Genomic DNA, 71,267 nt, shown 5'->3' with positions numbered 1-71,267 from the left:
GTAGCGGCCGGATCGGCTTGGCATAAACCGACGAGCCCGTGTGGTCTTTCCTTGCATTTATTCTGAAACAGAGGTTTGTGACCCTGAGCTAGTCGTCAGTTGACGTTTAGATTACGTAAGTGGTGTCAATAATAATAATATCTGGGGTTCAACGTCCCAAAACGACGATATGATTATGAGAGACGCCGTAATGGAGGTCTCCGGAAATTTCAACCGCCTGGGGTTCTTAAACGTGCACCTAAATCGAAGCACACGGGCCTCAAACATTTTCGCCTCCATCGAAAATGCAGCCGCCGCAGCCGGGATTCGATCCCGCGACCTTCGGGTCAGCAGTCGAGCGCCATAACGACTGGACCACCGTGACGGCAGTGGTGTAGTCAACGTAAGACAATGTAAAGGTAGTTGCCAAAGGCTGTATGGGCCGCTTCGCGTGAGAAGCATCGCGCTGATCGTATTTCGCTGCATTAGCAACGGGCATTTGCTAAACACATTCCGAGTGTGGTGCAGTTGAAGTTTTCCGAGCACTGAAAAACCGAGCAGTAAAGACGCACGGAAATGCAGGCCCATATTTTGTCGCTGTGTTGCGCGCTCGATTCTGTCATTCTTGTAATGCGCCCTTAGCGGTCAGCTGATCCCACCGATTACGCGCGCCTACGCACCGTCGCCCTGACCACCACCCAGGCGATACGCAACAAGGAGAAATATAGGAAATGGCAAGGCTGCTTTACATATTAGATTATCGTGACGGGCAGCCGAGAACGCCTGTGTAGTGGGTGGCGAAATGCCGATTTGTCTAGTTCGCTTTTGTGCAGCCGTCTCTGCTGCATCGGTTATCATGGGTAGCTAGCCAGTGACGGGCATGTGCTTTAAAGGATTGATTGATTGATGATGGAGTTTATTGGCGCAAGGGCCATGGTTGGCCAAAGAGCGCCATGACTATGAGTGTTAGGTAGCAGTGACAAACGGGATGCACATGATTAATGTAACGTGGCTGTAAAGTGGCCTAAAATAAGTCGCTGTGAATTGCGTAAAATATACGAAGGCTAAAACTATGGCAATGATGCAAGAGATCGACAATGCTAATGGACATCGTGTTCATCGGTCAGGTCATCATGCACTACTGCCTCACCCGTCTCCTTACACTCAAGGTCTGGGAGGCAAGTGCTTTGAGAGATTTCTGCCGCAGCAGCGGCCTCTCCCACGAGAGGCAGTGCTATGGCTGACCTGGGTATATGATAAGTAACTGGACATCCTTTAAAAACTGTAAAACTGATTGGTTGTTAAAAAGCGGCTCGTTACCAAGAAACATCGCAGGATGAAGTGGAATATGCTGTCGCGATGGCAAATGAAAATGCTTTTTCCGGTGGCCTTCTAGTTCACGACATTCAATCAGGACATGAAGCACTGTCAAAGGATCACCACACTTAACGCACGCTGGCGGGTCCCCGCCGGTTAACAGGTATGAGTGTGTGTTGTATGTGTGTCCTATGCGCAGGCGACAAAATATTACTTCGGTCTGACGAGACTTTCCTATGGGTGGCCAGTTTCCAAGCTGCGGTTTGATAGTGTGAAGTTTGTTGTGTGTTCTTGTGTCCCATAAGCGCTGCCAGTATGCTCTGAGGCTTCTTCTTAGGAGAGGCTTTAAGTCCATCACAGGAACAGCCATGGCTGCATCGGCTACGTTTGTATGGACACATGCAGCCAGTCTATCTGCCTGTACATTTCCTTCTATCTCGCGGTGCCCTGGCACCCAGCATACAACAACGTGCTGTTTTAATGCATAGATGGTACATAGGACTGTGTAGATCGACGCGATAACAGGATTTTTGTTCTTCTTCAAGTATTTAAGGGCTTTAACGACGCTTAAAGAATCTGTGTATATAACTGCGCGACAAATTTTCAATTTATTAATGTGGTTAACAGCCGCCAATACCGCATGAGCCTCTGCTGTGAAGATGCTTGTGTTAGGGTTCAGAACACCGGCATCCGAAAAGGATGGACCGATCGCTGCGTAGGACACACCAAACTGGGACTTTGAAGCATCTGTAAAGAATTCAGGATAACTGTATTTGTGCTGTAGCTCACGGAAATGCATGTGAATGTGTGCAGCAGGGGCACGTTTCGTGACTTCTACAAAGGACAAATCACAGTGTATAAGCTGCCACTGCCACGGCGGTAGCTGTGCAGCAGGAGCAGTCACGTGGTGTTCAAGAAGTGGAATATCCATGTCCTCAGCTAGGCCTCTCACACGAAGTGAGTAGGGCTGTCTCAGCGTAGGACGATTGTTAAAGAAGGCTGAACTGGATAGGTCATTGACAGTTGAGTATGAGGGGTGTTCATTGTTTGCGTTCACCTTTAAAATATGTGAAGGACATGTAGGATCTCTGCAGGTGGAGCGACCACTCGTTCGATTCAGCGTAGAGGCTTTCCACGGGGCTCGTGCGAAAAGCGCCCGTAGAAAGGCGAATGCCTAAATGGTGGACAGGGTCAAGCATCTTCAAGGCGCTTGGTGTCGCAGACTGATAGACAACGGCACCGTAATCTAGGCGTGTTCTAATGAGGCTTTTATACAGGTTCATCAGGCATTTCCTGTCACTGCCCCAGGAGGTACGTGACAGCAGTTTTAGGATATTCATAGTCTTCATGCACTTGTCTTTTGTATACTTAATGTGCGATATGAAGGTGAGTTTAGAGTCCATAATTACGCCTAGAAACTTATGCTCCACCTCTACTGGCAACCGCTGGCCATGCAGGTCAATTTCTGGATTTGGATGGATGCCTTTCTTTCTAGAGAAGAGAACACAGGTGCTCTTTTGTGGGTTTAACCTGAACCCGTTGTTGTCTGCCCACTGGGACACCTTGTTTAGTCCGAGCTGGACCTGCCGCTCACAGATTGCGAGATTGCACGATTTGAACGCTATTTGGATGTCATGAACATATGTGCAATAGAACATAGTTCGTGGGATGCAAAGATGCAGCGAGTTCATTTTTATAATGAAAAGCGTACAGCTGAGTACACCACCTTGTGGCACTCCGGTTTCCTGCACGAAGGATCGTGACAGAGCATTTCCAACCCGAACACGGAATGTGCGGTTTGTCAGATAACTTTCGATTATATTTAACATGCGGCCACGTATGCCTAAGTGCGACAGATCCCTAAGTATTCCAAATCGCCATGTGGTGTCATACGCCTTTTCCATATCTAGGAATACAGACAGGAGGAATTGTTTGTGGACAAAGGCTTCGCGAATTTGTGCCTCAAAACGTACAAGATGGTCAGTGGTGGATCGGCCTTCTCGAAAACCGCACTGATATGGGTCAAGAATTTTGTTTGATTCCAGGAAATGTAGTAAGCGGCAGTTTATCATTTTGTCAAATACTTTGCAAAGGCAACTTGTTAATGCTATAGGCCTGTAACTGGAAACGCTAGATGGATCCTTTCCCTGTTTGAGGATAGGGATTACAATGGCCTCTTTCCAGGCGGAGGGAATCTCGCCGGAAGTCCATACAGCGTTATACAGGCAGAGGAGGGTTCTCTGTGTTTCATAGGGTAGGTGCTTCAGCATTTGGTATATAACACGGTCAGAGCCTGGGGCAGCTTCGTTGCAGCAGTTAAGCGCTGCTTGCAGCTCAGCGGAGTTGAATGGTTCGTTGAATGCCTCGTTTTTCGCACATTTTCTTTCTAATTTTTGTCTTTCTATAGCTGTTTTGTGTCGTTTGAACGTGTCGGAGTAATGTGTAGAGCTGGATACACTTTCAAAATGTGCGCCCAAAAAGTTGGCCTGTTCTTCTAGGCTGTTGCCCTCTGTATTTACTAACGGAAGAGAATGTGTTTTTCGGCCTCTTATCCTATTTACTCTGCTCCAGGCCTTAGCCTCGTCTGTATAGGAATTAATACCTGATAAAAACTTGTGCCAGCTCTCTCTTCTTGCCTGTCGCCGTGTTCGCCGGCCTTGGGACTTGATCTGCTTAAAATTGATAAGGTTCTCGGTGGTGGGGGAGTCGCGCAGTAACCCCCACGCTTTATTTTGCCTTCTGCGAGCGTTCCGGCAGTCGTCGTTCCACCATGGGACACGACGTTTGGAGGCAATACCCCTTGATTGAGGAATAGATTTCGAGGCGGCGTCAATAATAACAGCGGTAAAAAACTGAACAGCAGCACCAATTTCTAAGGATGACATTTCAGCCCACGAGATATGGGTGAGGGTTCCAAACTTCTCCCAATCAGCTGCATCAGCCTTCCACTGGGGAGCCTGTGGCGGTGATTCGTTTTCTTCTGTCGTGCTTAACAGTATAGGAAAATGGTCGCTGCCGTAGGGGTTTTTAATGACGTCCCAGTTAAAACCAAGTAAAAGAGTGGGTGAAACAATGCTAAGATCTATAGATGAATAACTTTTGTTTGCAAGGCTAAAAAATGTTGGCTCCTTCTTATTCAGTAGACATGCACCAGCGGAAAACAAAAACTGCTCAATCAGACGGCCTCGCGCATCGTTGCGAGAGTCCCCCCACAGGCTGCTGTGTGCATTGAAATCGCCAAGGACAAGGTATGGTTCTGGCAATTCATCAATAAATGCCTGAAATTCATGTTTGTGTAACTGGTAGTGTGGGGGTATATAGATTGAGCAAATAGTTATGAGCTTGTTGAAAATAACAGCGCGAACGGCCACTGCTTCCAGGGGCGTTTGCAGCTGCAGAGCCTGACACGCTACGTTTCTATCTAATATTATAGCAACGCCGCCAGAGGATGCGAGAGCATCATGGCGATCTTTGCGGAAGATGTTGTACTGTCGGAGAAAGTTAGTATGTATTGGTTTTAAGTGTGTTTCCTGTACACACAGCACCTTTGGTGTGTGTTCGTGGAGAAGTTCCTGAACATCGTCGAGGTTCCTGAGAAGGCCCCTCACGTTCCATTGGATAATTTGCGTGTTCATAATGAAACTAAAAGTAGTGCTGTCCCAGGCAGCACACAACGTCGGGCCGATATTGGTTTTACGGCGGCTGTGCGCGGCCCCACCTCGGGCCAGCGTTGCCAGCCTGGCGCCGATATCGGCGGAGCCGTTGACTTTTGCCGGCAAAATAGGGCCGACTTTGCCGCCTTTCAGCCGATGTTGGTCTTTCACCGGCAACATTGGGCCGAGTTATCCGGCCTTCTGCCGTCTTCCCGCCGATATCGGCTTAGCCGACTTCTTTCATCGGCAACATTGGGCCGAGTTTGCCGGCGTTTTGCTGTTCTACCGCCGATATCGGCTTAGCCGATGGCCTTCACCGGCAACATTGGGCCGAGTTAGCCGGCATTTTGCCGTACTTTCGCCGACATCGGCCGAGCCGATGGTTTTCCCCGGCAACATTGGGCCGAGCATGCCGTCATTCTGCCGTGCTTCAGCTGACATCGGCGGAGCCAATGGCTTATCGATGATGTTGGAACTTTCTTGTCTCCCTTCAGACAGTTATACATGCCCTGTTGAGAACGTCCTCCTGCGTCGCGGCGCTCCAAAAGTCCTCGTCACCGACAGAAGTACGGCTTTTACGGCAGAGCTAACGCAAACCATCTTGCAATAGAGCCACACAAGTCACTGACGGACATCACCCGCAGCGAATGGCCTCACCGATAGGGTAGATGAAACCCTCGCCGACATGCTGGCAATGTACTGTACGTCGAACACATGACATGGGACGCCATAATATCTTCCGCACATAACCTGAAGTTAACGCGGCAGTGTAAGAAACGGCGCACATATGACGCCGTTCAAACTAGTTCACAGAAGCCCCTCAACGACGCTGGACGCCGTGCTGCCGGCCGTCAGTGACGAGAATAACCTGGACGTTCCGCTCTACCTTTAGCCCGCCGAAGAAGCCCGGCAGCTCGCCCGCCTAGCATACAATCGTAATTCAATAGAGCATTAGGCGCTTGAATATTTGTAGCTTAAGCTGTAGAATACCGCTGCATACATTGCTGTACTAGCACAAATAACAAAGTTCAAATATTGTACCGTGCTAATGCCGCACGTACGACTCGGGGCGCGAAGTATCGCCGACTGAATAGCTTGCATTCTCTTATTAGTTTCTGCTATGACAATGACTAACAACTATCACTAGCACAGTCACTTTTCTATCAAAAAAAGGTGGTCTTTAGAAGAATAACTGACTCAAATTAGATGGCCACTTCGTTGACCAGTTGTTCAACGCTATCAAAAATGTTGAAACGTTATAACACATACCATTAACTTCATGGGCCAAATTCGAAGTACTTCTGTTTCGTAAATGTTTTTGCCACTGGTCGGCCGACTTCGCTAATGTATCCAGCATCAAAATTCACCCAAACATTCCCGCACGAATGCTTTTAGCGGAAGAAGTTTTATGTGAATACTAATTCTGTGCATAAATCGAGCCTGTCATCATATTTATAGCGCTATATCCTTTCAGCCGCTGAATGTGTGGCGCGAGCGCTCATATACTACATGGACAGTTTCCGATCTCTGTGTTTACACATATTTACTCACGCGCGTGTTTGGGTCAAGCGTAACAAGCGCATTTGCTTCAGTGATGTCACATAATTTTACTTTATGAAAATAGTAAAAGCTCAGCAAGGCGTGTTGCTGAGCTAGTTGGTTCATTACTTGAGAAAAATAGGTATGGTGCAAAAAAGGCCGGGCGAAGTGAAGACGCGTTTTGTCGTTTGAATGTTTACAAATCAACTAGCCCGCTGACCATCTTTAACGAACTGACAAACACGTGTTTGCCACGTCGTTGTCAGTTCGCATTTGCACTTCGTTGCCGTCCATTTTGTGACATACATATCTTTTTCAAGTAAAAATCTCGCTCAACGATTGCTTCCCACGTGCTTTCAGAAACAGTCGCATAAAATTATTATTATGGCACGTGAAATACGATGAAAAATGCGGCTCCAACGTGGTGTACGCAAAGTTTTCATGCAGCGACATGTGGCAACAAGTGATGCATTGAAAATTCCACGAACGCCTTTCTCAAACGGCATGCCCATAGACATGCTGGGGGAATCGCACACCATTGTGGTAGGCTGAGCCATGCTTTCAAGAAGGGAGAATTCGCATTTTTTTTTCGTCTTCTTCAACCTCTAGCCCCCCCACCTCCCTTCCTTCCCCTCGTTCACCGTCATTGTCGCGAAACTCGCTTGACCAGGCAGGGTAGGGTAGCCGTCCAGACGGAGGGACAATCGTAGCTGCGGCAGCAGGTTTTTTTCACTCCGACCAGCAGAATTCTTCAAGAAGTGCGTAGTGTGGACATGTGTGGTGGAAAGTCAAAATCGTGCACGAGACGGATACGCGGCAGGATTCCGGCATTGTTTTCGGCAGAGATCACCGCAGCGAGAAACCAGTGGCCCCCTGCTTCCATTTTGAACTCGCTCACCTCATATAAGGCCGCGTGTTCACTGCTGTTACGTGTCATCAGATTTTTGTTCTCTTCTTATCGCGTATTCTCTATTGACCATCGTGTTTTGTGTATATGGTGCGCTTGCATTTTTTATTCGCTCGTGTTTTTAGCGATCCAACGGGCACACGTGAGTGGTTTTTATGCACGATTCCTTTCTGTTACAATCTTACCTTTAGATTAGGAATGCGTGCGTGTCTATCTTGTTTAGATGTAGAGTTCATGGGATCTTGTGGTACCGCTCGCAATGTTTCTCGCGTCGCGTGCAGCAGTTTATCCATCTTTTTGGCCCTTAAGATATCACTGAAAAAATTGCAATTCCCGCTTAAAGGATAACGCTAATTCAATTGCCAGTCATGTGTTGCGAATGCCTACCGTTCCTTGGTGAACTTAATAAACGTGGGGGGAGGGTGCTCCTCTGCTCGTAATTAGCTCACGCGTATACACAATCTTCTAGTCTAGTTGCCACTCTTAATCTCTCTTTTTCGGCAAGCCGCCTAACATTATCTTTCTTTTCTTTGGGTCCGTCTTTAATTCTACTTAAATGCTGCCTTCATTTACACCTCCAGAATTTTTTTCGTGATTCGGCACCGTCGTTACTGAAAAGCGCGATATCGTCCGCAAAACGCAAGTAGCTAAGATATTCTTCGTTAATCCTTATTCCTATTTTTGCCCGTTCTAGTTCTTTCAATATTTATAGTGAATGTGCCGCGCATAACGTTGAAGTGACTGTCGCATAGGCGTGCGCACAGTGGGGCAGGGGGGCGGCCGGCCCCCGTAGTCACTTAAGAAGAGGTGGGCGCAAGGTCTGCCAAACACATTGACTTAATAGGGAGTGAGGGGGGGGCGCCGCGATGAACCTTCGCCCCCGCCCCCCACCCCCTCTGAAGGGGATTCCTGCACACGCCTATGATTTTGCGCCTGATCCCATTCTCGATTAGGATTGTCCTGCTTTTTTTGAGGAATACGGTGGCTGTGGGGTTGTTTTAGATGTTGGCTACGGTATCTATAGATGTTTAGATATTCCTTTATGGCATAATTATTCCGGAACTGCTGGCGTGTGTTCATATCTGTGAATAAATTTGTGTTTATCACCTTGCAAATGTGTTGCTCCTTAATTTCTCAGACGCATGCGTAGTTGGTGCAGCAGGCCTTTCATCAATTTAGTTTTGTTTGAGACAATATTGACTTTCGTTCTCGGCCTTGCATGGTTCGACAGAATTGTGGGTCTTAATCGCACACTAAGACATCAGTGGAGCAGTCGTTCTAATTAGGAAGCATTTTTCGAATATGGCACCAATGGCAGTCGATGAATGTCGTTGGGCCGCGAATAGTCTATTTTAGCGCTGCTCACTTACAGTACAGTAACCGCAGTAATACCGAACTGCCGTGGTCGGCACGCAGCCATGTCACATTATAACACATGTATCAGCCTGCCTGATCAAGTTACTTTACGCATCGAGCAACTACCGCCGGTGTCTCCATATAACCTAGCTACGTGCCGACCACGACGGTACAGTACTACCATAGTACTACCGTACTTAACGCACGGTAAGCCACCACTGCTAAAACATAATAACGGGTGTAAACGGTCACGCCGGCGGCTACCCGACGTCGGCGGGGCCGACACCGCGCCAGCATCGGCTAGCATACATAGGCCCAATGACGGCTTGCCATCATCGGCTGAATAACGGCAGGCCCGTCTCGGACCGACGCTGGCTAGCCCACGTCGGCCCGAAGCCGGCAAGCCCGCATCGGCCCAAAGGCGGCTAGCCGACGTCGGGCCGATGCGGGTGAAAGTAGCGCGAGCGTGATTTGCCGACGTGGGGCCAATACTGCTGCCGTCATTTGCCGACGTTGGGCCGAGATCGGTCCAATGGCGGCGTGCTGCCTGGGGTGTGTACGAAAAAGGGGGTGGCTGTTGTTTAGGCGGAAAGTTGAAACTCAACCAGCAGGGCCGTCGTCGGGCCCCCTTATCGGCTTTTTAGTTTTCTTAGCGCGCTCCAGGGAGCTACGCCGATCTTTTGGCACCAGGGGTGCCAACGTCGTTTCCATTGCCTCGTGCGAGGCACTGGATGCCCGCACGCGCGGGCTGGCAGTTCGGGTTTCGGGCCTCGCCTGGTGAGACGAGGCCTTGAGACCCGACGACCCTGAAGTCGCCGGTCCCTGTTCGCGAGTTGGCGGCGTAGACTGAGCTACTGCCGCCAAGGGGGCAGGCGCCACAGCCGACGGCTCGCTCTGCGCAGGCCGAAGGAGTGGCGGGGGCCGGTGCGACGTTGCCCCCCGGCGCGCCGCATCAGCGTAGGGTGTAGTGTGAAAAGGTGTACATCTTTTACGGGCTTCTTTGAAGGAAATGTTTTCTTTCACTTTGAGGGTAATTATATCCTTTTCTTTTTTCCAGTAGGGGCAGGAACGCGAGTAGGCTGCGTGATCGCCGTCACAATTGGCGCAGTGAGGTGTGATTGTACAGTTATCAGAGGAGTGGCCTTGGCCTCCACATCTCGCACAAGTTTCTTGACCACGGCAGCTCTGCGACCCGTGGCCAAATCGCTGGCATTTGTAGCATCGCCTAGGATTGGGGATGTACGGACGGACAGCAAGTTTAATGTAGCCTGTTTCAATCGTTGCAGGCAGCACGCTAGATGCAAAAGTTAATATGAGGTGCTTGGTCGGCAATTCTTTGTTATCGCGTCTGATGATGATTCGTTTCACTTCTGTGACATTTTGCTCTTTCCATCCTTCTAGGAGTTCTCGTTCGGACAATTCAAGGAGGTCTGCCTCTGAGACGACTCCGCGTGTGGTATTCATTGATCGATGAGGTGTAACAGAAACTGGAACGTTGCCAAATGTTGCGAGACTGCCTAGTTTTTCGTAGTGGTGTTTTTCAGGTAGCCCAAGCAGAAGGTCACCGCTAGCCATCTTAGTTACCTTGTAGCCTGGCCCAAAGACTTCGGTCAGAGACTTTGCCACAACAAATGGGGAGATGGATCTTGCTTGTTTGTCTGGAGTTTCACTATGAATTACATGGAATTTCGGATAGGAAGGTCTCGGTTGGTTGAAGTGTGTTAGTTCTTCGGTGCGTACCCTCTTGTGAGGGAGACGATCAAGTAAGCGGGGAAATGAAGGTGTTCCCATGATAGTTTTGTTTATTTCGGCAGCAATGGCGGCCACCCACCATGGAGTCCAACTAGGGGACGCTGAAGCACTTAGACGTTTAAGGCTACAGACGCCAGTCGTACAGTGCCACTATAACCAAATATAACTACTCAAGGGGGAGTAACTACACAAGGTTAACCCTTGCCGCCAGGAAAAACGGAAGTAAATGGAAAAGAGGAGAGGACAGGAAAGAATAAAAGTGGGAGAGAAAGACGAAGATAAGGGAAGAGAGAGACAGGAAAAGGCGACTGCCGATTTCCCCTGGGTGGGTCAGCCCAGGGGTGCCGTCTACGTGAAGCTGGGGCCAAAGGGGTGTGTTGCGTCTGCCGGGGGGCCTTAAAGGTCCAATCACCCGGCGTCGGCTCAACCCCCAGGATCCCCTTTTCCCCGGACACGGCAAAGCCACGCACGGCTAGGCGTGGGAGGGGTCGAAACCCCCCGTTAGCTCGGGTCCGTGGTGTGCTTTAAAGGAGTACTGACATGAATCTTAAAATTTTTCGGGTTGTTGCTCTAAATGAAAGCACGGGTGTCGAGAACCCTAAAAAGAGTGTCGTGGTGCCTGGGGATGCATTGCATATATTTTTAATACCGCTTCTTTCAACCAGCAGTTTCGGTTTCGGTTTCGAGAGGGCGGCTTCATAGTGACGTGTCAAGTCGGCCCGTGACGTCACGGGCAGACTGCAACCCACGAAATATGCACCTGCTGTCCTTTGCTGTCAGTCGAACGTGTTTCATGATGAGTGAACTGTCGTCCAGTGCCTCCGACAGCGATTTCTGTGATTTAGGCTGCATGCAGAACCCAGATTTCGCAAACCAAGTGAGCTGACTTGAAACGTCATAGGGCTCTCCATGCGGTGAAGCTGCCTTGCAGATGCTGGGAGATGAAAACTTTAAAATCAAACTTAAATATTTATACGTGTTTCCCGGATGCGGTGTGGGGAGAGCGTTAACACTACATGCCAAGGAAACCAAAAACGTCCGTTTTGCTGCACTTCAAAATCATGTCAGTACTCCTTTAAGGGCTAAGAAAAATTTGTCATTCACGGAAAAGCGTGCTCGCCCAAGCACTTGAAATTTTATGGAACCGTGGTACGTGCCGTGTTCGTGCTGCATCATCATTCCTTTTGCATTGATGGTTATTGTGTATGGACAGTTTGTTGCTAGCACTTTCCAAAAGCAGCTGCGTTTTCAGTGGAGCTTTGTTTGTGGAAGACGACCAAGTTAGCACATTGAGCAGCATATGGTCAAGGCTGTGGGAGTTAGCTGCACGTGTGCTGGTCCTCATAGTGTGGTCATCTAAGAGTATGGTTGAATCATTAGGAATAATCACGCCATATAAACCTCTGGCTTATGAAATTTTATTATATGACAAGTTCATGAAAGTGTGTTAGCACTTGACAATGGTAGGTTGCAGCATGCTAAAGTTTGTTTTGTCGCAGGCCTGTATATCATGATCATGGCATGTAGACCTATAACCGACAACCAGGAAAAGTGGACGAGTCAGAAAAAGACACTGAACCCATTCTTTGGAAAAGAACATATCTATAGGTATGTACAACATTGTGTTAGAGTGGAACCAATTTATAAATAAGCCGAGACATGGGTTAAAGGTTTTTCAGTGCATCCCCTTGCCAGGACACATAATCACCCTAAGAAAGGTTACTTATATCACCACAAAATGTTTGTTGACAAATAACACCTATGAAATTTCTCCTTAGAGCACGTTGAGGAGCAAAATTATGACATGGCAATGAATGTAGAAATAATCTGAGCCTTTCAGAACAATAACAAAAATATGAAATAGTATGTGCCAACTTCTTGAATGCCACAGGGCTTAGACACACAGAATGCGCATAAAGGAACATCAACTTTCAGCTCTTGCGCACAGCAGCTTGACTTAAATGACATTGAATTTTCAGCAAGCACATCCACAGAGTGGTATAAACATCTGCATGCCACATATCATTAACTAATTATTTATTTGGACCTGCTGTGCTATCACAAGGACATTTTTTCAGGGAGGTTACAGAGTAACAAACATCTATATACAAAAAGTGCAGTGCAAGAATCTAATATTTTACTACAAAGATGAAAAAAAAGGGATGACGAATAGGAAGGATTTGAACACAAACAAAACTGGAAGCACAGAAAGAGAAAAAACAACCACATAATAAACCTACAAAAAGAAGCAGGTCATGAAAGCATCCGGCAAACAGTCAGTGTGTGCAACATAAAACTGCACCTACACACTGCAAAATAATAAGCTTGCTTAACGAGTGAGTGCTCCAAATCGGCTGGACATGCCACGTAATCTCCTGTCTTGTACCAGAATGTGTCGCAAACTCTGGGAGGCCTACTATCAGCAAACAGTGTCTGACACACGTGCATGATTCCACTTAATCCTTCAGCATTCCTCAAAAATGTGATCGAGCTCATAAAGGCTGCGTCAAATGCCGATGTTTTAGAGATTCCCAAGGATTGAGCTTTCACTCTGACAGAAATTGTTTGCCTTCTGTGTCCCCAGTTTGCTTTTAGTGTATTGTAGACATAAGTCAGCAAACTCACTCATGAGTCAGCTCACTCCAACTCACTCAGACTCAGATCGAGCCGTGAGTCTGAGTTTGAGTGAGTCAGTAAAATTTTCGTGTGTGAGTACAAGTGAGTCCGGTGGGAAAAAAAATTTCGTGAGTGTGAGTCCGAGTGAGTCCAGTTCAGGAAAAATTTTGGCAAGTCTCAGCCTGGGGGAGCCCTAAGCGGAAAATATAAATCGTGAGTGAGTCTGAGTCAGCTCCACTTTTTTGCCGACCTATGATTGCAGATATAGAAATGTGTTTGCAGTGTTGAGCTGTGGGCAGCTGCTTGTCCTTGGTCAGTAGCTTGTTATCGCTTATGCTTTACCAGCTGGATTGATTCATTAAATCAGTAGTTCATCACAGTACAGCTTGAGGGGTCATTTACCACAGAATTACAATCTTTCAGAACAGTTCCTGAACTCCAGATATAAGTTACAATTCTATAAAAAGGTATTATTCGTTTTATTTACCTTTCCAGGTGTACATCCGCACTCAATAAGTTGCACACTATATGCTGACAATATTCCATGCATGTACATAGAAAGCTAAGGTGCTCAAAAACATCGAGATGCTGGGATACGCCTCTTCCCATCAGAACATTTACAGAAGCTACAGTTTTTGGAAGGTAGTGGTGCAGAGACTGTTGTACGTGCAGAAGTGCTAGCTTCCATGACTACTAGGACCCTGTACAAGGCATCCATCAAGTTGTATAAACGTTACGATGAGGTAGTTTCGGCGGGCTGCACCTGCGTTGCAGGCAAAGGTGCACTGTGCAAGCACATCTGCTGTGTCTTGTATGCGTTAATGTACATTGCACAGCATGATTTAGCATCTGTGCCAGACTCTCTCGTGCACAGAGACGGAAAGACAGTGGTATCACTCCAGAGACCCCAGGAAGGTCACGGATGATTTTGAGAATGTAGTCTGTTCCAAGGACACCTGCGACAGGATCAGCTGTGCATCAGAACGACACCACAAGCAAATGCAGTATTCCTCTTTGAAAGCAGACAGAAGGGTGATGAACACACCCAGCCTGATAAACTTCCATGACAATCTTAAGAAATGCGGCCTCGAATTCTTTGCCGACATTCTCGAGGCAAACGACTTTTTGCCCGTGAGAATAGCAGAAACAGCAAATTGTGCTGAAGAAGACAAAGCAAGCATCATTACCAGAAAGGAATTATAACTGCATCATCAGCGCATAGAGTGTACATATGGGTGAATATTACATGCAAAAGAAAGATGGGGCCCCATGATGTGCGCTCTCTGCTAAGCACTATCATGGGTAAGAAAGTGCGTGCTACTTATGCCATGAAGCGGGGCCTGTTATGCGAAGGCAGAGCAAGGAAGGCCTTCCTTGAAAAAAATAAACAGCACGTGGACATCGACGTGGGGCAGCGTGGTCTTTTTTTATGCCGCAGCCATCCTTTCCTTGGGGCAAGCCCAGACGGAATCGCTACATGCAGTTGTTGTGCACCACGCCTATTGGAGATCAAAAGCCCCATGAGAATTGATGCATTTTGCAAGAACGAACTACACGGTGGACGCCTCCAAGCCAGCAGCAGGTATTTTACCCAGGTGCAGGCACAAATGGGGCTTACGGGTCTGAAGAGTTGTGTCCTCTTCGTGTACAGTGAAGAAAAGTGTGTGCAAGTTCCTGTACTTTTGATGAGGCATTCTACACTGAGCTGATGAAGTGGCTGCAAGTTTTTTTGCTGACCAGTACCTGGTGCCTTATTTCTCTGAAAATTGGCAGCTTTCTTAATCAGTGTAAATTTATTGTTCCTCTTTGTCATCCCTGTCTGCATGATTTATATTCTGCTGGTGTATGATGTACTATGCGTAATCTCGCTTTAATGACGTGTGCAGAAAATTATCCTCATTATCCCTGCATTAATAGACACCAAGAAGCAATAGTTAGCTATATTAATAAACTATACCTCCGCTGTAAAACAAATTGCTACTCCAACATATAAGAGGAGCCTTTGCAGGGCAAGCGAGAAATTATGAAATACCGATTGCGCTGCCGAACTCCCACGGCGTATTTTGCTGTGATATGTTTAGACCACCACTTCTCGAGTTGTAACAACCTGTCTGTAGAAGCGATAATTGCATTGTTAAGCAGCGAAAGAATTGATCAAGTCAGTTTCAAAAATGCCTCCTACATTATAACATGATAAATATGAGTGTCCCATAATCATATCATGGGGAGAGGAGTGACTTTAAAATGTATTTACAGGCTATTTACAGTGCGTTCGGAGTCACAGAAGATAGAGAACAATGCACATGAAATGCGCAAGCATTATACTGCACATTTGGCCTGTCTTCAGCAGTGTTTCGAAAGCGATATCTGGTGGCAAAGGCACTGTCCCAGTGCTTGCATAAAGTGAATGGTATTGCTTTGGGCACGCTATAGACCTCGAGAGCTGGTATGGCGGCGCTACTGCTCTCGCCCTCTGTCCGCCCTGCGGTGCACTGTTAGGATTGTCGCCTACGGGCCTGTCTGAATGTTTCAAGGCGGCGGCAAAGGTTGCGGCGGCCGCTCTTCTCCAAGAACGGCAACCGTAGTTCTTTTTTTTTGTCTGAGTGTATAGGTACGCTGTGCTAACTTATGTTTATTTATGTTTTTCTTCCTGTCTGGGAAACCTCTCAAACTACAGCCGTTTAAAGCTGCAGCGGAAAAACCAGCATGCAGCGACTTGTTAACGTAAGCATTCAACAAAACTTCGTCCCCTTTTTGCATCAAGCCATTCGAGAAAGACAGACCCCCCTCAGTCTTTTTTCGCTGAAAACCGAACTGCGAGCCCTACTAAAAAAAAAGAAAAAAGAACGGGAAAAAAGCAGAGAAAACACAGCTGCTTGCGCCAGAAACAAGTTCTGTTCCGTCCCTTGTATACCACGCGGGGAACAGTAGACTCCCCCCTTCCCACACACACAAACACGCTCACAACACTCACAATGCATACACACAAACACACACAGGCACGCGCACACACACTTTTACAGACTGCAAACGCCCATCAGTTCGTCACTGGTTGTCGTCTGCTAGGGAAGCGCATCGCCAGCCCACGCATGAACGTGAGGACAAGAAGCGACGATCGTGTGTTGTTCTGCAGTTGCCCTAGGATTGAAGTTGCAATAACATGTGTTTCAAAAGGAGTTGTTCGTCGCTTAGTACGAAGTGCACGCGAGTGGTCAGTGTGTGGTCTGAAAGAAGAATTGATGTGCGCGATGGAATCTTCCGACATTATTGGGAAATGCATAGTGCAATTGAAAACCGTCGATTATGACGTACGAGTGCAGGTGAGCTTTTGATTTTTCAGTGCTCTACGTGTGCTGAGCCATACTGAACTCTTTTCGTTCCCTACGAAGAGGACGCTGCGAATTCGTGGCCGTTGTCAGCCTGCTATCTTCCTATTTCTTTGTGACCTTGTAAGTTTGTGTATACAATTAAAATAAATAAAGGCAAAAACAAAGCGCGAGAGAGTGAGGACACTTACGGACGGAATTCGCGGCGTTGCTTACGCGCCGCACAGCTGCAGCAGAGTTGTCTTTCATTTTCGTCCGACTTCTGTGGTAACCGGCAAAATTTCAAAGCTAGTTGCTTCCGCACGGTGTTCCTACACCTGTTGTGCCAGTGATGCACGCAAAAGTACGAAAAAGTATCGGACTTCTGCGACGTTTTTACGTCCTTTCGGCGAGAAGCCATGCGTTTCTACCGTGACTGCGCGCCGGAGAGCAACGAACAATCCCAACTTTTCCGCCGCGGTCGTCTGGTGGTGCTGCCTGTTCGCTTCAAAGCTGCAACGCACTAGGCCTATATGGCTTCAATGGCGCAAGGTCAAGTCACGGTGGAATGGAGGATTCGGAGTGTGCAATAGTCGAGCAACGCCGTTTCTACTTGGAAAATTCCACTTCGCCCTCTCCTCCTGACAAGACGAGACGGCAGCAGGTCATGAAACACTAGCTGCCAGTAGGCAGTCACCACGCCCACGGAGTTTCAACGGAGTGTCCCATTGGCCTAGTTTTGGCGGGACTCGAGCCTATGCTACATGCACCCAACGCGTGCGCGAACAGAACGACGGCGCTTTGGAAGACAGGAGACGACGCCAGGACCTTGGAAAGTGAGTACGTGTTTTGACCTCTCCAGCCGGCGGCGATCTTTTGTTCGTCGGCGGCCTGCGGTTTCTTCGCGGCTCTCGGCCTCAGAAGGGCGCACGAACTTCTGTACAATCTCGGATGTTCTGAGGCAGTGCCTCACGATGGGGCCACATCTATTTTTTCCCCCTCTAAATGCTGTACTATTTCTCTCTGTGTTTGTTTTTTGTGCTCTAGGGGTGCACGATCACGGGAGCGCTAGCCGAAGGGCAAGTTAGCTGACTTGGTCCCTTGTATCTTTGTGTACGCCATTCGTAATAACTTCCATTAGTTTTTATACATTGCAATTATATTAGATACAAATGGATTGTATGTAAAACGATAGTTGCCTTCTAACACTGCTCCCACTAATAAACGATCGTTTGGAAAGTAAGTTCTCCTTAACTGCGCGCTCGCGCCCGCCTTCTCTAAACGGGGAGAAGCTACGAGCACTTGTGCGCAGCGGTGCAATCGGGCGCAAAACAGGCGAGGACGCCTCATTCTATGTGGAGCCGCGCATGGCTGGGAGAATCGAAGTTGTAGTTGTTGGCCATTGATTGATTGAGAGCCTCAGTTTTAGAACACTGCAAACAGCGAGGGGTGACTTCGTATCTGTCATCTTTCGTATTTCATAGGCGTGATGTCGTGTCCGATTGCACTGTTGGGTGCCCTAGCATATTGAAATATAGCTTAGACTAGGCTTGACTAAAATTTGTCATTCACATTCTTCAGTGATATCTGACCTGCTCCCGACTGAGCTAATAGTTTTGGCAGAGGACTTTTGAAGTTAGTGTTGCTTTTTTCTTTGTGTCCCCCTTTGCAACGTACGCTGCTGCATGGAAATCTGCTCGTATTTATTGTAGCACAGGCAGTTTGCTTATATCGGTACATATGGGACATTTTGATTGGCTTGAATCCTACAATGCTTATATTAGCACTTGACAAGCATGTCCACTTTTTATGTACGTCAGCATAATTAGGACAGGTTGCTCTAAGGGATGTGAGCCACACCTGCAGTGTATACAGGGACTAACTACAGGTTGCCTATTATTAGCGCACTTTGCCCAAGCTGCATCGTGATAGTATTATTTTGTTTACAAGATGCCGAAACGGTTTACCGTTGTAAAGTTTACTTTGGAGGACGACACCCTCGCCGTTGTGCCCCTCTCCTGGCTTACGGATGGCGAGACGCAGTGGTTCTAGCCTGAATCTATACGCAGTGCAGAAGTACTGCGTCTGGCGGAAAGTGAGCAGGCGCCGGATGCAACAGAAAGAACTTGGGCAACCTTCCCGGTAGTAGCGGTGGCAATTTCCCGCAAGTACGGCTTCAAATATGATGTGCAACATGTGCTGCCGTTTTGACAGCCCTCGCAAGCGTAGTCCCTACAGTTCCTGAAAAGTGCCTGTATTCTTTACTTTATCGTGCATTACATGCTTTTTGATGTGCTTGCATGGATAACAGTGGATGTTCATTAGTGTAGTGGCACAGTTAACCGCATGGAGGCTCTACCGTTGGTAGTGCACGTGGGCTAAATCCTTCCGAGTCCTGCTGATATTGTTCTCGTACAATCCACCTTTTCCATTTTACTGTGCTGCCCTCTGTCGTTTTGGTAGGGACCGGGACAACCGGTATCGCCAAAAGGGAAGGCTTCCAGATCAAAGGGCATTTTACGACTTTACCGCTACGAGAAAGGCGCATGCACCGTGACATAGTGAAAGAGGAGGATTGTAGTGAGGTCCCTGAAGTAAATAGCAGCCTAATTTCTTAGTGTGCTGTGATATCAGCCTCTAGCTAAATGTCGCAGAAGCTTTCTGGCTGTGGTGCGCATAAATGCGTGAATTAGAACACATCATATGTGACCCCTTCATAAGCATAAATGTCTCATCAGGGTTCGCACAGACCCTTGAAATCCTTGAATGTCCTTGAATTTGATAACATTAATTCAAGGGCCCTTGAAACTCCTTAGATATAAGTGAGCTCCTTGTAATCCTTGAAAATTTAGTGGAGTTTGCTTCAATATAGCAAATGAAGGACGTATTTCCGTAAGTCGCACTGATTTGAAAAACGTTTACTGAGGAATGCTCGCGAAAACATGTAGTCTTGACAGGAGAGCAATAGCAGCAAGTTTCGGTTTCAAAACCGGCAGCGCCTGCGTCGTCTGGCAACAATTGAGAGCCAGAAATCCAATCCAGTCCAACGCAAGTTATAGTAACGGTCGGTCGATACTCGGTATACTCGGTCCGTGCGTCGGCCTCGCGCGTCATTTCTCGGCGAAAGTTCGCGTTTGTGCTGTGTGCAATGCCTGCAACTTTACTTTGACAGGATGCCAGGCGGAAAGTGCAAGTTTCAGTCTGCGTGACTAGAGCACAGCGAATATCGTCACTGGGTGAGGCCGGAGACAAGCGACCCTTATCGAGCGAAGTGCGCAGTATGCCAGAAGTCGGTCGACATTGCAACAATGGGGGAGTCGGCGTTGAAGAGCCATCAGAAAAGTGCCAAGCACCGATCCAAAGTTGCGGCAGGCCGTCACGAGTTTTTTGCAAGCGGCAAACGTCACAGAAACAACTTCTCAGCGGGAAAACATGAAAACATCCTCTCGAGCTGCGACACTTAACGAAGACTGCAGAAGGCATGACTCCGTGATTGAAGCCGAAATTTTGTGGACGATGAAAGTTGTGTCTTCACACTACTCATACAGCTCCAGCGGATCAGTTTCCAAGTTGTTCCGAAAGTTGTTTCCGGATAGCGATATCGCGAGAAACTGCACTTGTTCGGAAAAAAAATGCGCGTACGTCGCGTGCCATGGTCTGCGCCCATTTTTCGCTTCTCAAGTCTTGGACATGATGGAGAAATCTGAACATTTTGTTGTCCTTTTTGATGAAATGTTAAACGAATACCTGCAAAAGAAACAGCTTGATGTTCACGTGAGACTGTGGAACAATTCTGAGGTGACAACAAGGTATGTGACATCGGCATTCATGGGCCACAGCACAGCGGACGACCTCATGAAGAATTTGACGGAAGCGCTGGCGTCCTTTCCAATGAGCAAAATTGTTCAGCTTTCCATGGATGGGCCCAATGTCAACTGGAGCCTTTTCCACAAGTTCCAGCAGCACATGAAAAATGACTTTCAAGTTCAGTGTTTGGATATTGGATCGTGTGGCCATCACAAAGTGCATAATGCCTACAAAGCTGGAATGCATGCAACGGGCTGGCCAGTTGACACAAATTTGTCCAGCTTAGTCTCACTCTTTCATGATGCACCGGCCAGGCGAGAAGATTTTATTCGAGAGACAGGGAGCAGTGTGTTTCCACTTCCTTTTGTATCTCACCGTTGGATCGAGAACGTGCCCGTACTGGAAAGAGCCCTGGCCACATGGGAGCACTTGAAGCAATACACTGAAGCAGTGAGTGGCCGCAGGCTGCCCGTGCCAAAATGCAGAGCACATGAAAACGGCAGTGCTTTTCTAAATGACCAGCTTGCACTTGCGAAACTGAACTTTTCCCTAAATGTTGCCATGGTTGTGCAGCCTTTCCTGACTGTTTCTCAGAGTGATTCTCCCAAGACGTTTTTGCTGGCAAAAGAACTTGAAAGGGTGCTTTCTGTCAAGGTTCGTAAACTGCTCTGTAATGACAGAAGCCACCAGCATCACGAAGCTGCTGCGAATTGATATTGAAGATGCTGCCGTTTACACAGAATTTGAAAAGGTGGATGTTGGACGTGCAGCTGAGAAGATTTTGAAATGCTGCAAAGCGAGCGCCAGGTGTATTCTAGAGTTTAGGTACGAGTGCCGGAAGTTTCTCGTGGACATGATCCTGAAAGTCATGGAGAGAAGTCCCCTGAGGTACCCTGTCGTTCGTGGGTTGTCATGTTTCGACCCCACAGAGATGTCCAAGACAGACACCTGCCTTGGGAAGCTAAAAATTGTGCTTAACTGCCTAATCGACTACAAGCTTCTCTCTGAGCACAAACGCAACATTGTGTGCACACTGTACATTGTTTTGTCTAGAAAAACGGCATGAACTACAAAACTATGAAAAAGATCACAAACGTCTTGACAGTTTTTTCGTGCGGCTGCTGAAGCACGATGCTTCATTCTCGCAGTTATGGGCTGTGGTGAAACTACTACTCCTCCTGAGCCATGGGCAGGCCTCAGTGGAAAGAGGCTTCAGCATCAACAAGCATGTTGCGGTCGAGAATTTGGCAGAGCTGTCGTATATTTCCCAACGAGTTATCTGCGAGACTGTGAAAAGCCATGGTGGCCTGCTGAACGTTCCGATTTCAAAAGAGTTGAAGGAGTCAGTGCGCCAAGCCCGGCATAGGTACGCTGCATACCTAGACGAACAAAAGAAACAAGCACTGTCACGGCAGGCAGTTTAAAAGAGAGAAGAGCTCGAGCAAGAGCTTGATAAGATGCACGGAAGGAATTCAAAGCTTCAAAAAACTCTCAAGTGCCTGCTGGAATCTGCGGACCGTTTTTCAGAAGAAGCTGAAGCGAAAAACGACCTTACCTACTTAGTCAAGGCAAACAGCTTTCGTCGAACTGCTAAAGAAATCCATGCAAAAACTGCGCTGCTTCCATAAGTCTTGTCAGCAAATAAACTTTTCCTAACACTCCTTGAATTTTGCGATTTTTCATTCAGTCAAATATTCTGTACGAACCCTGCTCACTATTACACTCAGTACCATTGCATATATGTTCATCCGACTTATTACGAAGGAGTACTTCCAGTAGAATTTTAAAAAGCATGTTAGATATATATATATATATAGCGGTGACGTAGTGTGAAACTGTTCTCCTGGGCTCAATCGCTAGGGCAAGCAGAGAAGAGAATAAAAAACAAGCTATTTCGCGGGGAGTGGGGTACATGCCGTGGATAAGGGCGAAAACAAAAGAAAGGAAAAAGAAACAGAATAAAAGGCGGTCGCGGCGGCGTGGCATTGCAGGTCGCGGGTGGGGAGGGACATTATTTGTTTGTTTGTGCGGCAGGCAATCACTTGCAGTGGAGGGTGCGTTCATATGTGAGCATACCCCTATCCGGCTCCTTCTGCGGTCACTTGCGACGGGAAAAAATACAGAAAAAGAACGCAGTTAGCAGAGGTTCGGTCCCTTTGTAGCTTTCCTGTTGCGTGTTGTCGGGGCGATACCGGAAGGGGGGGGAGGGGAGGGGGGCAGAAATTTGTGGATGTGCGCGAAGCCATTTGAGAAATGCTGTTTAACGTGCTCGGATTCGGGCCTGCGGACATATGTCACCATGACGACCGTGTGGGTGCAGAAATCCAGCCCTATTAGTGTCGCCCCATGATGCACCTGCGGTTCGAACAGGTTTGTTCTACGCCAAGCGCCTTAGCCATTTTGGAAACGATCTCAAATGGGTTCGAATGAAATCGTGCGGATTTATTGCATTGAAAACAGTGAATCGCTAGCATATTTCCAAGAGAAAAAATTTTTGGTGACATGGGAGCCTTCCAAATTTTGCGAAATATCGTCTGAATGTTGTTTTTCAGAAAATTTCTTCTGAGAGTATCGTTTGTTGATTGAATACTAAATTTGGTTTATATATTAAGCAAAAACGTTTTTGTAAGGTGTTCGAAGCTCAATGTTACTGCAATTTTTCTGCCTAGTACGCCTCCAGAAAATTTGTCGGAATGTTCCGTGGTTGCATTTTGGGGAACAACTATCCCCATTCGTTCATACGGCAGTTTCCTCATTGAAGTTCCCCATTGCCACCAATGGGGAACTTCAAAAATTATTTTCTTCCTCATAAGAGAAATTGTAATGATAAAACTTCCTATATAAGAACTATTTCCTTCCTTTTGATTGAGGTATAAAGCTGGTTTTTAACTGGAGCATCACGTGGTGTAAATTGCGTCTCAATGTACCGAAATAAAGATTTTCTCAAATTCGTGATTTTTTCTCGCAGGAGTTACAGGCTTCAGTGGCCCTAAAATACGTTTAACGCCCAGCAAATCTTCCGTAGAGTAGGTACTGATTACTCAGGTATTCATATATAACGCAGTAATAGAAGAGAGAAAAAATGCAGACATAGAACATTTTGACACATTTTTTGGAGGTGTATGTGACAGAAAAATTGCAGTAATAATATTAGCCTCGAACACCTTGCACAAACGCCCTTGCTTAATATGTAAACCAAATTTAGTGTTGAAACAAAAAACGATGCTCTCGGAACAAAATTTTTGATAAACCTTACTCATACGAGATTCCGTGAAATTCGGAAGGCTCCCACGTGAACAAAATTTTTTTTCTCTCCGAAATATTCTAGCAATTCATGGTTTTCAATGTAATATATCAGCACGATTTTTTTTTTCGAATACATTTTAGATGGTCGCCAAAATGGTTGGGACGTTTGGCGTGGAATGAATGAGCCAACAGCCAGTGGTGGCCAACCTCTCCAGCCTAAATAAAATAAATGAATAAAATGCTCTTTGAACAAATGCTCTCTAAAATAAGCCAATGGGTTCTTGAGAGTTGGCCACCACTAAGGTATATATGTCGAAGAAACTGTGATATCTTAATAGGCCTCCTCTTTTTTTCTTTTTTTTTTTGGAAGCTAGCCACTCCTATTGTAATGATACCTTTCATATTCAACTCTTGTACTGCACTGTGCTTATGCTTACAAAACTGCCGCAGCAGTATAACTTGTTAACACAGGACATGTGCAAGCTCAGGCTGATGTAAGCACGATCTGCACGTGTAATCGGCAAACATATTTTCCTCTTCTTCCGCAGTGCTTAATGTTTATTCATTCACAGTTTCCTCAAAGGGATACAAAAAAAAGTGAAAAACTTTTGTGTACTGCATCGCACATCTTCGCATACTGAAGGTGCAACACACGAGGCAATGGTGCGGACGTATCTCGTATTCGGACTGAAATATGTGTTGGCATGTAAAGTGCAACATACTTGCTTGGGGGCACTCGTTGCTGCTACCCGCCGTGGTGGTTGCGCTCCTGAGATCAAGGGTGTGGGTTTGATTCCCTGATGCGACGGCCCACTTCAATGGGGGCGAAATGCAAGCAAATACGTGTCCTTACATTTAGGTGCACGTTAAAGTACCCCCATGGGTGAAAATTATACCGGAGTCCCCCACTACAATGTGCCCCATAATCACATTATGCTTTTGGCGCTTAAAACCACAGATATATTATCATTGTATATTTCTTACTGTTATCGAATGATGTGTGCTCAAGTGTATATATGCAGGGTGTCTCACCTGACAGGAAAGTTTAGTCACGCTGCTTCCCTGAACGAAGTGAAATCAGGCGAATTCAACTGCACTGTCAAGTTGCAATCATAACCTGCCTAAAAAAACAATGCGTTCCTTTCAGCGGCCCTGCTGCAAGTGATTAAAATCCTCTTGGAGGTTAAACAACAGCAGCGTGTCCACCAGAGAAGGGTCATTAGGCTGCTGGAGCGCCAATCGGAGAGGTTGGAGCGCCTTGAGGCGCTGACTGGAGCAGCTTTCCCTCCTCCAGCTCCAAATCTGGTGGCGCCGTCGAAGCTGCCGGCGAAACCATTGAGGAGTTTGAAGCTGCCGAGGAAGCCCTCAAGGACGAGAGTGTGTCCACTGCCGTGGTAAAAACCTTACTCTTATTATGTAGTACAACAAATTTGGTAACATTATTCCTAGGTACAATTTTTTTTCTCAATGAGATTGGACGAGAATTTAGACGTTCAGTAGGCCTAAGCGAAAACACTGATCAGATGAAAACCTATAGGCGCTTGTCTTATGGCAACTCGCATTCCTTTTTTTTTTTTTTCGGCTCTGACATCATGTGTGCACACTACTATAGGCTCTCACAGTCCTTCCAATGAGCAATAAGTCTAAAGGCAAGCAGACTAAATTAAATTCCATTAGTAAACTTTGATGGTTTTATTTTCCTTGAGTATCATAAGAATGCAGCATGTGCTCAAACCGATAGGACGTAAAGGCAATCCAGCACACCTGAGGACCTGCGTGGTATATGGAAAAACTTCCCTCTGGCATTTTTTCATGTTTAAAACAGAATGTCCCTGCAGGGTGTAGTGCACAAAACGCTCAGTCACACTGAAGTATCGTACTGAGTAGCAACAACTGAACTTGTCCTTTAGTCTGAGTAGTGAAAATCGCTCGAAATACGCAAATATGTGCCCGTTTGACAATTCCCGTTTAAATTTTGGGGGGATTTTACATTCCAAAACCAATATGTCGTGATGTAAATCGCGTAGTGGCGCACTCTAGAATTATTCCGAGCACCATATATAGGTTACTTATTGCGCTCAGGAACCTAAACAGACGATGCAGCTGATTAAAATGTGCGTGCCATACCTGGCAATAGCAATTAATGCTAAGCACAAGCTCATAGCTCCAACTCAATAGCTGTTAAGCAATAACGGGGAGTTCTTGGTCATTCTTGGCGAATTTTTATATGACCCCAAGGAATCTCCCACATATAGAATGTACAGTCTCAAATTTTTTTATATTATTTCCCTGTGCAATGAACGTGCATCTGAACTATTTTTCTCTTCGTGACTGCACTCACGCCTGAGTGTTTGTGAAACTAGTGCCGGATGTTTGTACAACTGTCCTGACAATATTTGTGCTCAGCTATGAAGAAGTGTAGCCGTGAACATTATGAGATGGAACACTGAAATTGCCTCCTTAGAGGTCACAGTGGTTGAACGCAGTTTGCAAGCGCAATTGTGTCCATGACGCTAAATGCTAACGCGGCAAAGGTCTCTCTGGTAATTGAATACGTCACATTCATATCTGAACGTTAGAAATAATCGCTGAATGAATGTGAATTCGGTGTCCCGGATTATATTGCTCATGATCGTAAGCGTTTATGCACAGAATATTGACTGTCAATCCAGTATCTATGCTGAAAACGTGACCCTTAATTTCAGCATCGCCAGCTGGCCCGCTTGGGGGGTAGCAACTTCAGGGAGCTGGCAACGGGCGTCATGAAGGCCATCATGACACCTACCATGCAGCGCCTTTACAGCCTGCACGGGAAGAAAGGAAAGAAGGCCTTCTTGACGACGAGGCTGTGCAAGGTGGCCACAGGTGAATTTTATTTTGCCAATGTTCGATTTGCGTGCCTGCTGCTTGTTGGTGCTCTATGATAAAATTTCTTTTTTTTTGTGCTCTGCAGATGTCTGCGAGAAGCAGCAGGGGGTGGAGATCGCTGATGTCCACGCTTTCATGCGAAGGTGGCTGCCGGGGTCGTGTGACTGATGCGGCGGAATGAAAAGGCGATTTGAGAATGCCCTTCTGCTGCCTGGGCCACATGAACCCGTGCAGTCCACGTCCACCTCCGAACCAACAAGCCACCTGCCGGCTGCCGCTGCCACCCCTGCTCGGGCACTGCGACCCCCTGATCGAGCGCGGGCGCTGTGAAGCCCTCCTCGGGCACAAGCGCTGCGACCTCCTGATCGGGCCCAGGCGCTGCGACGCCTTCCTTGGACGCTGCAACACAGGGCGCTTGTGCGCTATAGTCACGAGAAAACTTTCGAGAAAAAATAATTTTTTTATTCACTTATCCTAACATTGTTTGTCTATCGTGGTTTTGGGACGTTAAACCCCAGATATTATTATTAACATTGTTTGTCTATTATAACTATTCTATACTTATTTTTCAGAAACAATGCACAGCCAATGCTAAGGGCTGACCAAACAGGATAGCACAACCAATGTTGAAAGAATGACAAAGTACGATGGTACAGCCAGCGTTAAAGGATGGAAAAATACGAGGGCACAGCCAACGTTCAAGGCAGGCAAAATACGATGGCGCCGCCAATGTTCAAGGCTGGAAAAATACAATGGCACAGCCAACGTCCAGGGCTGGCAAAATACGATGGCACAGCCTAAGTTCAGGGCTGGCAAAATACGATGGCACAGCCAACGTTCAGGGCTGGCAAAACACGATGGCACAGCCAACGTTCAAGGCTGGCAAAATACGATGGCACAGCCAACGTTAAAACAAGCTTGCCAATATTCGGGGTACATACGACGGACAATGTTGGCTGAGCCAACGTTGGGCTATGATAGGTTTCCAATATTGGACCAGTGTGATTTTAGGTGTAGCAAAACCCCAAAAGCCAACGTCGGTCCAATATTTCTGCCAATATTTGCCAACGTTGGTCCAAGATCGGCCCAATGCTGTTGTGCTGACTGGGATGCTTAAAGAACAGCGCTACATGCCGCAGGGGCTGGCTTCGGGGCGCGGCGTAAGAGGATGTCTACATAATATTTATTTGGACAACACATTCATTCTGCTTGTTGGGTACTTTACAGTGCCTTGATAGGTATGTATAGTTTCTTAAATTGTCAGTTTAACTTATCTTCAATAAGTTCCTGAATTTGTACTAGCATTTTGAGCTGTTTATTATGTTTGCAATTCTTTTGCTCAAAATTTCTTTTCTAGCACTGTGCCATAAATTAATCATAACATTGCATATAAGTTCTTTTTTTAGGGAAATATTTCATTTTCCAGTGGACTAGTTTTTTTTTGCTACGTGTGCTCAAATTTCAGAAACAGAAAGTTGAGCAGTGTTTCTTGCTCTGTGTATGGGGTACTTCGCGGCTACAGTATGTCATTAAGCAAGTACCAACTAGGCCAGCAAACAGCCTTGTTAAAACAGAAACTGAACTTGGCAAAACTACGTTTTGAACTATTCAAAATTATGTTTTTCCAGGGCAAAAAAAATATTTTTAACAAAAGTAACTTTAAAATAATTGTTCCTGGTTGAAAACCTGCACCTTAAGTAAGTTTCATGCAAATCCAGTAAAGTGACCAAAGCCAACTGTGCATTCTTATGTTGATTGGGCCATGTGTACACTGTTATTTGCAGCAAAAGCACTACGACATCTGTATAGAGCATAAGATGGAAAGCCGGGCTAGTTGGTATGCATTCATGGTAATTTAACAGCGCGAAAAAACTAGAGACAAAAGAAAAGGGCTGTGCAAAAGAAAGGGGGTGAAGCGCTTGTCCTGTGCAGTACACCCCTTTCTTTTCTCTCGTTTTTTGTGCAGGTAAATTACCATGAGCATAGAGCATGTCAAATTTAAGTTGTAGATCTGATAACCTAAAGCTTGTCACTGCACGAATTATGAGAATGACATTATTTACAGTGCCATCGCTTATTTACAGTGCCACCGCCTGGATCATCTGCTCCCTCTGCACTAGCAGGTGATGGTGAAAGCATTGGTAAGCAAGCATCTGTCTTGTCAATAACATTTTTTTCGGCATTTGTTCAGCAAATGTGGCTATAAGTTTTAATGTTTTTTGGACAGGTGGTGTTTCATTCTGCAGTGCTATTGAGATCCCATAAATTCTGTTCTGTTTAGGCGACCTGGACCTTGGCAGCAACCAAGTCGAGCATGGCGACAGCGAAGTCGAGCATGGCGACAGCGAAGTCGAGCTCTGCAACAGCCAGGGCGAGCTGGTGACCCCAACAATGGACTTGACGGCAGCCAGTGGGACCAATACCGTTTTGTAGATCAAACCGTCATTGGTTCAAGCAGAGATGATGGCAAGGTACAGTGGAACCCTGATTAGTATTGGTTGCCTGTCTTGCGCAGCCCGCTTTCTGTGACAAATTGGTTTAGGCTTTTATGAATCATATTTTATCATCACAAATTACAGATACAATATATTGGTAGAACAGCTTATTTTGACCTCTGTTTAATTGAGGAACACAGTAGAGGGAACTTGCTGAAAAGCTGAGCTGCAGTGCTTAAAATGTTCTTTTCCTGAAACACTCCTACAAGAAAAGAGAGAGAGAGACAGAGAAAAGAAAACGCCAGGGATACCAAGAAAAAGAGACGTTCGCGGCACATAAAGCCCTTCGCACATTTCTTATGGAGGCTCTAAGAGTGCCTCCATAATCTCAGGCGTGACGTCAAAAATTTGTTGCTGTGCCCTGAGCGTGCTCCTTCTACTCGATAGGCTATATGTTCTTTCTTAGCGAAGTGCCATACATAGTGGGGTTGGTCTCCGGTTCTTTGTTGTGGGTAGTGTACGTGTTTCTCCGGTCAGTGTCGAAGCTGCTGTATGTGGTCATTTACGTGTGTTTGCCACAGGAGTGCCACTGTGCTCGGATGAGGCGAGTACCTTGTTACATCAACGTGGTGACAACTAGCTTCATGCACGCAATGCATGACGCTCTAGCAGTTTTTCGTGAGAGGGCGGCAGAGGACGGATGTGAAGCGCATTTGCGTCATTCACTACTAAAAGCATTCGTTATGCTTACAATGGCGCTGTTTGCAGCACTATTAGCCCATTTGTGATAGCGCGTCCAGATTTTAGGGCGCCCGAGTATTACTCTTGAAGGTGGTCCCATATAAGGGGGCAGCGAACGGCGGTGCAGCGCATGTTGTCACTTCTTTAAAGCGTGCACTACACTTAACACTATATCAACCACGCAGCCAAGCAGATAGCTGAAGGTGCGTGTTGTGATGGGCTACTGAAGAAGACTTAACACTGACCTGTGGAAAGTTCCGGGGAAGCTTGAAAAAGCTAAATAAGCAGACCTACAAAAAGCCTATGCAGCAGTCTTCTTCACCATATCCCTGATCTTAAATGAAGGCCTACTGCTATGTAACTACAATTGTTGTGCTATCACATTTTTTGGGGGGAAGTGTTATGCTTTCTTGTTTTTTTTTTCTTCAAATGTTCATGAAGTTAACCTAGTTTGCAGAACTTTTCTTCAGTTGCTTTATATGTTTTTTTGTTGGTCAGGCAAGATGGGTTGCTTGGTGTGTAAAAAGGTAGTGTAGTTCATACCTGGTGATAGTATGTTAAAAAGCTTTCTCTAAAGGCTGCTCGAGTTACACATGTTCTAAGCTGGTTAAGATATGTACTTGTCCTCCCTAGTTACTACAAATTTGTTTTTTTGAAGCTCCTAAGATGATATTCATCATCATCATCATCATCAGCCTGTCTACGCCCACTGCAGGGCAAAGGCCTCTCCCATGTTCCGCCAATCAACCCGGTCCTGTGCTTTCTGCTGCCACGTTATACCTGCAAACTTCTTAATCTCATCTACCCACCTAATTTTCTGTCTTCCCCTCACGCGTTTGCCCTCTCTTGGAATCCAGTCAGTTACCCTTAATGACCACCGGTTATCCTGCCGACGTGCTACGTGGCCGGCCCATATCCATTTCTTCTTCTTAATTTCAACTATGATATCCTTAACCCCCGTTTGTTCCCTGACCCACTCTGCTCTCTTCCTGTCTCTTAAGGTTACACCTATCATTTTCCTTTCCATCGCTCGCTGCGTCGTCCTCAATTTAAGTTGAACCCTCTTTGTAAGTCTCCAGGTTTCTGCTCCGTAGGTAAGTACCGGTAAGATGCAGCTGTTATATACCTTCCTCTTGAGAGATAGTGCATAGGCAAAAATCAGATGTATGCATTAAGGGACAAGGATGGCAAGGTCACAACCAATATGGATAGAATAGTTGAGGTAGCGGAAGAGTTTTACAGAGATCTGTACAGCAGCCGAGACAGTCAGGATGATAATGTAAGAAGCAGTAATATCCCAGAGGAATCTGACATCCCACCAGTATTAACAGGAGAAGTAAAGAAAGCCCTAAAGGGAATGCAAAGAGTCAAAGCCGCTGGTGAGGATCAGGTAACATCAGACCTGTTGAAAGACGGTGGAGAGATTATGTTAGAGAAACTGGCCACCCTGTATACGAAGTGTCTCTCGACAGGGAGGATACCAGAATCTTGGAAGAATGCCAACATCATCTTGATCCATAAGAAAGGGGACGTCAAGGACCTGAAAAATTACAGGCCCATCAGCTTACTGTCCGTTGTCTACAAGCTATTCACAAAAGTAATTGCTAACAGAATTAATACGACATTAGAGTTTAATCAACCAAGGGACCAGGCAGGATTTCGTACAGGCTTCTCAACAATAGACCATATTCATACTATCAATCAGGTGATAGAGAAATGCGCGGAATACAACCAACCCCTATACATAGCTTTCATAGATTACGAGAAGGCATTTGATTCGGTGGAGACATCAGCAGTCATGCAAGCACTGCGGAATCAGGGCATCGACGAAGCCTATATAAACATAATGGAAGACATCTACAGCGCATCCACAGCCACTATAGTCCTTCATAAAGAAAGCGACAGAATCCCAATAAAGAAGGGCGTACGACAGGGAGACACGATCTCTCCAATGCTATTCACCGCGTGTTTACAGGAGGTTTTCAGGGCCCTAGATTGGGAAGAATTAGGGATAAGAGTTAATGGAGAGTATCTCAGTAACCTGCGATTCGCTGATGACATTGCATTGATGAGTAACGCGGGAGACGAATTACAGCTCATGATTACTGAACTGGATACGGAAAGTAGAAGAGTAGGTCTGAAAATTAATATGCATAAAACTAAAGTAATGTGGAACAATCTTGGCAGAGAACAGCGCTTTGCGATAGGTGGCGAGACGCTGGAAGTTGTAAAGGAGTACGTCTACTTAGGACAGGTAGTAACCGCGGAGCCGAACCATGAGAGTGAAATAACTAGAAGAATTAGGATGGGATGGGGCTCATTCGGCAAGCACTATCAAGATGATATTAAATGCTGCTAACTGCTCCAAATCAATGTTCTGCACGGAAATTGAAATTTTACTGCTCCAAAAACTGCTACCAATCCCATTTCAGCCACCTCATCTCTGGTGTTTTTGCAGGCGAAATTAAGCTCAATTGTGGATTTTGGCTCAAAGGTCTTTGCATTTGAAAAGCACACATTTCATTCTTTCTTGCTCTGTTAGAGCTAGGGCATCTTTGTTGCAGCAGTGAGGAATGGAGCTTTTGCAATCACCAAACCATGATGAATATTCAGTGATGTTTTTTTGGTGAATGAATGACCGATGACTTTCCAAATAAGGACCTACATTTTTGCACCTATATGGCAAAATGTAGCTCTAACATGAAATGTTGTGCTTGCCAGAGAGCGAGTAACACTTGCATTAGTGAAATGTTAAGCATGACGTGAGCTGCGCATGCTTGCTGTTTGTTTAAAGTGTGCAGCTTTATTTCTCCTTTCTGTATGCAGATCTAAGCCGGGTGCAAACCGATGGGTTGAGAAGGATGCCTGGGTCATGCTGATGAGGTCACCAAGTGATTCGATGTTTTGCCGCTCTGCGTGCCTCATATATTGGACACCAGAGCAGCTGGAGTGCCGAAGCGTGACAGGGGTCCTGTCGAACAAGCACAGATCTCTTGGGCAGACGCAGGCCAGACCTGCCATGACACCCGAGAAGCTGAACGTCCTGAAAGGTATGACAGTCTTATGCCTTAGGTTGGATCAGCTGGTGGGGATTTTGTGCCATTGTTAATGATCATGTCCCTGTGAATAAAAACATCACAGGTAGCCGGTTTTTTTTTTTTCACATCCTGCTATCTAGTACTTAATGCATTGTGATTGAAGCATGCCAGCATAATTCTACGTTATGGGTTATTCTAGGAATATGTGGCACAGTGTAAGCGCGTTGAGCATCCCCTTCTGTGCCGGCCGCAACCGTCAGTGGCAGAGATAGATCGCCAGTGCGATCACATCACTGTATTGCAAGAGAAATGCAACCAAATCTGCTCATCCCCAAGTGTAGCATGAAGCAGGGCATGGTTAGATGTTTTTTTAGGTCGTTCTAATTAAGTATCTAAATAAATTTTATGTTCTAGTATTAATTTTTGGTCTAGCTAGTCGATTTTCTGAATTATTTGGTGATGCCAGCTAGGTCTGGAAAATTGGTCGGCGATTGTATGCCATGTGTGCTGTCTGTGTGTAACACCGTGCTCTTTTTTTCGCAGCGGTGTTCCATGTTTACATGGGGGAGAACACGCCGGCGGATGTGGCCGACAAAAGGGTCAAGAGCGTCCGCCGGCACCTGGCCCAAAAGTCGGGTGACGTCCAACGAAAATATGTGCCATAAATAAATGTATATTTCACTTCAAAAATTTATACAGAAAGTCGTTATTTTAAGAACCTTCACTAAATGAAGCTCAAAGGTATCACTGCACCACGTTTTGTAGTGTGTAGCAGTGCTTCTACCTGGAGCATTGCATGCTCGATCAAGAGGGCTTAGATAGAATAGTTCATTGTTTTGCACAACTCTTAATGGTTACACTTCGGATATCTCATAACATAAACACAATTGTTTGCATAATGATTTGCCGGCCTGAACTATCACCCAGGTTTTTTTTCTTCTTTGACGACCGCACCCTAAACTTATTGTTGCAGCGATGGTATGTTTGGCTGTTTTAATGCCTTACATTCATTGTTTCGCGAGGCGGGCTCTGTGTAAAACAGTGTGGTGGCAGCTTGCTTTGTGCCCTTTTTTGGTCATGTATATGGTATGCAGGTTGTGCATCTGCAGTTGAAGGCACTCGAGCATGGCACTGGTCCACATTGTTTCTCTATGAGACGCATGCTACCTTAAAATAGTCAGCTTGAACGTGCGGCTGGTGCAGCTGCGAGCAAAGGTAAATTGTAGGCACTCTTACCCACGCAAGCTCTGCGTGTGGCCACACCAAGTGCACAAACTGGTGACACTGGGTTGTCACTGCTGCTAAATTTGCACAGGATTGCACGAGAACTGCTTAAAATGAGCGGCCTGGCCGAGCCTGCAGCACGCGGACCAGTTACATGCAGACCAGTTACATGCAGACCAGTTTACATGCAGGCCAGTTACATGCAGGCCAGTTACATGCAGGCCAGTTACATGCAGGCAAGTTACATGCAGACCAGTCACATGCAGACCAGTTACATGCAGACCAGTTACATGCAGGCCCAAATTACGTATTCCCTTAGACCGACAGGCTGTTGGAATTTTTGACTGGGTATGCGCAATTTGTTGATGCTGTGCCTGATGACGACGAAGAATTTTGGCAGAGCCCTGTAATGGGTTAGAAGCAAGGAGGTTTAAACCTCCTTGTTTGGAAGCATTCAACAACCTACTCGTTGCGCAATTCGCATTGTGTGATGCCTGTTTACTGAACTCGCGTTGTGCGACGCTTGGTGCTTATTTTACTCTTCTACCTCGCTATATTGCATATGCTCATGTGGGTCCTTCCCGACATGAAGCCTGTATAGGACCTTCTTGCAAAGCAGTTTCAAGCACCGGCATGGCTCAGAGGTTGAATACTGGGCTCTTACGCAGAGGGCCCAGGTTCGAACCTCGTTCCATCCTGGAATTTTTTCTTATTTCGTTTTTTTTTTATTTCGAGCGATACTGATTACGGACAACTACGGCGCCAAAAACGGCCGGTGAAATAATCTCATAACAGCTTTCGCTGTAAAAAAATAGTAGCCCTTCGTTTATCGGGAAAATCAAGGCACGCGAAGCTTGCCGTGTGCGCGCCTGACCCACTAATTCTTTCTTTGGTCAACTACAGGCTGTACAGAGGGCCCGGGCCGTCGCCGAGAGTCACTGCCTCCAGGTTCCGTCCTGGGTGGAGCCACCGACTTGATAGGGAGCCCTAGGCCTTCCCCCATCATTTTCCTGAGAGCTATTAATAATAATAAAGGTATCAGAGGTCCGCTTTCACAAATACCTGTTGGTTACCACATTTGCTGACAACATCCATGGGGCGTTTCTGCTGTCACAGCAGATCCACAGTCGTTACCATTGCAGTTGGATGTATGTGTCGCATTCGAACTATCAGGTAAGAGAATTTGAGTGTCAAAAGTAAACGCAGGAAAGTTTAGTCACGCTGCTTCCCTGAACGAAGTAAAATCAGGCGAATTCAACTGTACTGTCAAGTTGCAATACATAACCTGCCTACAAAAACAATGCGTTTCTTTCAGCGGCCCTGCTGCGTGATTCAAATCCTCTTGGACGTAAAACAGCAGCGGGTCCACCAGAGAAGGGTCATGAGGCTTCTGGAGCGCCAATCGGAGAGGTTGGAGCGCCTCGAGACGCTGACCGGAGCATCTTCCCCTCATCCAGCTCCATGTCCGGTGGCGCCTCCGAAGCTGCCGGCGGAAAGCATTGAGGAAGTGGAAGCTGCCGCAGAGGCCCTCAAGGACGAGGGTGTGTCCACTGCCTTGGTAAAAACGTTACTCTATTTCGTAGTACAACAAATTCGGCAACATTCTTCCTAGGTACAATTTTGTTTGTTAGTGAGATTGCACGAGAATTTAGATCTTCAGTAGGCCTAAGCGAAAAGACTTATCAGATGAAAACCTAAGCGCTTGTCTTATGGCAACTCGCACTCCTTTTATTCCTTGTCTGTTTTTTTTTTTTTCAGCTCTTAAATCATGTGCGGGCACTACTAGGCTTTCACAGTCCTTCCAATGAGCAATGTGTCTACAGGCAAGCAGACTAAAATAAGTTCCATTAGGAAACTTTGATGGTTCTATTTTCCTTTAGTATCATAGGGATGCATGTGCTCAAGCCGATGGGACGTAAAGGCAATCCAGCATACCTGGGGACCTGGTACATGGGAAAACTTCCCTCTGGCGTTTTTTTCATGTTTAAAACAGAATGTTGCTGCAGGGTGTAGTGCATAAAACGCTCAGTCACACTGAAGTATCGTATTGAGTAGCAATAATTGAACTTGTCATTTAGTCTAAATAGTGAAAATCGCTCGAAATACGCAAATATGTGCCCGTTCGACAATTCCCGTTTAAATTTTGGGGGGATTTTACATGTCAAAACCAATGTCGTGATGGAAATAGCGTAGTGGCGCACTCTAGAATTATTCCGAACACCATATACAGGTTACTTATTGCGCTCAGGAACTGTTACGATCGGCCCCTGCGTCGACTAGGAAGCGGCGTCCCCTGTTCTTCGAACCGGGCGCCGAAGCGCGGCTTGCCTTGACAATGTTCAAGCGCTTGAATTGTCCTCCCGAGATGGGACGTGAGACGCCTTGCAGTCCGGCCCGTCCGCGTTCGGCCAGACTACCATAATGGTTTCCTGTCGCCAAATCTACCTTGACGAGACAGCGGCGTCCGCGCGGATGACAACCAGTCCCACAAATTGATCGACAAGGTGCTTCGGAACTGCAGACCTTTTGTGTCCGAGCGTGCGACCCATCGACCTACGGCCTTCACATGGCGGGGACCACAGGTTGCACCCTTTGGTGCAACAGCAGCAGAGTGCGGGGCCACGCCCCAGTCGACGACGCTGACCTTGGCGAGTGTGGGTGGCACCCTCATTAGCGTTGTGTGGGACGCGATTGGACCGTCCCAACTTGCAGAAATTCCCCGATCAAGGGATCTGGGGAAAGAGACCCTTTAAAATGAGCCCCCGCAGGCTCATTCGGGGCGCAATCGTCGTCATGTAGACAGGAAATCCTCGTCCTGTAGGACGAAATCGTCATGTAGAAACAAACTGATCGCCCATGTAAATAAAACCTCTGTTAAGTTTGCCTTCCTCCAGCCTCTTCCTCCGGAGTCTCTGGTGCCTCCAAAGGCCGGTCGCAACAGAACCTAAACACATGTTGCAGCTGATTAAAATGTGCGTGCAATACCTGGCAATAGCAATGCTAAGCACAAGCGCATAGCTCCAACTCAATAGCCGCTAAGCAATAACGGGTAGTTCTTGGTCATTCTTGGCGAATTTTATATGACCCCAAGGAATCTCCCACCTTGTAATAGAACATACAGTCTCAAAATTTTTATATTATTTTCCTGTGCAATGAACGTACATCTCAACTATTTTTCTCTTCGTGACTGCACTCACGTTTGCCTGTTTGTGGAACTAGTGCCGGATGTTTGTGCAACTGTCCTGACAATATTTGTGTTCAGCTATGAAGAAGTGTAGCCGTGAACAATATGAGATGGAACACTGAAACTGCCTCTTAGAGGTCACAGCTGTTAAACGCAGTTTGCAAGCGCAATTGTGTCCATGACGCTAAATGCTCACGCGGCAAAGGTCTCTCTGGTAATTGAATGCATCACATTCATATCAGAACGTTAGAAATAATCATTGAATGAATGTGAATTCGATGTACCAGATTATATTGCTCATGATAATAAGTGTTTAGGCACACGCATATTGACTGTCAACCCAGTATCTATGCTAAAAACGTGACCCTTAATTTGCTTTCAGCATCGCCAGCTGGCCCGCTTGGGGTTAGCAGCTTCAGGGAGGCGGCAACAGGCGTCATGAAGGCCATCATGACACCTACCGTGCAGCGCCTTTACAGCCTGCACGGAAAAAAGGGAAAGAGGGGCTTCTTGACGACGAGGCTGTGCAAGGTGGTCACAGGTGAATTTTATTTTGCCGATGTTCAATTTGCGTGCCTGCTGCTTGTTGGTGCTCTGTGATAAAATTTCTTTTTTGTACAGTGCTACCTTATGTGCAACCTTGTGCACGTATTCATTAATAGAAAATGCTGCCTCAGATTTTTTTTTCGCCGTATATGAAAATGTTGCCAGAAGGAGCTTTTAGCACATGGTTTCCAATCTCACAAGTTTTTTTTCATATTTAACTATTCAAATGCACCCAACGTGCAAGCTTATGCACAGGTCATTTAGGGAAGATAGTGCTTGCTAAAGCTTTTTTTCTTGCTCTACATGAGGGGTTTCAGCTTGTATTTCCAATTGTTATAGTTCTTCATTTTCAACTAGTCAAATGTATCCAATAAGTAAATTCATGCGCAGGTGCACTAAGGGCAGATGCTGCTTGCGAAAACTTTTTGTCTTGCCCTTCACGAGGATTTTCAGCTGGTATTTCCAACTGTGATATTTCTTCATTTTCAACTAGTCAAATGCATCTGATATGTAAGCTTATGCACAGATGCACTTAGTGAAGTTGCTGCTTGCCAAAGCTTATTCCGTTTTTCTTCTTGCACTACATGAGGGCAATACAGGTGAAAGATCTTCAAAAAAACACAGCTTTTCTGCATGCAGTGATGCTACCGAGGACTTCTGACTTTGAGCAATTTTTGGAGCAGCAAAATTTCCGTTTTGGAGCACTTTGGAGCAGCCAAATTTTCATCTTGGAGCACTTTGGAGCAGATAATTTTGCATCTGGGAGCACTTTGGAGCAGCGAATTTTACATCCTGGAGTGCAATACAGAAGCATATTGCATTAACATTCAAGCACCTGAGTATTATTATGGGGCTCGTATGAAGGCTAGAAATATTTCGATTCATTGCAAATCTCATGGAAAAAATCATCTCAGGAGCATAGGCGTGCGCACAGGGGGGGCAGGGGTGGGGGCCGCCCCCCCCCCCTAATCACCTAAGAGGGGGGGGGCGCAAAATCTGCCCCGTACATTGACCCTTGCGTTAGCAATTATATGGATACTCTCGGCGGATTTTTGCCGTCGCCATTGCCGTAATTTTCCGTATAAAGTCCAAATTATTAACGTCACCACGTCCATTCTAGCCGCGGGTAAAAGCTTGCGAGCGCTGGCGACGAACGCGGCTGAAGCGGAGATTAAACTAGCCGGCCGTCTGTCTCCGCCGCACGGACAGCGCATGAGATAACATCTTCCCGCGTGCGGGCCTGCCGTCGATTGCTCATCAAACAGAGAGGAAACGCCCCGCCCGTCTTTCGTAAGGAGCATGAAGGGACGCGGGAGCGGAAGGGGGGGGGGGGTGCGCATCTTTCGAAGGGCGCAGTCGCTCGCTTGCGCGCGCGCTATCTCGAGGCATTAGGAGACGGCTTGTAAACTTGCTGTGCTCTCAACGCTTACTTCGCGTTTAGAGAACTCAGAGCAAGAAAACGCTTCGGTTCCTGGAGGGGCCATATCCCCTTAAACTAGCGTTTTGTTGAGTTACGCGAGATCGGATCCAAAAGAGTTAGCTGCTAGTCTTACTTCGTTTCACAATACAATTTTTTGGTATCGAATTCATTGCTTCGCTCTTAAGCGAAACTGAGTTTTTTTAACCGCTAGCTATCGACCCCCGAAAGCGAGAGGCGGACGTGTAACATGGCGTAGCCGCTTCACTGTGGGCCGTCAGCGACGGGCCCGCTACTGACAGCTGCGCATTTGCGGCTGCTCCGACCAGGAGATATGATTTTACTAATAAGATGACATTTTTAAAAAAGCAAGCAAAAAAATTCGAATTGGAACCCTAGCACGTGAGCTCGAAAGGGCAGGGCCTTTTAGGGGGTATTTACCGCAGAGTGATTACAAACTCGGACGTGCTGGCGGAAGGAATTACGAAAAAGCTGTTCTGGATGAAAATCCATGGATAAAGCATATCTGAGGAAAAGTGTCAACGCGTTTCCACCGTTCGCGTGCTCTTCCATAAACGCGAAGCAAGGAAAATTCGATATTGCCCCATATATCTACTGCGAGCGATCCCAGATTTCACTCTGCGATGTCCGGAAACAGAAGTGACAGACATTTTAGCGGCACTCATGTAGTTATTACTGAACATTGCTTTCCTTACGTGCCGTGCGACGCTTGAAACGAGCTATCAGCAGCGCTTCTGGAACAGACGACGTCCGCCGATGAATCGCCGTCGCACTTTCTCGCTACCGATAGGCCTAGACGTCACGAGCCTCTGCGGAGAGCGCGTTTTGCTGTCGAGCCGACTTGCAGAACATAAGCTGCGTCGGCACCGTGCATGGCATCGTGGCTTACTCGGAACCTACGCGCGAGCGCTATTTATTCAGCGGAATAATTCTTGGTCCATGATTGCGACTTTAATGGCAGCCCCAAGATCGAGCTGCACATGTTCTGACGCGCCGGGGGTGCGATTGCCGGTGATAGACGCCCCCAAACCCGAGACTTTGGCGCAGTTTGGCGCAAATTTCGTCGATATTATCAGGATGGCGCAGTAAATACAATTTGGCGCACTTTGGCGCAGTTGGCGCAGGAGTGGAATCACTGAGCATGCATCTCCCCTTAGTGAACGAGCTGACGGTAAACCTACGCGAGGTTCCAGAATCCTGTTTATTGAATTACTAGTTTTATATGTTTCATCCACTTATTTAATAACATATTTTTGTTTCTCAAAGTTCATCTTCAACACTTGTAAAGCTGCAGGCAGCTTGCGCACAAAAGCACATTGAAGAAAGTTTCATACTATAAAAGGCCACAAATTGTTTTACTTAAAGTGTTTTGCTAAAAAAATACATTTTACTAGAAAATTTTGCTTGCTTGTCATTATAGCTAAATTGCGCAGGTACTTGGCTACCATCTATGAAAACATGCTCGTAGATGGGGACCCAAGTCTACGAAATGTTGATGTGCTGCTGCTTAGTGTCACTAACTCAAGGTGTATAAACACGCATATTTTGTACTCAGGGCTGCTTGCACCTTCCAAAGACCACTTAAATGATTACAGGGCAGGTATGTACACTGCTAAGATATTGCCTATGCAGATATTTGTTTGTAATTGAGAGCGGTGTATCGTAATAGCTGTTATAAACTTGAAAATATAATCCAGTGGTTTGAGTACACTTGAAACGTTGCCTCATTTGCTGCATGTTACATTGCTAAAGGTTTAGTCCAGCTGACAATAATCTTTACTTAAGCTATGTTGACTAATTGAGATTATTGTTGCTTTGAGAGAATGGGAAAACGTAAATGTACAGTCGCGAGCAATATGACAGAGAATAATTCCGTGTTTGCTCAATGACTACTTGTAATGTATCAACATGAATGTGACGTCTTGAATTGCAAGATATAGACTTCGGTTTGAGCATTTAGTCTGACGAGCACTTTTCCACTAGCCAACTGCGTTGAGGTGCTGTGACATTAAAAATGTAATTTCAGTGTTCCCTCTCATATTGGCTCATCACTGTAATAGGCACTTCTGTACTGCAGGCCCAAAGTCAGGGGTGTAGCCAGAAATTTTTTTCGAGGGGAAGGGGCACCTCCTTGATCTGATGTGGGGGTCGGGCAGGCAAATGTGATCGATTATCTTGAGCTCTATATGCCATGGCAAAAAAATTTGGGGGGGCGGGGGAACGAGCCCGGTGTGGCCCCCCCCCCCCCCCCGGCTACGCAACTGCCCAAGGTGACCTAGATATAGGCCTGCAGTACACGTTCTTACATTTACATTTGGCCGTTTTCCCAAATCGAGAATGATCTCAGTTAGGCTATGAGCATAATCCCTCAATACATTTTACTGGTCACGAAACTTCCCCGTCACTCCATGGGAGAGCTTTGTGTGTCGCCAACTTTGACCGCGGGGCGGCGCCACCAGTGTTAAGGGGGCATTCGCGGCACTCGTTGAAGCAGTCAGCGAGGCGACGGCGTGGTGTGTCTGTTTTTGTGTGTCGCGCTGTATCGTGTGCGTGCAGTGCTTTCTGTGCGTCTTATCGTATTCAAACGTGACGAATAGTTAGCGGCAGCGTGATGCACGATGCAGAAGACGTCCCGCGTGCCGCACGGTCGCTCCGGCGAACAAGGCACTCGGCGAGGCCCCGCGCGGCGACGGTGTGCTGTGTTCGCTTTGTTTGCGTCGTTTTATCGCGTGTGTGCGGTGCTGTGTGTGCCTGTGACCATTTTCGTATGCGACAAAAAGTTAGCGGCAGCTTCACGACCGATGACAATGACATGCTGTGCGCCGCACTGTCGCTCTGGCTAGAGAGGAACCCTGAAAAAGTATCGTTGTTTGTGTTCCCCAGCGACCCCGGAAGCCGTGAGCAGTGGAAGCGGGCAAAGAAACGGGAACATTCTCGTTCAGTTCACCAAGCGTTCGAGTATGCGAAAAACATTTCTATAACGCGGACATTATTCGTGAAGACGAATGCGTTATAGAAGGCACCGTTGTTAGGTTGCCGTGCGAAAGAGCGAAGCTGAGGGCCGGCGTTATACCTCGATTATTTGAAGGTCTCCCGGCTTACTTGTCCAAAAAGCAGCCGGCACCTCGGTACTTGCCACACAGGCAGCCGGTCAAGCGTCGTCGGGAGTCTTCGGAGGATTCCAGTGGGGAAAATGCTGCGCAGAGGATCCGTGTGGACGTCTCCGACGAATTGGATGCAGTAAATGACGGTAAATATTGCAGTTTTACGCGGCTTGCTCTTCTGTGTTGTTCGGCATGCTGATTATAACTCAAGTTCAACAAACTTGATTAATTTCGTAAACCTTTGTGCTTTTCCCGTTGTTGTGCAGAAAGTATGCGGACGGTAAAAAAGGCTGAGGATAAAGCTTGCCAAACAGAGGAGGCTGTGTGCAGCGCTTCGGAACGGCGCCGTGCGTACGGCTGTGTACTGGCAATGTTGGTCGCGGTTCTTCCTCTGACGTCGGCTACAGCCTCGAGGAAAATAAAAACCATCAAAAAGGCGTGACCAAGCAGTCCTTGCTGAATCAGCGTGCAGGACATGGCTGCACGCCGATTTCGCCGCGATCGAAATAGAACACTGCAGCACCCGAAATGACATTTATGGCCGCTACGCGCAGGTACGAGTACGCTGCCTATACGCGATGGGTGATCAGTATATGAATGACCCGCGGAAATCTGTCCGTCAAGCCACCAGAGCGAGTCTTCGCCACGGAAATCTCTTGACGCACCACAAACGCCGTTTAAGCGGCCGCGATCAAAGCCCCCTTGTCTGCAGTAACGCCCCCTGGCGGGAGGCTCTGTCCCTATACCAAACTTGGCCCGAAGTTTCGTGACCAGTAAAAAAGTATTGAGGGACTATGCTATGAGCGTCACCCACCTTTCACGGACCTTTCAGTGTTGAAAGTGAAAACCCTTTCAATGCTTCAAATTTACGTTCGTTTTTTCAACGATAAATCAATGTTGACTTTCTTAATGGTCTTTCATTTGAAAGCCGCGGGCCAATTTTCAATACTGGTCAACAGTTTTCTCGATGGTTTTTCTATTGATCCACAATGTATTTTCAGTGCCATTTGTTGACATTGCTCAATATGTTTTTTTTTTAATAAGAATATTTGTAAGGGGACGCTTTTACTCTTGTAGACTTATGTCACAGGAGGGAAGAAACAAGACGGCTGAGCCAGAATCACAGTATACATGTTACACCGCGACCAAAATCCTCAGGCTAAAATTACAATGCAAACGCGCAAGACACCCGCGAAGAAAAGAAACGTACGACGCAAGCGCCGACTAACAACTGCTTTATTCCTTCATGCGCCAATGCATATTGCCACGTGCGTTTCTTCTTATCACTTTTGCTGTATTCGGTTTTCGCCCACAAAGACTGTCAGCAACACTCAGCACAAACCACGCCTCATTGTTCGAGAAGCTTCACGATCATTGTAGATCGTTTTGTTAAGATTGCGCGCAAGACGCGAACACTCGAGCTTATTTAGAACTTGCACGACAACCAGCGATAACACTGGAATATTCGACAGCACATGTATAAATGCCGACGCGCTTCACCGCTTGCGAGTTGATCGAAGAGCAAGTGCATCAGTTAACTGCGCGTAGAGACCACGGGTGTTCGAGTATGAACGCAGGGAAACGTGTTGGCCAGGGAACCTGGGAAAACTACGAAAGAAAGCTAATTTCAGCAGCGCAGGCTTGCCTCAAAGTTCTCAAGATCTCACTGACTAGCTTCAGGCTCGACCTTGAAGAAATAATTGAAAGAGACACGCGAGGTTGTGTGCATGGGATACCGTTTCAGGCCGGAATGCTTTCTATAGACATCGATATAAAAGCAAGGTTTAAAGGGCAGAACTCGCCTTCGTTTGAAGACCTTTGTCCGGATGACAAACAGGTTGTACGACAGGTAGCAGCCATCCTTGATGATCACTACGTCAGTGATGGGTGTTGGAAAAGCCTATCACGGTACCTTCTCAACTTTCCTCCTCTTCGTTTGCTACGTGAGTTAAAAGACACAATAGACGCATTGACTGAAATCGTGAGGACTCCCGGTGAAGCACGACGAGCTCAGGTCTTTTTCTTCGGAAGACCTCTCTAAAGCTCTTAGTGACATGGCAGCACAAAGGAAAGTCACAATGGAAGCGCTATGTAATGAAGACATAGTCGTGAAAGTGGAAAGGGATAGTTGTCAAATTAGTTGAACAACATCATGGTCAACCCTTTCCCTTGTCCTAATTCAGCACCATAACCAGGCATAATCACACAAGCCCCACCGAATTCTAGCTATTGCTGAAGTGCCAGAAAATTACTTTGCACTGAGGACTGCATTTGGTGACGTAGTAAAGGATGTAAACAAGGTTACGAAGGAGCAGGTACTGACTACTGATGGCGTCAAAATTCCAGTGACGATTTGCCTTGGGGCAAACCTAAGGTTGCTTCTAACTGTGTTAGGCATGAAGTCAGCGTCATAAAGATATCCATGTACTTTCTGCTTCGCAGAAGAAATGGCCAGAACAAGCGCAACACTGCCAAGTTCATATTTCAATTTGCCACCGTACTCCCGGAACCTGCAAAACATGTCACACGTTTGCGACAACTTGGTGCAGGGTGTTCAAAACAAAGTTCCTTTTGGAAGTGAACCTGATTTTGTGGTTCCGGACACACTGCACATGAAAGTGAGGCTTGTGCATCGACTTCTTGAGTCCTTCATTGTGGAGTGTGAGGAGTTCGACGCTTGCTGCCGAGTGACAAATCGCGATGCCCCCAAGCACCGACATGTAAGAACTATTGCGCAGCTGGGGTGCTATCGCGGAACGATTCTATTTTTTATTCCAATGCTTTTCCGCGTGACGTCTTCGCTTGCGTCAGCGCTGGGCGGGAACGCGCAACGTTTTTTGAAATTGTCCAATCACGAGCTCTCTGTGTTGCCCGGATGTTTCTTTTTCTTTTCTTCGCCCTTTCAGAGGCCGTATAGTTAATAAGTTAATAAGAAAGCGTGTAATGAAACTAATGTCGTATGCTTAATTAACTAAAATTGTTTTACAAATGGAACACATCAAAATGGTAGGTATTTAAATAAAAAAAACACAAGTATCTCTATTCGCAATGCCCATAGACTGTCGCGCCGCCAAGCGGAATTAAGGAGCGTCCTCTCGAGGAAGGTTAGTGGACGATAAAATGGCAGCACTACGCAGTCGCTCCCTTGTTCGGCTGTGCTAACCTCAGTGTTAAAGCATTGGCAAGGAAGGAACACTACGGCTTTGCATGTTCCCTGCATCAGTGAACAAACCGGGCCCTCCGTGACATGAGAAATCTGATTCGTTCTTGCGAGACGCGAAGTTTTCGTGAAAATACGTGGCAACTCGCGCTTTCAATGCTAGCCCACAGCGTACGCATACCATCAGCTTCGCGAGGCTTTCTGTAGCCACGTAGGTTAGTTAAATGTTATCGTCTGACATATTCAGTTGAATCTCACCCTGTTTTACTTGCATATAGCATTGGTCAGTGTTTCTTGTAGAGCATGAATCCCATAACACTGTACGCGGGAGGTTGCGCAGGCTCGCGATGTGCTCTTGTAAAACTCAGCGATCTCAAGTTGTCGATACATTAAAATAGGGCCTCTATCCTTTGCAAGCAAAGCGCTGTTACTAATCGTGCGAGCGACGTTTCAATCATCCGAGGACGCGTCTTCTCCACGCCTTTTGTGGAGCGAACGCTTTCCACACCGTCCTTCGCCAGTGTGTTGGTGTTGGTTTCATAGCCAGCGCTGCGCCGCTTGTTTTTGTACGTTTGTTGATAGGTGGCAACACACTGCAAGCGATTTGCTCGTTGACCGATCCGAGAGCATAATGTTCTTCGCGCCCAGACGTCTCTCTAATTGTAAATGTGGTGACGCGGAGTGGTCGCAGTCGTTCGGCGGAGGAATTTCTTCGGATTGCTTTCTGCAGTGATGTTGAAAGAAACCATCTTGACGACGAGGATTTTTCACTGGACATTGAAGACTGTGAAAGCACCGAGAGTGACAGCTGTGATAGCGACGGTGAACGATCAGCTGAACTCCCGAGGAGCGAGTTGCACTTCACGTCCCCTCGTGCATTAATGTTCTTTCACGCTCGTAAGTCACTTTGATTGTATTTAATGTATAATATCCTTGAGCGAGATCAGAATAAAAGCATAGTTCCTCTTGTGCAATGTGCATTGCATGTATCACAATTATTGTGGATATTATGGAGCGCCGCATCGCCAACACGCTCGAAGTCGACCAGCGAAGCGAAATGGTTAGAGCGATGGAACGTGCAGTCACGGCCACAATCCACGCCTCTCGGCTAACTTCTTCGACGTTGCGAAAAGCATACGTGTGCATTCTTTTCGATATTCACGTTTGGATCGGGCTGATCGAATCTGCAACATGCGAGTGAAGTGAATTGCACACGGCTAGAGTCTCAGCATGGCTGTGACACAAGCGCTACTGAATGGGATGTTAAATGCTCGTGTTCCGTTGAAGACGTAATATCGCGTTCCCGACTGCACAAGTAATGACGGCGGCGTATTATGTTTGCAAACCATAACCACATTAAACGTGCGGTCCCGTGCTGCAGCGATGACGCTACTCGCTGGCGGCCTACTACTGCGGCAAATCCGTCAGGCAGGCTCGGTACGGGCTACCTCGATGTGCCGTTCAGCTCATACGTCAATTTTAGTTCATGCAGTTTTATGTAGCACGTACAGGATTTCGCAAAGCATCGTTATGCACGGTAACGGAGCTGAAATATAACCTTTCACACCACAGCAAATAATTAGGTGGGGGGTACTTTGCACTTTCCATGGTTTGGGAAAGTATTTTAGTCTCATATCCAATAGTTGATATGCGAAATGCGCGGCGCCATCTCGTGCACAAGTTTAGAGTTAGGTCCGCCATCTTTGTAGCGTCCACGAAGCGGAGACTCCGCACTGGGCTGCCGTACACGACGAAACCCGCACGGATACAGAAAGCGCGAAAAGTGTTCTCTTGCGCAAATCGACCCACATCGGAAATGCCAACACACTTGTGTACCCTGTTGTAAACAGCGAGGACCTAAGGATCCTGGCGGGAACAAGGTGCGTGGTTTTTGCTTCACACGCGTCAGCGCCGTGTTGTTTATCCGCAGCCATGCTGTTAGAACGTATGCGGTGAATGTGTACAGGCTGGGACTGAGTAATATTGGGACTAAGAGAAACGCGAACAGCGAAAAGCGTGGCTTTTGGCAAAGTCCTACTGCGACATGCCTTGTCTGTCTTTAGGCGAATCTGTGCTCGCAGCCAGCGTCACCGTAGCGTTAGATTCTTGCTCCGGCTGGCGCTATCGCACCGCGTGTGCTTATCACCTGCCAGTCGTGCCTGGCACTCGGAACCCGATAGGATATCGCCAGCCGGACTTTAACGAGGACTTTAATGCGGAGCTTTGCTCATGTACAGGCCAAACCTGGTGCCACGATAAAGATGGTTCTGATAAACACGTTCACGCCAGACGAGTATTTACGACCGTGGTCGATGATCCCTCTTTCATGGGCCAACTAATCAGATCGAGTTTGTTGGCCTCTAGTGCACCTGACGACCGACTATAATGGTGGCCTGTCGCGCTTTGCTTAAGCCATATCGAGCAGAATCTAAAGCAAGTTAATCGAAAGCAAATTAACCGCTATCTAAAGTGCTCGCGTGACGGATGTGCATATCGTCCTACTTTTATTTCAGGCGAAGCATCTTTTAACATTACAGCCAGGTCAAAATATTCTAGTATTGTACGTACATACAGGTTTCGGTGGATGACTTCTCAAGGCAAGTTTTAACTACCTGTATTTCTTGCAACCTGCAGGTTTCGTATCACCGCTTACCAACAGACAACACAGTATACAAGAGGTGGACCATCGCCATCAAGCGTGATGAAGGGAAATACTTCAAGGTGACGAAATCCACAAAAGTCTGTTCAAAGCATTTCTTGCCATCGGCCCGGACTTCATTCCGGGTGTATCTTGTGGCAACAACTTACTGAGACGCCTGCCCCAGTGTATATCAACTTTGGCAAAATGCGACAGCAGCGCAAGCCACCTAAGGAGCGAACACAGAGTGCCTGTCTGCAAGCACATCCGATTTCAGATCAAGATGCCGCTCAATCTTCGACTGTGGAAGACCGTGGAGCTGGTCCTTTGGCTGCAGCAGATCTCGAGTCTGATTTAGCTGAAATGGAGGGAGACCACACTAGCTGTTCACCTACTGCTGGCGCATTGGTAGGTTCTGGCAAGCCTGCCATTGAGGTGCAACATCTGAAAAGAAAAGCCAAACCAGTTGTGACATCCATGAACGCAGTGCAGGTTGTTAAAGCAATACTTATGTCCGTATCAGTGGTGTTATCCCTCAACAATGAGACTAAATAAAAATTTAATCGTGGTTTTTCGCGTGGCGATATCATCATATGATTAGGAGGCACGCCATAGTGGAGTGCTCTGGATTAATTTAGGCCAAATGGACTTCTCTCATGTGCACGGCAGCGCAAGTAAACGGGCGCTTTTTCCGTAGCACCTCCATCGAAATGCGGCCGCCGCGGCCGGGATTCGATGCCGCGATCTTGCTCTCAGCAAGAGCCATAGCCGACTGAGCCACCACAATGGGAGACAAAAACTGATCACAGAGCCCTTCGATAGTATCAGTGCATTTGTTTCTCACTTGTTTAAGGGGCGATTCGGAGTCTGCCTCAATGCCCTGGCTAGCTTCCACCAACAAATAAGAAAAGAAACCTATGCTCTCACTGCATTCGACTGGGACAGAACTTCCATATCAACATGAGCGAGATACGGCTTCGGGCGAGCGCGTAATCGCCGAGAGCCAGCACAGGGCAGGCGCAGTGGCATCAGACGCCGTTCGCCGAGCATGTCACTAGTACTACACCAAAAAGCTTACTTACCCGAAGTCACAAGTGTTCATGCGAAGCGACGATGGCGCACAGTATGCCTCGATGGTAAAGTTGTACGCCTTCTTGCGCTGACGGGCAGAGGGTCGTCTTTGATCGCAAAACGACTCCAACGTGTGCTCCGATATGTTCGGTACGACCGTCAAATCTGTCGTCCAGCCCGGGCTGCTAAGACTCGGAAAGCACGGCTGCTGGAGCGGAGCGAGAGGATTTGCCATTATATATATGCACCTGTTACGCGCGGTCGAAAACCTTCAATGCAATGCAGATATATCTCAGCGCGACGAAGCTGGAAGCGGAGGCTGGAGCTGGGCGAACACCTACGAACACGCCGTACACTTGACGCTACCAAGATGGCGACCGGACTAGTGGTGCCCAGTGTTAACAGACGACCAAGTAGTTTTGCATATCGTCTATTGAGCGCAGCTCATGACTTCATCCGGTGAAAGTGGCACGGGCCGTACGTCCGCACGTCCTATCTGTTCCTATGCTAACAAACGGGTTGACCCTCCTCCTGGCGCCATCTTGAAAAGCACGGCGCGCCACCTATAGTTCGTGGGCATTGCGAATACTTTGAGTCGTAGCCGTATTTGCGCCATATGTGCAGCCAAGCCGTGTCGTTCAGCGCAAAGAAAATGGCTGCCGATGTCAAAAGAACAGCTGTGTGTGTGTGGTCGCCCGTAATACGTCGCAATTAGTGCAAGGTGGGGATGGTTACTGTCGGCTAAGAAGAATATTAGACTCTGCGATCTTTCCGGAAGCCGTGCAATCTGCTGAACCGAGGTGAGTAGAAACGTGTCGTGCCGTGGTGTGTGTTTTCGGGTGCATGCATCCGTCTGACGAGTTTCTTTTTTTTATCTGTAGCAATGCAACAGAGAAGAAATCCGAATGACTGTGAAGCGCTACATAGTCAACAAGATGCGATTGAGAACTCACGAAGCAGCGAGTACCGTTTGTTAAGGCACCGCCACCGCAAAGCGTCACTTCATGAACGCGGTGCGCTGCATCGTGCTTCGACAGTACTCCGTTGCTCAAGCTACCATGCCGATCCGCGAAAGCTGCTGCTGCTTCGATTTCGAAGGTAAGTGTAGCGCAAGGAGGTTTTTTTTAAAACCTTAGTGTAGCGCATTTATTATTTTTGTTAGGTTAAAAATATAATACGGAAAAGAATGAGAGTGTGAAAATGAGAACGATTTTTGCAAGGTAGAACGATCAGCGTAGAGGAAGGTTTTGCCTCTTAAATTTTCTCTGCGGGATGGCTGATGTGGGAAGTCGGTTGGAAAAAAAAATGTCGGCGAAAGGACCACACGTTTCGACAGTTCAGAGGGACATGCTGATACAGTTCCTGGAGCAGCACCCGTACCTGGGGAGATCTTGCACGGAGGTCTCCCCGCGTATGACTGCTGCTCGAAAGAAGCAGCTGTGGCAAGAAATCGCCACGCTGCTGAATCAGCAGGGGCCCGCGGTTAAATCGCCACAACTATGGCGTAACCACTGGGCCAAGATGGTCTACGGCGCGCGAAAGGAGCTCGCGAGATCGACAAGCGAGAGAAAGCGAGCTCTGTAATAATCTGCGCCTTCATTGTTGTTTCACGTTGTGGTTGTGTTTTCTTTTTATTTTGCGGCGCCACGGGTGGCGGCAGGGTTGGTGGCGTTGACGGCGGCGTCTTATAGACGTCCTTCAGAGGACCGGCGCAGTGGTCACCACACCGCCCGAGTATTACCCCGTTCCCGACGTGGTGCGTACCTTTTCTCTCGCTAATCATGTCCGTGCCAGTCAGATAGCGATAAAAGTGGGCACTGTGATTGCCGAAATTTCTTCCATTGCCACAGTCCATACTTTTGAATGCAGAATACTGTGGCTTGTTATGAGAGCACATGCATGGTACTTTAACGTGCTTACGTGATCTTGAAAGATGAATCCTTTAGCGAGATTGTGAAGATGTTCATTGTTGTCATTTTTATGCATGAAGTTTGTGCGATGGTCGGCTATACATTCGAAACTAGCTTGTTTAAGCGATGCTTTTTACACCCGATACGCAGCATGTGTCATCAACGTATTATGCTCAAATGCAGGAGACCGAGGTCGTGGTGGGAACCTCTCATGCAGCTACTAGTGCAGTTCAACGGGGGCCGAGCGACGTTGACCGTAAGGCAACCTATGTGTTTGTGCTGTGAGAACTTATGTTCTAGATATTCATGCTTTCATGACAGAGAAGCATGTAGTCGTAATTATGTGTACGTGAAAATGAGGTTTCCAGGTTGAAGTTTTAGAATAGTAAAGTGGCATGTTTTCAGAGTGGTCTAACAGTAAATGAGTAATATTTGTTCTTGTTGTTTCACACACACCAGTGCAACCAATACCCCTCCAGCCACAAGTGCCACAGCCCGGACCTTCGCAGCCGCAGCCCGGACCTTCGCAGCCGCAGCCAGGAGCTTCACAGCCGCAGCCTGGACCTTCGCAGCCGCAGCCGGGACCACAGCCACAACCCCGCCGAAGACAGCCCAGGCAGCTGGAGGAAGCTGTGTGCCGGGCTACAGATGAGTACGTGCGGCAGGGCCAGTGTGCTGATGCGAGGGCCCTGGCAGACCGCAAGTTCCACCACAAGATGTTGGAGCAAAACCGGTGTGTACGTATAACTACAGCCATGCACATTCACGGCATAACAAGAGTGGCACAAGTTGCAAATATCGCATCAATACTGCTCATCTTGTTCGCCAGCATGACACGGAGAAAGCAGCAGGCACGGCTTGCCTGTTAAAGCACGAGTGGCCAGCTAAAATTGGCCCATCGTAACACCGATATTTCCATTGGTGTTTGCAATTTTGTTGCTCAAGTGTGTAGTCACTTGTGCTAATAATTTCTCCGTGGCGACTGTACCTGTTTGCACGTGTAAGTGGTGTAGGTGAAATTGTAGTATAGAATGTATAAATTGGTAAACGACCTTAAAACATACATTTAAAGAGGTCATGAATCACATCTCGGGCATGGTGAAACAAGGCATTCTGCAAACGTTCACTACTGTAAACACATCAGCCACATTTTGTAGTTGTATGAGGCACGCTGAGGTTGCTAGCGAATCACGCTGCTGCCAATTTTTTCGGGTGCCCTTTTTTCATACAGAGGCAGGTACTCACTATGTTCAGTGGCGGGTGCTTGTTATTCAACATATAAGATATGGCATTTCTATTGGCCAGTAGCTGACTTGAATAGAGCGGTGTTTCAATCAGATGCGCTTCTTAGTGCAGTATGCCACCATGTGCCGGCGTTGCAGCATTGGAATCGCAGTGCAGGCACGTTTCTTAACGTGCATTTAAGGTCATAACGCACGATGACATAGTTTCTGCCCTTGTGCCATCCCTCCCTGTTAATTTCTAACACTCATCGGTATGAGAGGAGGGAGAAAGCGCTTAAAGCGTGCAACAGATCGCTACTTGAAGCGCAAGACACAATAAACATCAGTGCTGAGGTCAATGAGTTATTACTTGAAAAGTGGTACAGTACTCCTCTAATGGTTTTATTACTTCTTGTACACCTTCGCGTGATGCAATTAGTGGTATTGCTTAGGCCCTTACTTGCCTAAATGAAGCTACACAAGCAGTTCAAGAAAAGAAGGGCAAATAGCATTCCTACCCATCTTTATGGAAAAAAGCAGCACCTAAGATGCCTGAACGTAATGTTAAATGGATTAAGTTTCCTTATTGCTTGAACTTGGGAAAATGTTTTGGTGCATATGTAAAGCGCACACTACTGTCATATTTGGGAATGTCGTACATGTTAGGTGAACCTGTTGTGCGCATGATCTATAGACTGTTAAAGAGCATTCCATTATAGTGTTCTTGTCATTGTCCCGTTCTGCAGTGCTCTTTCACATCAGTGTGTAGCCATTCACTCGCTGGTCAAAACACTACTCTGCTGTTACATTGAAATGTGAGCACTTGAGAAATTGGACTGCGCCTTAAAGTCAGGCACCATGTACTGACATTGCATGCGCACACTTAGTTTTGGTAGTGCTCTGCACAATAGCAAAATGTACTTGCATCCAAACACTGAGGCGCTGAGGAAGTCAATCGTTATGTTTACAAGTGCTACCACCCGCCACAGATGTCTAGTAGGTACGTTGCTTCACTGCTTACCCGCAGGTCACGGGATCAAATGCCGGACATGGTGGCCGCTTTTTCGATGGAGGCGAAAATGCTACAGGCCCATGTACCTAGACTTAGGAGCATGTTAAAGAACCCCAGATGGTTGAAGTTTGCGGAGTCCTCCACTAAGGCGTCTCCCATAGGGATGTCATGGTTTTGGGACAAAAAACACTGACATTTGTTATTACGAGTGCCACCACTAAGCGGTGCACTTGCTTATTCATGTTCACGTCACGTATGTTTATGCTAGCAATCTGTGGGCCTAATGTGTTGATGTTGTGAAACAAACAAGCATAGATGGTCATAGCGATTGTTATGCATGTTTGTTTGGTGCAATCAAAGTCAATAATAGTATGCACTGAAAATACTACTATCCAGGAACAATTCAATTATAATCTGAGGCCTTGGTACCATCTCCTTGTAAATACATGAATTTTTTTCTCAACCAGCGCCACGAGGCCCAGATGGCCAGCCAAGAACGGCTGGAAAACCAGCTCTGCCGTCTAACCGAAGAGGTGGGCCGGCTGCGCCACGTTCAGCAGCAGCGCCTCGATCAAAAGCGCAGGGCGAACGAATGTACCCAGCGCCTGCTGCAGCAACTTTTGGAGGCCCTGGCCGGTGGGGCTGCACTAGTCACTCGCCCACCGTAGCCTCCTAGCGCGTAAATTTTACTGATATATACTGAGTATGTACAGCGCAATGAAACGAAGGCAAGAGAAACACACAAATGACAGACTGGCACTGACTTCCAACTGAATTATTGAAAAGCATGAAGCCCGTTTTTACGCATGTGCACATCTTATCAGCAACTGAAAGGAGTCATGGGTGCGCATACATCTCTCTGTCACTTAGATACACGCTTGGCGTAATTACACACTTGATACCGGATTTCCTAATGTGGGCTGCCTCGAAGTGCATTTACACTTGTTGCAGTGATATGCAAGATGTCCGCATGAATTGTCTTTTTACAAAAAAAAAAACTCTTGTGCCCGGCCCAATGTACTCTTTTCCACAGCTGAGTGGCATCTTGTATACCACGTGAGGCACACGATCGGTGTAACGATGAGCATGCTTCTTCGTGCAGGATTTTTTCTTTTCTTTGGTGAGCATAGGGAAAATGTGACCTAACTTACATGGCGCAGAAAACGCCACTTTCACACCACATTGCAGTCTTAAGAAGATCACCCAAAGGTATGACGTCAAAGTGGTTGGCTCCAGTGGGAGAGTTCACCTTGCACTTTGAAACCTCTGATGTTCTGCCCGTTCTGCTGCAACATGCCATTTTTAATAGCCTTACTCATGTTTAGAAGGCTGCATTGTCCAGCAGCACATATATTTTGTCAACAAAGCTGGCCAGGACTTCTTAAGCTTCGTTGTAGCGCGGCAAAGGACAAAGAAACGTACGACGACATACAGCGCTATGTGTCGTCGCACGTTTGTTTCTCATGTCCATATCTTATGCCGCACTACAACGGAGCTGATGGCCGCGCTACAACGGAGAAATGACCCACTACCAACAAGTCCACGTAGCCACCTTTGTTGACAGTATTGTTTATCTCGTATGTGGGAGAGCTCAACAAATACGTTGCTTATAATTTCGGCACGAATACGTTTGCCAGAACACTAGTTAGCAAAAAAAAATGACACTTCAATTGAAGCATTTAGTTTTGTGGCCATCCGGCAGGTCAGTCATCGTGCAACGATATCACCTCTGCGTTTACGCTTTCAGACTGCGTGCGCGTCTGCTATACAAGGCGTTAGCATATATAGCCACTTTATCAGCGTTGTTACTTCACGCTTGCTCCACTCGATCATGATTAGTCGCGCTAACACTTACGACACGAACGACACGACCAGGGCGTCCATCTTAGTAGCCGCCATGCTTGTTGTTCATTGCATTTTTCACTCAGCGTTAGTTATGCACATATCATGCGTGAGCGTGTGTGCATTGCGACTTACATAAACATATTTACTTAAACTATCAATGTCTTGAGTAATTCTGCAATTACTTATAGGCGAAAGAGCAAATTTAAAGCAGGATATAGTTCGAGAACCGATGAACGTAGTTTCGTACAGCCCATGTGATGCCTGTGTCATGGCTGTTGTGTTGGCCCGAGAGGTGCGCGTTTTTGTGCAGTGAATGAAGAATTGCTTTTAAAGAAAATTTAGTGTAGAAATCGCGTTAATGCAGTTGTATTTTGGGACAGTTGTACGTGTGGAAGGTGTTACGGCTTAAGACCGTCAAGCGCTCCCTGTTGATTTTCTGTTCTACGGGTCGTGGTGATTCTTCCGCTCTTCCCCGTCCGCTCGTTCCACTTGAAGGTAACTATGAACTTTTTTCCCCTCACGTTTCAGCTGCAATTATAAGCGTGCGTGCATGAGTTGTTCGTGCTGATACCGAAGGGCTTGCTTATCATGACGTGACAATCACTTGATTGTATGCAGTGTTTCTACGCTTGAAGTACAGTACGTGTGTTCCTTGTTGCCGTAGTCCCACTGGAAAAGTTTGTGCCTTGTGCTCATTGTTAGAGGAGTCGGTGTGAGATGCTGCAAGCTAAACGGCACAAGTGGCAATGACAAAGAACCCGTACTTAACTAGTACCTTATGTACACGTTTCTTTTTTTTTTTCTTTTCGTGCTGCTTAACTTGCAGCTTGTTGTAGAGTTGCACATCCAAATTTGTGCTCGCTCCGTGTGCACTCCGTATGTCTGTACCGATCGGCCATCTCGACCCATCTTTTTTGTGCATGTGTGCGCCCAGTTTTCAGTTTCGCGACTGAAATCTGTTCGACGTGATCGTGACATGAGCGCGTCATTCTACTACAAATGCATGTTCACAAATATGTCGTTGCCTCGATCCGCATGTCATTCAATGATCGGAAAACAGCCACCTCGTAGAGAGGCAGTCGGAGCGCGCTGAGATTTAATTAACCGAACCTACAACCTTCGAGTAACACGTCCGATGCTCTACCAATTGAGCTATAACGGCTGTCACTTTCCCATCCACTGTATTGGGCAGTAACATTTGTGTAATCCTGGCAAGGGTGTAGGTTCGGTCCCTACCAGCGGCAAGTTGATTTTTCATTTACTTTAAGTCCTTTCCATTTATGTCATAATTATACTATACTACAGTTAAAACGTGCGAATAATGTCACCTGTATATTCCTTAGCTTCATTGTCTGTGGATTTCATTTAGTTTGTGTGAAATATCATCTTTGAATTGCTCGACAGGTATAGTGCATTCTCTATAATGATAACTGTGAAATCTGAAGGCCTTGCGAAGAGCAGAAAGGAAGTGCAACAGTGAGCGCTGCTTTTTGTTTCAAATGGCACTGTAAACACAAACTTCCTGAAATGCTGCGGATTACTTCTGACGTGATGCAAATTTTTCTTATGCTGGGCTTCAAAAATACAAAGTAAATAATGAATTCCCTACAATCTACCTTTGTTTATTTATGTACACAATTTTGTGGAAGCCAGTCACACTGAATATACAGACTTGCTTGCCCAACTATGATTGGTGTTAAAAAAGGGCTTGTTGCTGAGCTAGTCGGTTCATTACTTGAGAAAACTTGGTATGGCGCAAAGAGGACAGGGATGAAGAGAAGACACAACTGCCAGACACGGGCACCAACTTCAGACTATTTATTAACAGAAACCACACCGATTTATATAGGCTGCCAAACAAGGTAATCTTATTACAGAAATAGAAACGTCGACAAACTAACAATTTAATGAGCCACTGAAACAGAGTCGAGGCATGCGCCAGAAACTGCACTGATCCGAGCTGCAAAATTATGCAAGCTCACATGAACACGTATATATCTTCTTTCTCACTTAAATCTATTGATGGTGCACTAACGCATTGACTGCCTGCCCTTTTTATTAGGAATGCCTCGATTGTCTCTCTTTCAGTGCGGCTGCTTGCTCTCCTTAGAAAAGTGGTTTGGCTCAAGTGTGACGCACAACGACAGCCCTTGCAGTGGTCTGCCAGGGGCCCGCCCATCTTGCTGCTGACCGCCAAGCAGTGTTCCCTGGCACGATCGTTGGAACACCAGCCCGTCTGGCTGATGTACACCCTACCGCAGCTTAATATTGTACACCACATTGCTGACACACTGGCTGCGATCTTCTTTATATTTCGCGTAATACCTTATGTTCACTGGTTCTCGTACAATATAAAGATTGCAGCCACATACAGTGTGCACATTGCGTTTTCTGCTCCATGCAATCTGGCCAGGATTTGCCCCTTGATGGCAAATAAGCAGCCGGCTGCATGCTGCAAGAAGCACGCCACGCGATACAGCGAGTGTGTCAGCAATGTGGTGTGCAATATTCCCCTAAGCTGCGGTACGCTGTACATCAGCCAAACGGGCCAGTGTTTCAATGATCGTGCAAGGAAGCACCACTTGACGGTCAGCAGCAAGATGGGTGGGCCCTTGGCAGACCACTGCAAGCGCTGTGGTTGTGCACCACACTTCAGCCAAACCACTTTTCTATGGAGAGCAAGTAGCCGCACTTAAAGAGACAGTTGAGACATTCCTAATAAAAAGGGCAGGCAGTCAGTGCGTTAGTGTGCCATCAACAGATTTAAGTGAGAAGAAGTAAGGTTTTTGAAACATAGCCTGTACACATGTCAAGTTTAGGTTGTGCGCTGCCCAATTTGCTTCTCACTCGGATTGATCCTGTAATGGACATGTGTTCGTACATGTGCTCTGGCATGATTTTACAGCTCAGGTCAATGCACCTTCCGGCGCATGTCTCGACTCTTTCAGTGGCTCATGATGAATTGTTAGTTCGTCCATGTTTCTATTTATGTAATGATTACCTCGTTCGGCAGCCTATATAAATCGACATGGTTTCTGTTAATAAACAGTTGGAAGTTGCAGCCCGTGTCATTTCGTCCTCATCCTCTTTGCGCCATACCAGTTTTTCACAAATGGTGGTACAAAATTGCCAATGAACATAAAATTGCTTGACAAGAATGTTTCTGGGGGTAAACTGTGGGAGGCTATTTCTGACAGGTATACATGATGGTGAATGGAGCTGAAGTTAAAGAAAAGCTATACCTTAGCACATTATAACAAACAAGTGCTAGCTTTTTCATTTGATGGTTTTACCCGAATTACATATTAGCTAGAATTATGCTAGAGACTACTTACTTTACACATTATAACAAACAAGTGCTCGCTTTTTCACTTCATAGTTTTACCCGAATTACATTTTCGCTAAAATTATGCTAGAGACTACATACTTTACACATTATAACAAACAAGTGCTAGCTTTTTAATTTGATGGTTTTACCCGAATCATGTGTTAGCTAGAATTATGCTAGAGACTACTTACTTTACACATTATAACAAACAAGTGCTCACTTCTTCATTTGATGGTTTAAGCCGAATTACATATTAGCTAGAATTATGCTAGAGAATGAATGAATGCTAGAGAATGAATTACAGTTGAAAACTAACTTCACCATGCAACATACACTTAACCTATTGGCTGCTCAGTGCTCTTTTATTTGGCCTGCCACTGACACCCATGCTCATTTTTAAAATTTTATTAAAGACGGGCACGATTTTATTTCTATATAACTGAAAAACCTAGTTATAAAAAAAAAACCAAATGGCTGCCATTGCAAGGTGTGTGTCCCCGTCTGATTTTTCTGCATTTACGTCACTGTGGAGTTTATTAAGTTGATTCCTTTTCCACTTACTGCATGTAAATGCTTCTTTCAGATGTTGAAGCACAACAAGCCTGATGGAAGAAGACATTTCGGATGTGTTCTTGTAACAGCTGCTGCAGATAGCATTGCAATAAATTCCTTCAAGATTCAGCAACGCTATGATTTCAATTTGTGCAGCTTACCGAACCAGTTTGCACTGTGGCTCTGCAAAGCAGCCACCAACAGCTGGCCAGCATCCATGCCACATTTATAAAAACTTTCTCACCCATAATTTCACCTAGCTATGACTTGCAAGGAATGTGGTTTACTCCTGTCACCCTCTGGAACAAGGTAAATGAACATGTCAGCTGGCAGATGCTCTCAGGTCCAGCAGGAATGTCTACTGGTTGAAGCTGGGAGTCCAGCAATTTACACCTGAAACTAACATGTGTTCCTGCTGGAAAATCATGCTTTCCAGCCAAGAGTGAAATCTTCTCTGGCTGGAAAATGCATGCTTTCCAGCTGGGAATAATTTCCAGTTACAGCTGGAAAATTCATGCTTTCCAGCTGGGAATGACTTAGTTACAGCTGGAAAATGCATGCTTTCCAGCTGGGAATATTTTCCATTTCCAGCTGTATTATTGAACCGGAAATTTTTCCAGCTGGAGATGTTTCCAGCTTGGAAAAATTTTTGGTTCAATAATCCAGCTGGAACTGGAAAAATTTTCCAGCAGGGAGTGAAGCTGATGTAGTTGAACTGTGGAGCATTTTGCGGGATGTTTTCAAAGATTTTACCTCTGACACGTCTGGCACACCCATCAAAAGCCTAACGTGGATTTTCCTTGAAAAATTCGTCACACTGGGTTCTACTGCACGGACGGGGTACGGACCAGGGCGCGTCAGGCCATATATCCACATTTTGGCGCATCATGCTGCTCTAAAACATGAACGATTTGAGAATCTTGGAGTTTTTTCTAGTCAAGGCCTTGAAAGGTGGAGACGGCAGAGTGAATGGCAGTCACTGCGAATATCCTGCAGGGAAAAACAGCCGCAGCCACACGCAGGCTGTTGTTCAAGCAATTTTTACAACAGGAAAAAGCCCTGCTTGAGGCTCCAGAACAATTGTCATGTACAGATTTGCCGCAGGTTTGGAGACGGCCTCGTACTCAACCTTTAAAAGCAAGCAGCTTGCAAGGTGTAGACTGGTGAAGAGTGGAGGAAGGCGGCCGAGACATGCCCTTGCCATGCCAACTCGACGTCAAGAGGTTTAAACAATGCATCATCGAGGAGAAAAGAAGCAACGTTCTGCATTTTTGCGCGTGGCTTGGCTGAGGCCAGAGCTGATAATGTATTGGTGAAAGTGCTCTCTGCAGCAGACCGTGCACCAATGTGCACTGCAAAGTGCGGGACGGTTTTTCATGGGTCACCACTGGCATATCAGCAGCCTTTAGCTCCCCATGGACTCACAGTTCTCCTGTGCAAGGCACTCAAAGAGGCTGTCAACAAAAGTGTGCCAGCAGGTCTACCCGAGGAGACAGTGCTACTCACCAACAGTGTGCAATTTGTAATCCCGGTACACATTGAGAAAAAAGAAAAGTGCATCTTCAAAGTACACTGAATCCTTTATTTTCATTGTATATATATATATATATATATATATATATATATACTATACATACATACATACATACATACACCCACGCACAGTGTGTCCCTCAATTTCAGCCAAAACTTTTAAAAATCAAAGGCTCATTGGGAGTGAACTGAACCTAATGCATGCATTTACATTAAGCTATAGCTACTCCGGCTATCTTTTTATTGCACCTTAACAAACTCATTAATTATGTTTAATTACCTACCTTTTTAATTATTGGCTGAAGACAAAAGGAAGAAAGCAGTTATGGAGCACCTTCAGAAACTAGCTATTTAACTTCCATCGACCACAATGAATTTGCTGTCCTTGTGCTGATAACACGGAAAAAATGTACAGGAGGCAACGCTGCACAATTTTCTTTTTTAAGTGCTGATAACACGGAAAAAATGTACAGGAGGCAACGCTGCACAATTTTCTTTTTTAATCAATAACCACTGAGATAAGATTGTGCATTTCACTACAATTCTGACTTCATTTTTTCCCAATTTCTTGGCTCCCACATTCTTTTTGCACATGGTCTTGAAAAAGTGCATCAGCAGGGTTCTACTTTATACAGTATCCTAGCATGACATGCTGCCTGAAAACAGCAACTGTCCCCATTTTGTAGGAGCGAAACACCTAAGGGTCTCGGCGTGTCGGCGGACATTGTCGTGTCCTGTCCATTTGCTTGAGCGCAAAAGAGGGCACCACCGCCTCAGCGCTCGCCGTGTGGCGAGAGAGAGCAAACGGCGCGCGTTGACTATAAAAACGCTCTTTCTACGATGAACGCTGAACTACCAGCTCGCAGGGAACGAGAGTGAACGCGCCCTCGCCTGCGAGAGACAACGCCGTCGCAGGCAGCGTCTGCTAGCGAGTTTTTTGACTGAACCACCCCGTATATATAGGCACAGGAAAGATTCGCAGCGTGCACGTGAACTAAACGCGGACTTCAAGTATCTGTGTCTAATCTTTCTTCTGTCTCTCATTGCCCATGAGCAGTCATTTTGCTGTGGGAAACACCGGCGCACACTGCATGATTTGCCCCTCCACAGGTTTCACGTTAGTGGAGCTGTTTTATTATAGCACCAACAGTCCGGAATGCTATTTTTTTAGAACCAATTAATTGGCTTCCGTGTAAACGAGACCAGTCACTAACTTGTGGATAAAACTGTAGCTTTACTGCAATTGTTTATGACTTGTTAAGAATGTTCCTTCCAGTGTGGAAACGTGTTTCGCAAATAAATTGCAATTTCATTTATTTGTCAGTGTGTCGTAAAGCATCTGTTGCTACATGACGCAGCTGCTGTAATAATGAAGCAACAAGCTTTGTGCTTTTTTTTTTGGTAGGACCCCACCAAGACACATTATGTACCGACAGTGACGTTCAGTGGAAGCTTGTTGACTTCAAATGAATTATTGTGCGCCTGTAGGGCATTGATATTAAGGAGAGTAGCCTTTTGGCAGCCATTGGCCACACAAATCGCGCTATATTAGGCGTTGAACATTGTTTTCAACAAGAAAGCTCAGCAGACCTTTGATCTCCTGTGTAGAGTCCCTAAGTTCAGAGCGGCTTGCGGCCGACATTACTCGTCGGTGTGGCTCTAACCATCTTGAGCCAGTGAACAGCCAGACTGATTTCAATCAATAAAGTATTTTTTGCACAAATAGATCTAGATTTCTGTCCTCTCCTGGAGCATTTGTGTCAGACTTGGCACAACCCGACGAAAATCATGTTCCTCAAAACTTTTTTTCATTTGCCGCTGGGAGAGCTTCACTGCTGGATTTCTTGAGGAGCACATCCTGGGCCACGATAGTCAAGGGGCCCATTCCTGCTGCCCCTGGGTTGTGCACCAAGACAGATGCGGTGGCGCCTGTCCCTGAGCCAATGATACCTATGCCTACGCTAGAGCGAGCACATGCGAAATCTATTTCCATGGTTTCTCCTCAACAGCCTCCACAGAAATGTCTTGCACGGGCCCCTTCAGTGGTTGGAAGTGTGTGGGTGAGACATAAGGCTTGCAAGAAAGCAACCCCTGCTGTGACACTGCACTCTACCATTGGAGAGCTAAACCCAGCCGCTTGTTGCAGGACACCTCCATATGGCAACAAAATGCAGCCATCACAGACTGCACAAGCAGAGCAGTGCACTGTGGCAGTGAACAGGAGCCCGCAACAAGAGGCTGCAGGTCTAAGCAAGTGCAGTAGCATGGCAGAGATGTGCAGCTTTTTCGAGCCTTTCTTGGCCACTCCCAAAGAGGATTATGTAAGCCATAAGCAGTGCTCGGTAGTGACAAGTGAAGAAGTGTGGGTCAGTGTGGTAGGGCGTGCTACTAGAAAGCGCACAATGAGGACGCGCTTGTCATGCGCTCCTGCACTTTTTGGGAGCGTCAGTGTACTATATAAGGCTGAAAAGGCTACCGTGCTAGAGCCCTCTGCACTTCATGAGCGCCGATCAGCCACTGGGTGTAGAGAACTTGTGTCTTGCAGTGCACAACAGTCATCAGGGATTGCACCCTCATTGCTGTTCTGTGCGGCAAACAGCAGTGAGAGTCTGCACTCAGGAGCTCAAACATTTGCAGATGGCTATGGAACTGTAGCAAACTCTTCTCTACATTCAGCATGTAGTGGACCGCAAGGTCAGAGCAACTGCCCAGTGGCAACACTTAGTGGTGTTGAGGAAACCACAAGTACTGTCTTGCGTATGCCTGCTGGTGCCAGTGGTAGTTCTTGTGTCTGTGGGACACTTCACTGTTCTGTTGCAGCACCCTGTGCCACAATCGGTGTGACAGAACAACAGATGAGCCCGCATTCAGTTTCTGCAGCCTCAGCCGAGGGCCATGAGGCATTAGTGGCCAACTGCAGCAAAAAGACCAGAGGTGTTTATGCAAAGAACAGCATGGGTGCAAGTTTCTCAGAGCCACACAGGGCCTGTTACAGGAGGAGGATGCCTTGCTGTAGATAGCAGGTTTAGCAATTAACAAGAATTCGATGCCGCCTATGAGGTTTGGAAAAATGAAGGGTGCCACCCCATGTGCATTTTAAGGTCACATAAAAATCATTTTAGTTCAAGCAACGATGTAAATGAAGCAGCATTTCCATACGGTCAGATTCAGTTGTTTGTTGCCATGCAGGGCAACCTATTCTTTGAGGCCTAAATGTCCGACCAAAGCAGCACTACAATGGGACAGATGCAAAGTCGAGCTGAAACTCGCTTTTCGGTCTGTGCCACAGCCATTTTATGAAGTAGTAAGCCTTCAGGAAACACATAATCATAACACAGGTCCTGAAATTTTTATCAGCTATTCACAGAATCGTTCCCTCACTGCCTCTGAGAAAGATCAGCTGAATTATCTGATTTTCTGCAATGCCAAAGTCAAGGATATGACAGAAATAATTCTCAGGAAAACTGGGAAACACATCACCTCATATGATGTCCGAAACCTGAGGCAATCTATGGCACAAATAATTGCAGACAGCACGCATCACGGGGCATGGCTCCTAGAAAAAATAAATCAGTTATTTTCAGAAAATTCGGGCTGGAAGGTTCTTGTAGAAAAAAGTGCCAATAATGACCTACTGTACGTCTTGCTACAGTCCAAACACATGGCACATCTAGCGGAAAAGTATACGGAAGTATTGTTTTTTTGATGGCACCTATAATGTGAACAGAGAAGGATGTCTTACATTCAGTGCTATGCGAGGATGGAACTAGCCATGGCCGCCCTATATGTTATGCGTTTGTTTGAAGAGAAACAATTGAAATTTTGAAGTCCTTCATGAAAACCTTTCTTCTCTTAAAGCCTGCTGTAAAGTGTAAAACCCTGCTGTAAAAGTGTAAAACCCTGCTGTAAAAGTGTAAGGTTGCTGTCATGGACAAAGATTTCAAAGAAATGAACCTAGCTACAGAGTTGCTCCCCGAGTGTAGGATATTATTGTGTTCGTGGCATGTACTAAAATGTTTACACAGCAGGGTTATGCAGCATAAGTCAAGCACCCTCGACAAACCTAAAGTGAAAGATATAATGACCAAATTAGTCTTTGCCCGTAACACTGATGTGTATGCTGATGAGTTATTACATTTAGCAACGGAATTAAACCAGGACACAGCTCTTTGAATATTTTAATAAAAATTGGCACAACTGCAAGAGCATGTGGGTTTATGCCTATCGTTTTGATGCATACAGTTTAGGTAATAACACCAACAATCGAATGGAAAGCCATAATCACAAACTAAAACTATACTTAAGGCCGCAGATGCACTTGGTCGATGCCATAAAAGCACTGATAAGCTATACATCCCACGATGCTCTTGCAGTTACTCATGCCCAGTTTAAGGAAACCAAGATCAGCATAGATACTAGCAAAATGGATACATTTAGCATGGAGGTGGCAGAAAAATGCACTGAGTATGCACGGGACTTGGTATGTAAACAGTATGGCATGTTCATCAAAAATAAGGGAACGTATTCCAAATCTGGTGATGAGCATTTAGTGTCTGTGGGTGAAACATCTTATAAAGTTACCTGTGACATGAGGGCATGCACTTGCACATTTAACAGTCAACACAAGTTGCCTTTTAGGCATATTTTTGCAGTTCGATTTAAAAAAGAATAAGGAACTTTTTGAGCCAAAGTCAATTCCACAGCGCTGGTTAAAAGCTGACTTCATTCAAGCAGATTTAGATAAGCAGCAAGAGTTTCGAAACATCTTTACTGTGAGTGCAGCAAGAAACGCAAAACCCAAGCTAGATACAGTGGAGGCTAAATATAAATACGCTTATGCGCATCTCTCAGAGCTCTCAAAAACAGTTGGAGATATAATGTCACGGTGTAGTACGAAGGAGTTAAAGGATAAGATTGGAGAGTGCGAGATATTCTTTCATAATCTTCTGACCTTTTCAAGAAACAAGAAGGAGCTTTCACTAGTAGCAGACGGGCAACAAAGCAGCGAAAAAGAAATTTGCCAGGGCATTAAAGTGGAAAGTGACGCATCGGCAGTGTGCACTGGCCAAGATAATGAGCACAACGTAGAAACGCTCAGACTGTCACCAACCAGACCTACTGTGATGATAGGTTAGGGATATTGCAGGGGACAGACTATGTATCAAACTCTGATTTGCGGGCATGCCAGGATGTCTTAGAAAGCACTAACAAAGCAGGTAATTTAGCAACATCAGATGTCAGCCACTTGACATACCACACTGTGCCAGCAGCTGTTCCATTTAATGTCACGCAGATGTCAGGGGTGCTCAGCATTCCTGTAGTAAAGTCAGCTCATGGCCGACCACGCAAAAGGAAGGCCATATCAGCAGTAAAGCCAGTAGAAAAGAAAATATGTGTAGGTCCTGCCAACAGCCACAAGAATGATGTGAAAGTGACAGCAGCAGCAGTTAAGCAACCAGAAAAAATAGCATATGTGGACCTCACTGAAAGCTCCAATGCTGAAGAACACAATGCCCCAGAAGACATAATCTCCAGATGATGTTATTAGTGAGGGCGTCTGTGGTAAGCATGCTTGCAGCCCCTACAAAAGTTCACTCAAAGAACTGAGAGCATTGTAAGGCAAAGGGTGGTTGTCGGATGCAGTAGGTAATGCAGCACAGTTTATTTCAAAACAGTTCCCTGCAAAAGGTGAGTTTCAGGACAGTCTGTTGGGAATAAATTTGACGTTTAAAAAGAGGTCTTCCTTTGTTCAGACTTTGTATCTTCAAAAGCTCAAGCATTTGGTCACAGTGACCAACTTTAGAGCACCCAGAGACAGTCTTTTTGTATGATTTTATGGCACAGGCCATTCCAGAGGAATTAGTACTTCAATTAGCAAATATAATGAGTATTTCTGGAAACCATATGAATGTTCATGTAAAGGCAGCACAACTCCAGGGCAATGGTTACGACTGGAATTTTGCTATTGCGAAAGCCTTCACAATTGCAAGTGGCAGCGGCCCCTACCTGGTTAATTTCGAACAGAGTCAAATGCACACTCATTTGGTAAGGTGCATAGCTAATAGTGAGATTACACACTTTCCGTCTGCTAATTTGCAGACGGAACCAAAGCAAAGTTGTTTTTTCTTCAACGTTAAATGGCCCGTAAACAGGCTGCGACTTTTTTTTTTACACCCCCCAAACAAGCTCGTTAATTCGTGCAGTAGACCGCGGCGATCACGTCTTACGAATATTACAGCGCTGCGCGCCGTGCAGACCCTTCATTTCGAAAAACGATTCCCGCGCTTCTTTACTATGCCTGACCAATCCCCCTCGTACGGGCAGCGACGCAAACTCGGCGATCGGCGAGTTTACGTAGCACTGAGCTCGTCGATTGGTCTAAACCAGATCTCAACAAACAGTAGTTGAGTTAACATCAGTTCCTGTTCGCACCCACCGCTACAAAACTGCACCTTGCTTCTTGGCCCTGCAGTGATGCGGTTTTGGCCACGCAGTTGTCCCGCATACTACATTCCTTGCACAACATAGGAGCATAGCGCCTGCACGCACTTGTTTTGCCCTTGACATAAGCAACATGTTGAGGAAGCGCTGCTCGCTTGTCAGCTGTAAATCAAGTGACTGGGCAGCGGAGAATCATCGGCACCGGGTGCCTCGCGATGGGGCCCTGCGCACTGCATGGCTGCTGCGAATCGGCCATCCAGCGACGTATGTTGGGGACCTGATCGTTTGTGGTCGACATTTCGCACCTGAAGACTAAAACGTTGACCCGCGGCTGGTGGCGTCGATGAAGTGTGACCTCATACCAAGGCTGAGGCGGACAGCTGTGCCGACGCTTTACCTCCGCAAGACACCGGTGAGTAGTGCCGATTCCCAACGACGATTTCACCGTGGCTAGCCTCCCGTCTGAGTGACCAGATAATCTTTCCTCCTTACCGTATGGCTCGCTTGTACACGCGCACGCCACATCAAATTTATCGCTTCTCTCCCTTCGTGCCACTCATCGTGTCGTCTTGGGCGCATGCCGCGCCTAGGCATAGTAGATCAATGTCAGTGGCCTTTCCAAACACACGACCGTTAGTGAGCACGTGTTTCTTTTCAATGATACGTTGGTGTACTCTGCAGCGTTCTATGGCGGAAATGAATGCCGTAGTACGCCAACGAATGCTTCCAATGCCTCGATTTGTACCTCACATGGCCGTGTAGGATGCAATGCTCCCAATGCCTCGATTTGTACCTCACATGGCCGTGTAGGATGCAATGCTGAGCAAGATAGCGCTTGCGCGTCGTGGCAGTTTATTACTCGTGGTAGCTTCAAGATTGCCTGTGTCATCACTGGGCACTGCATTTTTACTACTCCCATTTTTGCAGGCTCATCATGCTCCAGTGACAACCGACAGCTGCAATGTCCAAAAACTGTGACATCACGAGTGAGTTTTCGGAATCTCCGATTCAGTCTTCCCAACGATGTGCCTTTGGTTGATATAGATTGCTCCATAAATACGCAGCGATATATATGTGGCGATGTAATAATGTGTCACTATTTATGCTCTGCATATACCTGTCAGACAGGTAGTTACCTAAACAATTTTTAGCCCACCAATTTCTCTACTGATATATTAATGACTTTTCTTTCTGTGAATGAGTACACATTGCAGTCAATTTGTAACCTGCCTTTTTATAAAGCATCACTTCTGTGGTGTATCAATTGAACTTCTATTGAAGTTCAATAGCCAAAAGTGTGCACAGCCCCCAGACAAGTACGTTGCTCATAAAGGTGCATTGGTGTGCAGGTGGCGACATGCAGTTGTCGCTCTGTCATGCGGTGCACCACCAGTACACAAACGTCTGACAGCCCTCCACCTGTGCAGTCTGTTGCTGTGCAGACTGCAGTCATGCAGCGGGAAATCGGCACCCAGGCATTGCAGCAGCTGTCTGGAACATGTGTCGGTGAGTGTTGCTTTTTTAAGTATTGTGATATCCTAAAAAATGCAGTGGCTTACGTTCTGCTCGAGTCATGAGCACATTGAGCTGAGCACATGCGCTGTTCTTTCATATGTCTGTATAGCTGCACATGCTGACACTTATTGTCGAAACTACAAGGGGCGACAATTAGTTTCCGCAATTCAGATATTATTATCATACTTCTCATCGTAAAAACCTTTGTGATGTGTGCTTTTGCATTAAACGCATTGTGGTGCCATTTGGAAATGGCACAGCAACGTAGGTTCACCTCCAGATGCATGCGAAGGATGATCAGGGTGTCCAGACAGAGTGTGTGTCAGAGTCACTGCCCATTTTCCCCACACCTTTGCCATTGCCAGAGCACTTGGGTGGCCACAGGTGCTCAACACCATTCCGCGATCCAGAAATTGAAAGTTCGCAAGACGAACCTCCAGAAGCTCCTGGCGATGAAAACTACCGGCCTTCACAGAACTCTTTTGCAGACATGGATGCTAGGTAAGCAGCAGTAAATTATACCTTCATAAAAATGTAAAATTGCATTGTCTGGTTTAACACACCAACATAAGTTCTGCTTTCACCGTTATTAAAATGTGGCCGCTGGGGCCAGGATCAAATACCTCGTGCTTAATGCCTTGCGCAACGCCTTGGCCACCGAGGCACTGTGTTGTTTTATTGGACTGTAGACTTAGTGAAAGTAGATAGGTGGCCTTTTTTAATGAAGAGCATTTGATGAACACCCCTTGTGTTGAGCCATCATCTAGAGATCATGTAGTCTCAGTCGCAGTTCTGCTACACCCTGCTGTCTCTGGCGGGACAAGTGGTATCCTTGGCCTGAAGCAGAAAGCTGCAGCCTAGGTAGTCTGGAATGAGGGGCTTACCATGCGCAAAGTCCAGTGTCTGTTAAGGAAGCAGCATACCTGTAAGCCTCAAATCATTATCAGAGCCAATCGCACGTTATTTTTTTAACAAAGGTGTTGCATTCACGCAGATTTACGTGTTGTGTCACATGTGTTTAATGTTTCCGACAAGAAAAAATAATGCAACGCTCAAGTACAGAATTTCTCAAAACTGCATATGGCTTTTCACACTCACTTTAACCTGTTCACACTTCTTTTCGCGTGCAGTGAATCATTGGGCCTTGACGTGGAGCTGCTGTCTGCGACAGCTGAAGGACCAGCAGATTCCTTGGACTTGCCACAGCTGCCAACTGAAGGCAGCAATAGCTGGTCTGCTGCAGCACCTGAGGCAAGCACAAGCTGCATGGACAGCGCCTCAGCATCGTCCATGTGCAATGAAAGAAAATTTATAATTTTAGAAAGCTGCCTGAGGCAGTTGCTGCCTAAAAGCTGTCAGATGTGTGGAAGGCCGTGGTCGAGCCGCTTGAAAACAGTAGGCACAATGCTCTCTGTCAAAAGCTGCTGCGACCACTGTGCCAATGAGGCAGCATGGTAGAGCCAGCCATTTGGGAGCGAAGCCAGCAGGGAATGTCTTGCTGGCTGCCGCGCTGCTCTTCTCTGGCTGTTCAGTGGCCAAGACACTGAAGGTTTCTAAAGGCAATGAATGTGCAGGGAATTAGCCGGCAGACGTACTTCCGGTACCAGACCTGCTACTTGGTGCCAGCTGTAAGCAAGGCAAGTATTGTACTAGCTTCCACTTCTGCTGGCCAAATGCACCATATGCAATATCACAAGATTTGACATCACAATCGTGCACTTGGTGTAATGAGGGCACCACAGCATAGAAGTATAGGACAGCTACCAAGCATTTGTGCATTCACGGCTTTTTAATGTGAATATACACATAAAGGCATCAGTGCAGTCTGTTCCCGAATGCCCGAGTTCCTTATCAATAGATCTGGTGACCACACGTGCGGCAAATGAAGTGTTAACAGAGACTGAAAGGACAAAACCGATTGTTCGCTTTCGTTATTTTAAAATTAGATGCGTAGCAAAACAGCCCACGCAACCTAACACGAGAGAGAAGTTGAGTAAAAGCTAGGTGAAAGAAGTGGTGTCATCAGTTTTATCTTGTGTAGTGGCATAGCATTGTCACCATTGCGCATTACTCAGATTTCCTTATGAAACATTATTAATAATGTTCAAAAAGGGACAATGCACTGCAATATCAGGTACAACATGCAATATTATGCATGAAAAGTTGTATTCAATGGTCCTTATTTTTGTGAGGCAAGCTACATTTGTCCAACAGGAAGTCTGAATGATTATGTACGCACGCATTGCAACGTCTGCAGTGAAAACAAATGAACGTTTTCTGGCACTTTACTATTACTCTTGTGGTAGCATTACACGACTGTTGCAGGCAAACCCAACCTGTGCAGATAGCATAGGAGAGTCGTGCATAATTCAAGAGGCCATCAAGACAATTGGAATTCAATAGCAGTCATTGGTTGTTCCCACGTGTAGTGTCTGGAGTTGGCATTGCTGCTCTAACCCTATGCAAACTCACAAAATAATCCCATTTCTCAGTCTTCTGGTAACTTAGTACCAATATTATTAGGCATGATTTGTAGGTGTGTGCAAACAATGAAATTTCACTTCAGATTGAATGGTGCTGAATAGTGGCCAAAAATACCCAATATCGGATACAAAAGAACTTATTGAAAATTGAAAGGAAAAAAGAAAGACAAAATCAGCGCATGTCCTCGAGCACATAAAGCGATGAATGACTGCTACCGAAAGAGTACATATTGTCATGCAGGAACACAAGCTGTCCCATATGACCTGGCATGAGGCTTTCTAGCAGCGATGTCATGATGCTTCTTGCAGTTAAAAACGTGCACTCACTGGACGCCACAGTCACAGAGATGAGGTGTTGCAAAGCACTTTTGGCTGATACCTAGATAAAGTGCAGCTCCATATGTTCTTTCCAGGATTTCAAAGGACTGTAGTTTCTTGCGATCAGGGGCTTATTGAAGTGTTTTTGAACCTTTTTACTATAAGGTCTGATCTCAGTGTGCT

The 71,267-nt window shown here is 46.4% G+C and overlaps 3 protein-coding genes across 4 annotated transcripts; all 3 read left to right on the top strand.

Annotated features, from left to right (window-relative positions):
* Positions 1 to 16,973: 16,973 nt before the first annotated feature.
* LOC119390872 (uncharacterized) lies at positions 16,974 to 26,811 on the top strand. Of its 2 annotated transcripts, none has more exons than XM_037658578.2 (3): positions 16,974 to 17,260; positions 24,625 to 24,871; positions 26,183 to 26,413. In XM_037658578.2, exons 1-3 carry the CDS (start codon positions 17,182 to 17,184, stop codon positions 26,241 to 26,243), a joined length of 387 nt encoding a protein of 128 aa, XP_037514506.1. In that variant the 5' UTR covers positions 16,974 to 17,181; the 3' UTR covers positions 26,244 to 26,413. The 2 variants fall into 2 exon arrangements, 1 of the variants encoding a protein (XP_037514506.1); XR_007415897.1 differs by lacking the exon at positions 16,974 to 17,260 and adding an exon at positions 26,431 to 26,811 and having other exon boundaries at positions 24,780 to 24,871; positions 26,183 to 26,342.
* A 68-nt stretch (positions 26,812 to 26,879) lies between these two features.
* Positions 26,880 to 33,499, top strand: LOC119390873 (uncharacterized). Its single transcript, XM_049414971.1, has 4 exons — positions 26,880 to 28,486; positions 28,627 to 28,816; positions 32,348 to 32,571; positions 33,103 to 33,499. Exons 2-4 carry the CDS (start codon positions 28,806 to 28,808, stop codon positions 33,222 to 33,224), a joined length of 357 nt encoding a protein of 118 aa, XP_049270928.1. The 5' UTR covers positions 26,880 to 28,486; positions 28,627 to 28,805; the 3' UTR covers positions 33,225 to 33,499.
* A 17,124-nt stretch (positions 33,500 to 50,623) lies between these two features.
* LOC119389106 (uncharacterized) lies at positions 50,624 to 53,847 on the top strand. The gene is made up of 4 exons (XM_049414970.1): positions 50,624 to 50,680; positions 51,018 to 51,090; positions 51,294 to 51,567; positions 53,537 to 53,847. Exons 2-4 carry the CDS (start codon positions 51,046 to 51,048, stop codon positions 53,743 to 53,745), a joined length of 528 nt encoding a protein of 175 aa, XP_049270927.1. The 5' UTR covers positions 50,624 to 50,680; positions 51,018 to 51,045; the 3' UTR covers positions 53,746 to 53,847.
* The last annotated feature ends 17,420 nt before the right edge of the window (positions 53,848 to 71,267 follow it).

Source organism: Rhipicephalus sanguineus, chromosome 4 (assembly GCF_013339695.2).
Source record: "Rhipicephalus sanguineus isolate Rsan-2018 chromosome 4, BIME_Rsan_1.4, whole genome shotgun sequence".
Taxonomy (NCBI): Eukaryota; Metazoa; Arthropoda; class Arachnida; order Ixodida; family Ixodidae; genus Rhipicephalus; species Rhipicephalus sanguineus.
Note: the sequence above shows the minus strand (reverse complement) of the source record. Positions and strands in the feature narration are given on the sequence as shown.

What these genes read in the sequence shown, in the direction of transcription:
- LOC119390872 (XM_037658578.2), top strand. Translation starts at nt 17,182, where the DNA reads ATGCTACATGCACCCAACGCGTGCGCGAACAGAACGACGGCGCTTTGG. An exon ending in CGACGCCAGGACCTTGGAAA is followed by an intron (nt 17,261 to 24,624) that starts GTGAGTACGTGT and finishes CGTTCCTTTCAG; the next exon opens with CGGCCCTGCTGCAAGTGATT. An exon ending in AGAGTGTGTCCACTGCCGTG is followed by an intron (nt 24,872 to 26,182) that starts GTAAAAACCTTA and finishes CCTTAATTTCAG; the next exon opens with CATCGCCAGCTGGCCCGCTT.
- LOC119389106 (XM_049414970.1), top strand. Translation starts at nt 51,046, where the DNA reads ATGCAGCTACTAGTGCAGTTCAACGGGGGCCGAGCGACGTTGACC. An exon ending in GGGGCCGAGCGACGTTGACC is followed by an intron (nt 51,091 to 51,293) that starts GTAAGGCAACCT and finishes CACACACACCAG; the next exon opens with TGCAACCAATACCCCTCCAG. An exon ending in AAGATGTTGGAGCAAAACCG is followed by an intron (nt 51,568 to 53,536) that starts GTGTGTACGTAT and finishes TTTCTCAACCAG; the next exon opens with CGCCACGAGGCCCAGATGGC.
- LOC119390873 (XM_049414971.1), top strand. An exon ending in GAAGCTGAACGTCCTGAAAG is followed by an intron (nt 32,572 to 33,102) that starts GTATGACAGTCT and finishes TTTTTTTCGCAG; the next exon opens with CGGTGTTCCATGTTTACATG.